The sequence below is a fragment of the Nerophis lumbriciformis genome, linkage group LG21, assembly GCF_033978685.3.
Source record: "Nerophis lumbriciformis linkage group LG21, RoL_Nlum_v2.1, whole genome shotgun sequence".
Taxonomy (NCBI): Eukaryota; Metazoa; Chordata; class Actinopteri; order Syngnathiformes; family Syngnathidae; genus Nerophis; species Nerophis lumbriciformis.
This window is the reverse complement of record NC_084568.2, coordinates 13341075-13413163: the sequence shown is the minus strand read 5'-3', so window position 1 is coordinate 13413163 and position 72089 is coordinate 13341075. Positions and strand designations below refer to the sequence as shown.

The following is a 72089-nucleotide window of genomic DNA, read 5'->3' as shown; positions in this document are numbered from 1 at the left end:
GTTTATCCAGGTGAGCGCCTGCAGGAGCCAAACAAGCCTTCAGTTGTGCATGCTAGTACTGTGCATGCTCTCATTACAGCCTGGGCAGGATCAGGCCCTTCCTGCATGAAAGTGCCGTGCAAACGAGACAAAAGTATCAGGACACACTTCCCATCGAATCTTAGTCGTTAAATATATTTATTATTAGAGATGTCCGATAATGGCTTTTTTACCGATATCCCGATACTGTCCAACTTTTAATTACCGATTCCGATATCAACCGATACCGATATATACAGTCGTGGAATTAACACATTATTATGCCTAATTTTGTTGTGATGCCCCGCTGGATGCATTAAACAATGTAACAAGTCAACTCTCTTGACCTATGCCCAGACACAGATGAGGAATAATCTCCCTTTTATTTATTAGTATTATTTTATCCTATTTTTTATTTTATTATATATTATTATTATTATTATTAATTTTTATTTTATTTTATTATTATATATATATATATATATATTTCATATATATCTGTCTGTCTCTGGCCGCGTATGTGTGTGTGTGTGTGAGAATGTGTCTGTCTTTGTCGTCTTGTTACATAATTGCGCCATTTGTCCCTCGTTAGTGGGACCTGAGTGGGGTGGGAGGGTGGGTGGGTGGTTTGGGTTTTAAGGGAAAGGGTGTGAATCATTTACTAACTTTAAAATTGTACTGTTTTGACTTGCACTTTTTTTTCTGTCTGTTTGAAAATGCCAATAAAAAAAGTTGGGGAAAAAAAAAAAAACAATGTAACAAGGTTTTCCAAAATAAATCAACTCAAGTTATGGAAAAAAATGCCAACATGGCACTGCCATATTTATTATTGAAGTCACAAAGAGGGGGGTTTATATTGTAGCGTCCCGGAAGAGTTAGTACTGCAAGGGATTCTGGGTATTTGTTCTGTTGTGTTTATGTTGTGTTACGGTGAGGATGTTCTCCCAAAATGTGTTTGTCATTCTTGTTTGGTGTGGGTTCACAGTGTGGCGCATATTTGCAACAGTGTTAAACTTGTTTATACGGCCACCCTCAGTGTGACCTGTATGGCTGTTGATCAAGTATGCCTTGCATTAATTCGTGATGAGAAAAGCCGGTAGATATTATGTGACTCGGACGGCACGCACGCAGAGGAAATGCCTTTAAGGTTTATTGGCACTGTGTACCTGTCCCTACGTCCGTGTACACAGCGGCGTTTTAAAACGTCATACATTTTACTTTTAGAAACCCATACCGATAATTATGAAACCGATACCGATCAAATCCAATATTACATTTTAAAGCATTTATCGGCCGATAATATCGGGCTGCCGATATTATCGGACATCCCTATTTATTATAATATATGTTATCTATAGACATTTGGGCAATTATATTATTCAAGTTATATTAAATTATTCATATCTACTACAACTCAAATCAGTTACAAAAGCAGCCTTGAATAGAATAGAATGAATAGAATGGACTTTATTGTCATTATAATTGCATACAACGACAATAAAGTCCATTCTTTTGGTAGTACAAGACATCTAAAATAAGGTCATATATGGGTTTGTAAATGGGTGAATATACTGTGAAACAGTGGCTTAAGAAAATGCACTAACTACCTTAACTAAAATGAATAGAGTGAATAAAAAAATAAATCACTGTAATCAAATTAAATAATACATTTGAGAGGGTGGATTAAACCTTTAAAAACGGAAGAATTGCTGTAAGTACTACAACTAGAGATGTCCGATAATGGCTTTTTTGCCGATATCCGATATTCCGATATTGTCCAACTCTTAATTACCGATTCCGATATCAACCGATACCAATATATACAGTCGTGGAATTAACACATTATTATGCCTAATTTTGTTGTGATGCCCCGCTGGATGCATTAAACAATGTAACAAGGTTTTCCAAAATAAATCAACTCAAGTTATGGAAAAAAATGCCAACATGGCACTGCCATATTTATTATTGAAGTCACAAAGTGCATTATTTTTTTTTAACATGCCTCAAAACAGCAGCTTGTAATTTGGGACATGCTCTCCCTGAGAGAGCATGAGGAGGTTGAGGTGGGCGGGGTTGAGGTGGGGAGGGTATGGGGGTAGCGGGGGTGTATATTGTAGCATCCCGGAGGAGTTAGTGCTGCAAGGGGTTCTGGGTATTTCTTCTGTTGTGTTTATGTTGTGTTACGGTGCAGATGATCTCCCGAAATGTGTTTGTCATTCTTGTTTGGTGTGGGTTCACAGTGTGGCGCATATTTGTAACAGTGTTAAAGTTGTTTATACGGCCACCCTCAGTGTGACCTGTATGGCTGTTGACCAAGTATGCCTGGCATTCACTTGTGTGTGTGTGAAAAGCTGTAGATATTATGTGATTGGGTCGGCATGCAAAGGCAGTGCCTTTAAGATTTATTGGCGGCGTTTTAAAAAGTCATACATTTTACTTTTTGAAACCGATACCGATAATTTCCGATATTACATTTTAAAGCATTTATTGGCCGAGAAAATCGGCAGTCTGATATTATCGGACATCTCTAACTACAACCAAGATGGCTACCTACACGCCAAAAATTGGTACCGTTGAATACCGGTATCGATTCCCAGGTAACACGAATTGGTATTGTATCGGTTCAAATGTGAACAGTCCTATTGACTACACCAGCTTTCTTTAAGTTTAATAAAAGGCCAATGTATAGACGTGTTCTTTGGGAAAATTGTCCTTAAAATACGTCTGTTGTGATCTTGTCCCAAAACAAATTAATAATAATTAGTGACAGGGCCATTTTAAAAGGTACTCTGAACGATGCAAACGCTCCGATGTGCGCGGCATTGCTCGTAGCTTTGGAGCCGGAATCAGGCTTTTTTCCATTATCGCCTCTCTCTCCCCTTCGATAGCACTACCCCACTTCTTTGACGCCCACTGGAGGAGCGGCGAGAGAAAGAAAGTGCGGGCAAAAGTAAGAAAAGCAAATAAAGAGACAGTTGGAATAGAGAAAAGAGACAGAGAGATCACACAAAGGCCGACAGGGAGAAAGAAAAGAGACAAGGATGTATCGAGACTATTAATGAAAATGAGTCCATCTCCTGAGCAGGGACTTTCAGAATGTAATGAAGGAGGGGGAAACGCTATAAATGTGGCATGGTTGGGGAAATAGCATCTAATATAATCATATGCATGATTATAAGCATGTAATCTGGCATACTATACAATATTGCAGGGGTCGCCAATCCGTCGACCTTTGGGATCCTACCGGTCAATCAAGAAAATATTAGGGGGGGAAAAAAAGCACGTGACAACTCCACCCGGAGAGTGACCAACAGACCCGCCGCAATCAGGCAAGCATTTTAACCCCTGAACACGACTCTGCCTCTTTCTCTGCAGCTTCTCATCCCGTGGCCTCTCGACACCCTGAGCACGGCTGCACAATACAACTGCTCGTCTGGCAAAAAGAATTTGGAGGTAATCCTCCTTTTTCATTGTCCCATTTACTCTCTGTAAAGCACCAGTTCCATTGGCGGCATTGACGGTAGGCTTGGTGTTCCTGGAATTAAAGGCCTCACCTTTTCTCCTCCAAACATATTGCTGGGTATTGTGGCCAAACAGCTCAATTTTTGTTTCATCTGACCACAGAACTTTCCTCCAGAAGGTCTTATCTTTGTCCATGTGATCAGCAGCAAACTTTAGACGAGCCTTAAGGTGTCGCTTCTGGAGCAAGGGCCTTCTTCATGCATGGTAGCCTCTCAGTCCATGGCGATGCAAAACACGCTTGACTGTGGACACTGACACCTGTGTTCCAGTAGCTTCCAATTCATTGCAGACCTGCTTTTTGATGGTTCTCGGTTGACTCTTGATCATCCTGACCAATTTTCTCTCAGTAGCAGGTGATACCTTGCGTTTTCTTCCTGATCATGGCAGTGACAAAACTGTGCCATGCACTTTATACTGATGAACAATTGTCTGCACAGTTGCTCTTGGGACCTTAAGCTGCTTTGAAATGGCTCCAAGTGACTTTCCTGACTTGTTCAAGTCAATGATTTGTTTTTTCAGATCTGTGCCGAGTTTCTTTGACGTTCCCATTGTCGCATTTGTAACCGAGTCTAATGACTGCATCACATGAGTCCTATTTAAATGGGCTCAGAGGGGTCGTCAATCAAAATCACTCACATGAAGTTAAGAGGCCATGCCATGAGGCTAATTTGATTTGATTGTACCTTTTCTACATCACCAATATGTATAATGTATGTTGCTGTATGTACAGTATACTTTTGACCCAGCAGATTTGCTCACATTTTCAGTAGACCCATAATAAATTCATAAAAGAACCAAACTTCATGAATGTTTTTTGTGACCAACAAGTATGTGCTCCAATCACTCTATCACAAAAAAATTAATTATTGGAAACTCAAGACAGCCATGACATTATATCCTTTACAAGTGTATGCAAACTTTTGACCATGGCAATATATACAAAAGTAAACATCGACATGTGCAAAGGTAGTAATATATGATAAAACAAGGCGGCAGCTAAAAAAGGACTTCCTTCTCCATTTATCACAGAGGAAAAACAGCTGATTTTACTACTTCCGTCACTGACGTAAGACAACCATGTGACTCGCGTCCCATATGTGACCATAGGATGGACAAATATACTGCAGTACTAAGACTATAGTGGCTAGAGGTGGGGGAAATAATCGATTTTTAGAGGCATTGTAATTCGGATATGGACGATTATAAAATCGATTAGTAAACGTCAATAATCGATTATTTATTGTACATAAAGTAATGCAGACAGTTGTAACATTTTGGCTGACTGCAGCAAGCCACCTCACCGAGAGATTCCAACAGCTATATATATATCTACTATATGTATACAGGTAAAAGCCAGTAAATTAGAATATTTTGAAAAACTTGATTTATTTCAGTAATTGCATTCAAAAGGTGTAACTTGTGCATTATATGTATTCATTGCACACAGACTGATGCATTCAAATGTTTATTTCATTTAATTTTGATGATTTGAAGTGGCAACAAATGAAAATCCAAAATTCCGTGTGTCACAAAATTAGAATATTACTTAAGGCTAATACAAAAAAGGGATTTTTAGAAATGTTGGCCAACTGAAAAGTATGAAAATGCAAAATATGAGCATGTACAATACTCAATACTTGGTTGGAGCTCCTTTTGCCTCAATTACTGCGTTAATGCGGCGTGGCATGGAGTCGATGAGTTTCTGGCACTGCTCAGGTGTTATGAGAGCCCAGGTTGCTCTGATAGTGGCCTTCAACTCTTCTGCGTTTTTGGGTCTGGCATTCTGCATCTTCCTTTTCACAATACCCCACAGATTTTCTATGGGGCTAAGGTCAGGGGAGTTGGCGGGCCAATTTAGAACAGAAATACCATGGTCCGTAAACCAGGCACGGGTAGATTTTGCGCTGTGTGCAGGCGCCAAGTCCTGTTGGAACTTGAAATCTCCATCTCCATAGAGCAGGTCAGCAGCAGGAAGCATGAAGTGCTCTAAAACTTGCTGGTAAACGGCTGCGTTGACCCTGGATCTCAGGAAATAGAGTGGACCGACACCAGCAGATGACATGGCACCCCAAACCATCACTGATGGTGGAAACTTTACACTAGACTTCAGGCAACGTGGATCCTGTGCCTCTCCTGTCTTCCTCCAGACTCTGGGACCTCGATTTCCAAAGGAAATGCAAAATTTGCATGGTTGGGTGATGGTTTGGGGTGCCATGTCATCTGCTGGTGTCGGTCCACTCTGTTTCCTGAGATCCAGGGTCAACGCAGCCGTCTACCAGCAAGTTTTAGAGCACTTCATGCTTCCTGCTGCTGACCTGCTCTATGGAGATGGAGATTTCAAGTTCCAACAGGACTTGGCGCCTGCACACAGCGCAAAATCTACCCGTGCCTGGTTTACGGACCATGGTATTTCTGTTCTAAATTGGCCCGCCAACTCCCCTGACCTTAGCCCCATAGAAAATCTGTGGGGTATTGTGAAAAGGAAGATGCAGAATGCCAGACCCAAAAACGCAGAAGAGTTGAAGGCCACTATCAGAGCAACCTGGGCTCTCATAACACCTGAGCAGTGCCAGAAACTCATCGACTCCATGCCACGCCGCATTAACGCAGTAATTGAGGCAAAAGGAGCTCCAACCAAGTATTGAGTATTGTACATGCTCATATTTTGCATTTTCATACTTTTCAGTTGGCCAACATTTCTAAAAATCCCTTTATTTTATTAGCCTTAAGTAATATTCTAATTTTGTGACACACAGAATTTTGGATTTTCATTTGTTGCCACTTCAAATCATCAAAATTAAATGAAATAAACATTTGAATGCATCAGTCTGTGTGCAATGAATAAATATAATGTACAAGTTACACCTTTTGAATGCAATTACTGAAATAAATCAAGTTTTTCAAAATATTCTAATTTACTGGCTTTTACCTGTATATATATATATATACACACACAGTATAGATCAGGGTTGTACGGTATACCGGTATTCGTATAGAAACCGTGATACTAATGAATCATATTCAGTACTATACTGCCTCTAAAAAGTACCGGTCCCCCACCCCCCGCGACCCCGTCATTGTCACATCATGTCATTGCTGGTTTTACGAGCAGACGAGCATGTTCGGCAGCGCACAATCACGGAGTACTTACAAGCAGACACAGTGTGTAGACAGAAAAGGGAGAACGGACGCATTTCGGCTTAAAAACTAAAGATAAAGGTGAAGTTAAAACACTGAAAGGCCCTCAGGAAGAGGTGCTTTAAGACCAGTCTATGGACTGTACTCTCACAATATTATGTCAGACCCACTCGACATCCATTGCATTCGGTCTCCCCAAGAGGGGGGGGAGGTTACCCACATATGCGGTCCTTTCCAAGGTTTCTCATAGTCATTCACATCAACGTCCCACTGGGGTGAGTTTTTCCTTGCCCTTATGTGGGCTCTGTACCGAGGATGTCGTTGTGGCTTGTGCAGCCCTTTGAGACACTTGTGATTTAGGGCTATATAAATAAACATTGATTGATTGATTGACATGGCTAGCTAGCTAGGGGCTAACGTCCATCCCCAGTCTGCAGTGTTGTAGCTACTTCTAAATCACTAATCCTGGTCTCCATGGCGACAAATAAAGTGAGTTTCTTACAAGTATCATCCCTGCAGGACGAGGAATAGCTAAACATGCTTCACTACACACCGTAGCTCACCGGCGTCAAAATGTAAAAAAAACGCCATTGGTGGATCTACACCTACCATCCACTGTAATGATACCAAGTACAGGAGCGTATCTAGTCAATACTACTATGATTACATCGATATATTTTAAGATTTATATTATGTTTATAAACTCAGGAAATATGTCCCTGGACACATGAGGACTTTGAATATGACCAATGTATGATCCTGTAACTACTTGGTATCGGATTGATACCCAAATTTGTGGTATCATCCAAAACTAATGTTAAGCATCCAAACAACAGAAGAATAAGTGATTATTACATTTTAACAGAAGTGTAGATAGAACATGTTAAAACAGAAAGTAAGCAGATATTAACAGTAAATTAACGAGTAGATTAATAATTCATTTTCTACCAATTGTCCTTAATAATGTTGACAAAATAATAGAATGATAAATGACAATATGTTACTGCATATGTCAGCAGCTAAATTAGGAGCCTTTGTTTGCTTACTTACTACTAAAAGACAAGTTGTCTTGTATGTTCGCTTTTTTATTTAAGGACAAACTTACAATAAGAAACATATGTTAATGTACCGTACATTTTTTTGTTAAAATAAAGCCATTTATGCAATTTTTTGTGATCCCCTTTATTTAAAAAAGTATCGAAAAGTACCGAAATACATTTTGGCACCGGTACCAAAATATTGGTATCTGGACAACACTAATAAACATACATATACATATATATTGTAAGTAATACACAAAAATAGAAAACATAGTTGACGCAGGGGTAGATTTTGCTTTGGGTTCTGGCTGAGACCAGGGAACTTTGTTGGTGACCACTTATAATGGATCAAATATCAACTTTTCAAATCGGGCACGCCCATTGGACTCAGTCTACCTGTGCGCATCATCAGTCTCGTCGCTGATCCATACGTGACGCCTCCACTTTATTATCCGGGCCTCATCCGACCTTTTGTGCTATGTCACGCTAGAACAAAGAGCGGGACAAGGACGCAGAGAGACGAGCCAAAATAAACAGACAATAGCTGCTGGGGGGCCAATTCATCTTGTTAACCTCACCATCACGCAGACAAATAAGATGCCGGCGTCCTACTGATAATCAACAACGGCCTTTTGTCATCTTTATCACTGCATTACATCACAGAGCACGGCGCTCCTAAAGCTGCCATCGCGTTTTGCTCCGTCTTCTTGTCCGGCCCAAAGTGAGCGCTTGGCGAGTGTTTGAGGGATTTCAGTATTTACAATTCAAGACTTGAATAACTTTGGAAACAGCAGATTCAATCTAGGTCTGGGCATTAAAATTATATCAAAATATATCGCGATAGACACGTAATCGGTATCAATAAAAAATGTGTTCAATAACACGTTCGAAATAAAAAATTCCGAAATTTGCAAAGCAAGGTTTGTTGCATAACAAAGGCACTCGCTCCCTGGTAACACAGCAAGTGATAACTGATCAAAGGGAGAGACAATCAGTATCAACTATCAAGTTTGGTTGCACCATTTTGTTGTCTCTCAGTTGATTCTTTGCATGGAGTGAAAAGAGAAAGTAAAAATGAAGAAATTGTGGATTAAACAGGAAAAGTCACCTCCACAGTATGGCAGTTTTTTGGGATTTTTTTCAAACGGACCGTAGTCCGACCAATGTGGTCTGTAAATGATGCAAAGCACTCGTCCCCACCAAGACCGTTAACACCACACCACCCTGGCCATGCTCACCCTTTAGAGCAGTGTTTCTCAACCTTTTTTGAGCCGAGGCACATTTTTTCATTAAAAAAATCCGGTGGCACACCACTTGCAGAAATCAATAAAAAATTAAACTCAGTTGACAGTAAAAAAGTCGTTGTCGCAATTGTTGGGTATGACAACCATGCATCACTACAGCTCTTGTCTCAAAGTAGGTGTACTGTCACATCACGCCGTGACTTATTTTGACTTTTTTGCTGTTTTCCTGTGTGTAGTGTCTTAGTTCTTGTCTTGCGCTCCTATTCTGGTGGCTTTTCCTGTTTAGTTGGTATTTTCCTGTAGCAGTTTCATGTCTTCCTTAAACGCTATTCCCCGCACCTGCTTTGTTTTAGCAATCAAGACTATTTAAGATGTTGCTATCCTTCTTTGATTGTCATGTACTTTGTGGTCTCAGTCTTTGGCCCACAGTAAGTCTTTGCTGTCGTCCAGCATTCTGTTTTTGTTTACTTTGTAGCCAGTTAAGTTTTAGTTTTGTTCTGCATAGCCTTCCCTAGGCTTCAATGCCTTTTCTTAGGGGCACTCACCTTTTGTTTATTTTTGGTTTAAGCACTAGATACGACGACAAAGCCTCGTTGTCTCACACAACGTGTTCCCGACATCTACAAAGCAATTAGCTACCGGCTGCCACCTACTGATATGGAAGAGTATAACACGGTTACTCTGCCGAGCTCTAGACAGCACCGACACTCAACAACGGCACATTATTTGTGGATTACAATTACTTGTTGGCAAAAAATATTTTTAACCCAAATAGGTGAAATTACATAATCTCCCGTGGCACACCAGATTGTATCTCACAGCACATTAGTGTGCCGCGGCACTCAGGTTTCTCTATGTTTAGAGTTTCACACTTTGCACTGTTTTGTTACACTTTATTAAGCATTTCTTACATATTCCTTATTTTTGCACCTTCATTTTAAGAGCTTATTGTTAAGTGTTCAGTGTGATTTTACATGGAGTGTTTTCCATGCTTGTGTTGACATTTCCTTTCCTTTCTGCCTTGATATCTGAGGGGATTATAATCAGAGTAAGGTTACATTTGAAATGAAAATGTTTACATTTAATACATTTTTCTGCTGGTCCTTATTTTCGAAAGGTCATAAAAAAATAAGGATAATTATCGATATCGACCGATATAAAACACTTACAGTATATTGTCATACAGTTGTCAGCCATATGGCCCAGCCCTAAGTCAACCAAATAAAAGTAACCTTGGTAGCCTCCAACATGGCTGAGTCTACATTTCCCGCAATTTACACTCTTATATTCAACAATAACGTTAAACATATTTCAAACCCTCAAATCCCACTCTTTTTAGGGTTACAGCTAGGGATGTCCAATAATATCGGACTGCCGATATTATCGGCCGATAAATGCTTTAAAATTTAATATCGGAAATTATCGGTATCGGTTTCAAAAAGTAAAATGTATGACTTTTTAAAACGCCGCTGTGTACACGGGCGTAGGGAGAAGTACAGAGCGCCAATAAACCTTAAAGGCACTGCCTTTGCGTGCCGGCCCAATCACATGATATCTACGGCTTTTCACACACACGAGTGAATGCCACGCATACTTGGTCAACAGCCATACAGGTCACACTGAGGGTGGCCGTATAAACAACTTTAACACTGTTACAAATATGCGCCACACTGTGAACCCACACCAAACAAGAATGACAAACACATTTCGGGAGAACATCTGCACCGTAACACAACATAAACACAACAAATACCCAGAACCCCTTGCAGCACTAACTCTTCCGGGACGCTACGATATACACCCCCGCCCCAACCCCGCCCACCTCAACCTCCTCATGCTCTCTCAGGGAGAGCATGTCCCAAATTCAAAGCTGCTGTTTTGAGGCATGTTAAAAAAAAATAATGCACTTTGTGACTTCAATAATAAATATGGCAGTGGCATGTTGGCATTTTTTTCCATAACTTGAGTTGATTTATTTTGGAAAACCTTGTTACATTGTTTAAAGCATCCAGCGGGGCATCACAACAAAATTAGGCATAATAATGTGTTAATTCCACCACTGTATATATCGGTATCGGTTGATATCGGAATCTGTAATTAAGAGTTGGACAATATCGGAACATCGGATATCGGCAAAAAAGCCATTATCGGACATCTTTAGTTACAGCCAAAAGACCAAAGACTGTACTTTTCTATAAAGAGACCCTACGGTCCGGGAATCACACCATACCAGCCTCAGAGTTCAGAGATTTTAATACTGTCGTTGTATCGTGATAATGCATGTTGATTTAACATTGGAAATGTGTCCTGCAAATTTGACAGCAACATGTAAACTAAAGGGTCCTCAAGGCAGTGTAGCATTCTTGAACCCCTAAAACAAATTAGTGGATTATCCCCGCCTTACCGTATTTCTCGCAATCCATCCATTTTTTTTACCCGTTTATGTGGACACACATGGGACTGGTTGACTCGTGTCGACATAAGCAGTTGTCAACATAACCAAAATCGTAGAGAGCCATTGCCAATGTTCCCTCGGATTGTTTGTGTGTGTGTGAGCAGACGCAAAAACTCCCAGAGCATTCAGTAGATCCCATGTGAGCAACATCAGACGTGCGCACTGTGGCCATACCAGCATCACACCTGTCATCATAACAATTTAAATGTCTTATTATATATAAATAGATAGATATGTGAGTATTGTATGTCTGGGTGGGGGTCTTGCTTTGGAAATAATTGTTTACCCATGTCAGAGATCACATTTAGTACCCCTTCAAGCATTCTCATGTTGCACAATGAGATGTAAGCATGTGATAAAGCGTACATTCCTGTAACTTTCTGTCCGTAAAACATATCTTTTTATTAGCACAGCATAATACGCACACATCTGATTGAGGCGGCATAGTGTGACGACCTGGCATTTATACCCAGTGCGGTGTTGGAGTTGTCCGACTTTTTGTGTGGCCATAAACGCATCAGTGGTTCAGTGCTATGAGTGCCTGCGCAAGAGAGAGAGACCAGGCGGGTGCTGTTGATATGAGAGATGACTAAGAGTTGGTTTTTGGCCTGGTTCGTACGGCAGAAAATGACCAGTTTTTCTAGGTGAAACATTTTTTACTAATGTTTTTGGTTTTGAGTTATTGCTAGAATAACTATGTATATATTATCATCATAACTTTATGCTTAAGGGCCGTTGATATAAATTATTGTCAATTGTGCTGAAGTGGTATTTTTGTATCTGTGCAAGCTGGCAATCCAAAAGATTGCCAGGTGTCTTTATCAGTGTTGTGTCCAGACTCGGCCTGCTGACGGCCAAGGCCGAACACCGCCGTGACGCAGGCAGAGCAGAGACAAGGCGATATGATCCGCATCAACTAATTTTCATTTATTCTATAATCATATATTTATTGTGTCTAACTGGAGTTGTCGAGATTACCTTTCCCTCAGCGACAGCTTCAGTGATGTAATAGGGCCCTTCCTAATAAATAGAGGAGGCGCGCGGGCTTGACTTTTAGAACGTAGTTTGGATCTGGAACTAGAATACAGCCCAAAACACGTGTCTCCTCGGGCTAAATTGAACTCTGTCTCTACATGATTCCTTGCTTCTTGTCTGATTATTAGATGTCATCAGTGTTTGAACCTGACAGTTGTAAACAAATATAAACACTTCTGCTCAATAAAGTGATTGATGGATTATCCTGTCCTCTTTAAAAGCGTCTCGAAAGACGTTACAATTGAACAATGTTGACAAAGACTGTTTTATCCGTTGTGGCCGCTTGTTGTCACCTGTCACTCACAGAGCTGCATTGAAAAATCCTAAAGAACTACTTATGTGTTTAATTTGTTAGGAGTTCAGATGGGTTTGAATTTGTGAGCAGTTCACAATTGCGCAGGCAATTAGAGGGAACGTATTGCCATGCAATATTGATGATTGAAATAATTTCCCAATAAGCCCTTAAGATGCACTGAAAATAAGACGAGTCAATTAACATTCTTGAATAGATTGTACGTGTACAGCAGAAGCCAAGTTGTGCATAAAGCAGCTGAAGGTACTCTTAATCATCTACCGTGGGGAAATCAGAGAATAAAAGGTGTGCGTTGTAAAACAACAAAAGAAGCAATTCCATTCTTAAATACACATCAGTTCAGTAATGTGCCATCAGAGGATAAAAACACATTGTAGTCAATATGCATTATAAAAAATTAAGTGGAAGAAGATGGATGGATGGATGGATGGCATTATAAAAAACAATACCATAGAAAAAAATGGATGGACATTGACAGTCCAACTAATAATGACTGATACACGCACTGCGGAGAGACTGCATTTAGCTGAGATAATAATGAGTCATATTTTGAAATATGGTATCTATTATATGAATTTGTTTTAACTATTAAATGATCTTATAATAGGATTTTTTCTGAATAAATGTCTTCAGTGTGGTTGTCAAGCTTAGCCACTGTGGCTGTTATTGTTTTTATGAATGACAGTGATGGAAATAATAAGTGGTAATACTAACGATAGGTATTGTTTTCGTCATTGTACTTCATTTAAATGTTTTGGTTGGTTAATGTTTTAAATCAATGTTATTGATAATATCATTATCATCATTACTGATACTGTTGCAATTATACAATTTTGGTTTTCCCATTTCTTAAGAATTGTATTTGTACAATTGCTTTGTAAATGTCTTTGGTGGCACGGTTGTCTTTTATTAGTTTGATTAACATTCTGTGTGATTTTTGCAAATAAAATAAATGGGAGGGAAACAATAGCCATTGCTTGTCAGTTTAACTTTGGCCAAAGACTTCAAGGGGAACCACATTTATTTATCTTTTATTTTGCCTATCAATCACAATTATGTGAGACAAGAACCCACAGGGCTTTAAAATGTGTGTGCGTTCTTTAGATAGTAAAAAAAACTACTAGCAAGAGGTGGCTAACAATAAAGGCAATATTGTGCCTATAAATCCCTGTAAAAAGACTTCTTCCATGTGTGGAGGGGGGCGTGGCCTGCGGGCCTGCCACGGAGCGGGGTGTGTAAGGACCGGCCTCGAAGCCAACGACAGGTGAGTAGATTGCCCAGCTGGGGCTTGTTATCTAATCACCTGTCGCCTTTATTAGCAGCAGCTGGACAGAGACACGTTGTTGGGAGTTGGAGCAGAGCGAGAGACAGACTGGAGAGCAGAGCGAGACACACGCTGAAAAGCAGAGACACGCCGGACTGGAAAGTCTGGGATACATACTGCTGTATATCAATAAAAGACGTGATTCAAACTGTCTACCGGGGTCAAGAAGATCTGCCGGCATCAGAAGAACCCACCACAAGAGAGAAATCTCTACACCATGTTTTATACACATGTTGTTAGCGTGTGTGTAATGTAGTAACAAGCACATTTATAATATATCATATTTACGTATTTTGCTCATTTTAAGCATTGCCAGAACTTCTACTTCTACTTCAGTCAACAATGACAACATTGAGATCGCGTTCTGTTTGCTACAACGACTCATGGCAGACTTAGTGAGAGACGGCTGACGCCGACTATATTGGGACTAAAGAGGATCCAGAACCTTACCTTTGAGCATGATTATGCAGACGATCGTAAGCACTGAGCGATCAAGAAGAGAGGGGGAAACGTGGGAAAAGACCGTGGGCGAGAGCGTCAGGACTGCAACAAGGGATACAAAATCGACCGAATCGGCATGCATGAGCAGTTATCGGACACCTCGGTCTCCTTGGATGTATCCTTGCTCATCCATGTGGACTGGACACTGGCCGAGAGTTGGTGGGCGGCCGAGGGTGGAGTCGGCTCTCTTGGTTGCTTTGTTGGGTCTGCTCCTGTCTCTGGCCATGCTCCCCCCACCCCAGCAGACAATGGCGTGTTTTTTGGGTTTTTTTTTGTTGTTTTACTTTTGTGGCTGTGTGTAGAAGTTGGCAGACCCGTCAGCGATCCTGTTCTGTCTCCCTGTAATGGTTGTCTGCTCTTGAATGGGATTGTGCTGAAAATCTGGGATTGTTAAAGTATTTCTGTTTTCTGATTCTGAATCTGACTTGGTAAATGTGGAGCTTGCAAGTGGGACTTGGCAACATGGCTGAAAACTGTATCTCGACACAGTATTACCAAATAAATCAACTGGAAAAGACGCGCCATGATATCAATTTTGATACATGGGGCACATTGTGCTTGATATCACAGATGCATGCACAGTCCAGCTGGCACAAACAAAACACTTTATAAAGAATTGGGTTGTCATTTTTTAGTAGTTCACATGATGGATTGTTGTCCAATCGCGTCGACTTGTGAGTGAGGAGCAAAGCGATGTGTCACTACGTCAGAAATGTAGTTCTTCGGTGTTAGCTCCGACAATAACAATGTCGCTATAGCTTGGGTTTTTTTGTAAACACACTCATGTAAATAGAGCAGGGGTGTCAAACGTAAGGCCCGAGGGCCGGATCAGGCCCGCAAACAGGTTTTATCCTGCCCGCGGGATGAGTTTGCTAAGTATAAAAATGAAGAAAAATCTACTCCCAAGTGGGCCGGACTGGTAAAATCACGGCACGATAACTTAGAAATAAAGACAACTTCAGATTGTTTCTTTTGTTTAAAAATAGAAGAGGCACATTCTGAAAATGCACAAATCATAATGTTGGGTTTTTTTTACACTTACATCTTGCGGTTAATAGTATTCTATCTTTATTTGTTGTTATTTATATTTTCTGAATAAATTATGTGATAATGTTCATCAGTCAACTCATTGGTGTTAATTTTCAATCTTTCAAGATAAAAAATAATATAAATATCTAAATACAGAATGTTATTTATGTAGTTTGCTCATTTTCCTCGACTGGTGCACTAACATGTGGTTTATTTTTTTTTACATATGTAGCATCGTCTACAAAGATACAAAGAATTGCTATTGCGACATCCAGTGGACACATTTAGAACAGCAGTTTCTTTCATTCAAAAATGTCCGCTCATTTTATACTTCGCAAACTCATCCCGCGGGACCGGATAAAACCTGTTCGCGGGCCGTACATTTGACACCCCTCCAGTAACATATTGTGTCATTTCTCATTCTATTATTTTCTCAAAATTATGAGGGACAAACGGTAGAAAATTGATTATTAATCTACTTGTTTATTCACTGTTAATATCTGCTTACTTTCTGTTTTAACATGTTCTATCTACACTTCTGTTCAAATGTAATAATCACTTATTCTTCTGTTGTTTGATACTTTACATTAGTACTGGATGATACTACACATGTTGGCATCAATCTGATACCAAGTAGATACAGGGTCATAAAAAAAGTTCTTAAAAAAACACAAAAAATTTTGTTATAATATAAAATATTGATGTACCGGTAATCAATGTAGTATTGACTATATATGCTTGTGTACTCAATACAGTCGATGTATGCTCTGGTCGTTTTACCAGCAATGTCACAAGGGGATGTTTGAGAAAAAAAAAATGTACAGGTATTTTTCAGAAGCAGAAAAGTACAATTTTTTAATTCATTAGTACCGGTATACTGTACAACCCTATTGTCAACATAAGCGGGACTCATTTAAGTGGGTTGTGCTGTACTGCTTTTCAACATGCTGACATTTGGGTGGGAGGTGGGGTACCATGGAGGACTCATAATGACAAACCACCACTCACACTCACACCTTTAGAACAGGGTTTCTAAACCTTTATGACCGTACGGCCTACCTTTTCCACTACAGAGGGGCCCCGGTCCCACTGAAGTATTAACACTGAATTAGCAATCTTGTTTTTTAATCATATTCAGTAATTATATCCGACCGACTTACATTTTAACAGGATAAACCTTGTCAAATGATAAGCAACCATTTTTAGTCGTATTTTCTGCGCTTAAGAAACTTCTCTATGACTTTAGCTCCAGACTTCTTCTGTTTGCATGATATTGTCATTACTGCCACAAGTGGTGGAAAAGTACATTACAACAGAGTACTACTGCGGCCTAATGAGAAACATTTTTTGACGGCCCTGCAGAGGGGCGCTCCTGGCCCTATGGTTAAGAAACCCTGATTTGGAGTCTTTGTTGGGACTCTTGTTGTAACCAGCCAGGTAAACTCGACTAATTCCAACGACATTTCCCATACTGCATATAGAGATGTCCGATAATATCGGACTGCCGATATTATCAGCCGATAAATGCTTTAAAATGTGATATCGGAAATTATCGGCATCAAAAAGTAAAATGTATGATTTTTTTAAACGCCGCTGTATGGAGTGGTACACGGACGTAGGGAGAAGTACAGAGCGCCAATAAACTTTAAAGGCACTGCCTTTGCGTGCCGGCCCAATCACATAATATCTATGGCTTTTCACACACACAAGTGAATGCAAGGCATACTTGGTCAACAGTCATACAGGTCTCACTGAGGGTGGCCGTATAAACAACTTTAACACTGTTACAAATAATTCTCTGTTGCGGGTCCCAAACTCTGGAACGATCTCCCTCTCCATGTGAGACAGGCCCCTTCTTTGGCTATTTTTAAGACCCTTCTTAAAACCCATTTTTATTCACTGGCTTTTAACCCAGCATGAGACTTTGAACTGTTTTTAGCTTTTAACTTTTTGAACTGTTTTTAACTTTTAAACTGTTTTTATCCAACAAACTGTTCTTAGGGTAATTTATATTTGCTTTTTAATTGTGTATTTTTATTTCTGTTTTAAATGTTATTTTTTAGTCTGTCCTTTGCCTCTATTTCTTTGTGGTGTACAGCCCTTTGTTTTTCAACTGTGCTTGTTTTTAAAGGACTTTATAAATAAAGTTGGTATGGTATGGTATGGTAAATATGCGCCACATTGTGAACCCACACCAAACAAGAATGACAAACACACTTCGGGAGAACATCCGCACCATAACACATTTGTTCTGTTGTGTTGCAACACAACAGAACAAATACCCAGAACCCCTTGCAGCACTAACTCTTCCGCGAGCATGTCCCAAATTCCAAGCTGCTGTTTTGAGGCATGTTAAAACAAATAATCCACTTTGTGACTTCAATAATAAATATGGCAGTGCCATGTTGGCATTTTTTTCCATAACTTGAGTGATTTATTTTGGAAAACCTTGTTACATTGTTTAATGCATCCAGCGGGGCATCACATCAGAATTAGGCATAATAATGTGTTAATTCCACGACTGTATATATCGGTATCGGTTGATATCGGTATCGGTAATTAAGAGTTGGACAATATCGGGATATCGGATATCGGTAAAAAAGCCATTGTCGGACAATATCGGGATATCGGATATCGGTAAAAAAGCCATTGTCGGACATCTCTAGCTGCGGCCCATACGGACCACAGATGAGAAGCATTTTTTGGCAGCCCTGCAAAGGGGCGCTCCTGGCCCTACGGTTAAGAAACCCTGATTTGGAGTCTTTGTTGGGACTCCTGTTGTAACCAGCCAGGTAAACTCGACTGATTCCACTGAAATTTCCCATAATGCAACTGTAATGTAAGTAACGTTCTGGAACTATAAATAAACCTCAGCCGAGAAAAATCTGCTGAAGTCGTCATAGTCAGCAGGATTTCACAGGACTTGATACCCTGAGTATTTATAAGTGGACCCACTATTCATCTACAACAGGGCGGCTCAAAGTGGGAGGCGGCAAAAGACTTTGCAGGATGAGCCGCAGCTTGAGAAAAATAAGGAAAAATGGGTTTATCAAACCTGCTAAGCTAACGTCAGGTATCAAGGCAAAGTTGATTTTAAGGTCATAGCGATGAGAGAGGTAAACAGAAAAGGTCTTACCTTGGTGTAGACGCCCCACGATAGCTCCGTCTCAATCACCATGACAACGATGCCAAACATCCCGAAAATGAGGGCGTAGTCGCTCAACCGCTTCCTCTTCTCAAACAGCGCCCTCCGATGGCCCAGTTTGTAGCCAATGTTTTGGTTCTTCCGCTTGTGAGCCTTGGAAGTGCTGGCACGGGCCCCGGTGCCCACTGTCCCGGACCCCGCCTGGCCGCCGCCGCTGCTGCCGCCCCTCCCCGGCTGCGCCCGTCGGCTCTCCACCAGCGCGTGGTTCTGGTGGTAGATGGACATCTGGTTGGAGGCGGTGTCGCTGATGTCATATCCTGCTCTTGGGTACGGCGAGTCTTCTCTGGATGAAATGACGATCTCCGGGGGGCTCTGCAGGGGCGGTTGATTGGTGGACGACTGGGTCCCCAAGGAGGTAGGGGGGGCTTCTCGCTGCCGGTCGTGACCCCCGGCCGCCGTCGCCCCGGCAACAGCGGAGACGGCGCCCTCTTTGGTCTCGCTGCTGCTGTCCGACTCGATGAGGTTCCTCCGGGAGGCGCTGAGGCGGCTCAGGGGCTTCATGACCCCGCCCGTGTACTTACAGGAACTCATGGCGATCTCGGTGAAGGGGTTGCTGTCCCTGCGGTGGACAAGGGGGCTGGCCTGCCTGTGCTTGCACCCCCGCTCCCGGTCCCTCTCCCGGTCCATGGAGGGCGAGTGGGAGGAGTAAAAGAGGGCGTTGTAGACGGGCGAGTTGTCCCCGCTCAAGCTGTGCTGCGAGCCCAAGCAGGAGGACAGCGGGGTGCTGGTGGGGTGCAGGGCATTGGGCGCGGGCGGCGGCCCCGCCGAGGACAACTTGGGCAGGGACGCCGAGGGTGTGGCGGCGGGGGACGGCGACGGATTGGTGCCGTTGAGGCGGCTCAGGCTGGACGCCGCCATGTGGTTGGAGTGGTTGGACCCCGGCGGGGCGGCGGGGGCCGCTGGGTGGGGGACGCCGGCCAGGGGGAGGAGAAAACGCTGGTCTTCGTCCTCGCTCCCACCGAGGAGAGCCAGGCTCAGAGAGGGAGGAGGCTCCATGGCCACGTACCTGTCCCCACACAACCATTACCGGGGAAACAAAGCAGTAAGCAATCAGTGCAAGAAGACAATCTTGTTTCAATTAGCCACTCATGCAAAGGCAACATTTCCTGTTGATGCTTGTTTTGCTAGCCGGGAGACAAAAATGGAAACAATAACCTACTTTTTAGGATGACATAACCAGACTTCACCTACCGCTTGTCTCTCCGTCCCCTGCAGATCAAATGTGTTGGATCACTTGGCTGCAGGATGAGGACTTTTTTTCTTTTTCATGTTGTCACAGCCATGCCTTCTCTCTCTCTCTTTCTCGCTCTCTCTCTCTCTTTGCCCCTCTCCTCGCGTTCATGAGGCTTTCCTCCACAGGTCTTCCTCGCCAACCCGCCTCTCGAGCTTTGCGCACGGCGTCCCGACGCTCCCAACACCGCCTCCTCCTCCTCTTCACTCGACGTGTTCACTTCGCGTCCCTCCCCATGCTGGGCGAGCCGTCCACGGGGCCCACGTTGGCGACGTCGCCGCCGCCGCCGCCGGACACGGTCGGTGGCGGATGAGGAGCCATGGTCGAGGTCCGTCAAACTGTGGCTATACGTGGCCGCGCGTTCCCCCCCTACCTCGCGTCCAGTGGGGGTGGGTGGGGAAGGAAAGAGAGAACCCACGCAACAAACAAAAAAAACGCGCACCGTGAAGATTGAACGTGTGCCACTCAATCACAGCTGCGTGGATGCGCGTCTCTCACTCTCCTCCAACTTCTCTCCCTCCTCACCCCGCCCCCGCGGTGCCGCGCGCTCCCATTGGATGGAGGCGGGGACGCGCTGAAAACAGGTGGCCGATATCTATCCGTGTGTGATAGGCAAACACATGTATCACGAATGATTGTGTGAATGCACAATTGATATGGTTTTCTACACTAAAATTCATCTATTTTTATTTTTATTTTTATTTTTATTTTTATTTTTATTTTTATTTTTATTTTTATTTTTATTTTTATTTATTTATTTATTTATTTATTTATTTATTTATTTATTTATTTTTTTCATTTTCATTTGTCTTCTTTTTCTTCTTCCCCTTCTTCTTCCCCTTCCCCAGATCTACCTTCCACTTTTTTCATCCATTCCCAGATTTCCCAGAATTCCAGGTTTTCCGGGACATTTTTTTCCCATTCAAAATGAATTTTATCCAAACTTGCCCCATTTCCACATTTTGTAGCCGATTCAAACCGTTCCACCTTTCACATGTTCCACTCATCCTGGACATTGAAACTATCTTTTTTTTTCAAGTTGAAAATTTTTTCCAGGAATTACCAGAATTCCAGTTTTTTTCAACCCCTTATTTGACCCTTTTTTCTGGCGACTACTCCTCCCACATTTTTCAACCCATTTCAACCGTTCCAACCTTCCTCTTAATCAGGACAAAAACAAAGTTGTTTTTCCAACAAGAAAAATTCCCGGTTTTCCCTAAATTCCTTAATACAATTTCTCAAACAAAAATGATGCTACTTCAACATTTCTCGGCCAATTTGAAAAATTCTAACACCAACAATTTCAAGTCATTTAGAACATTTGAATTTGTTTGCATTTTCCCAAAAATTCCCACTTTTCCCGAAATCCCCAAATTTCCAGGACATTCCCATTGAAAAGAATGGGACATTTTTCAAAGTTCCACAACTCCCACTCAAACCATTCCACATTTAACATGTTCCACTCATCCTGGACATTGAAACTATCATTTTTTCAAGTTGACATTTTTTTTTTCCAGGAATTCCCAGAATTCCTGTTTTTTCAACCCCTTTTTTGACCCTTTTTTTCTGGCAACTACTGCTCCGACATTTTTTCAACCCATTTCAACCGTTCCACCGTCAAAACCTTCCTCTTAATCAGGACAAAAAACAAAGTTGTTTTTCGAACTAGAAAAATTCCCGGTTTTCACGAAATTCCTTAATACCATTTCTCAAATAAAAATGTTCCTACTTCAACATTTTTCGACCAATTTTAAAAATTACAACAACAACCATTTCAAGTCATTCAGAACATTTAAATTTGTTTGCATTTTCCCAAAAATTCCCTCTTTTCTCGAAATCCCAAAATTTCCAGGAAATTCCCATTGAATAGAATAGGACATTTTTCAAAGTTCTATAACTCCCACTCAAACTGTTCCACCTTTAACATGTTCCACTCATCCTGGACATTGAGACTATAATTCAAGTTGGGAAAAAAATTCCCAGAATTCTCCCACATTTTTCAACCCATTTCAACCGTTCTACCGTCAAAACATTCCTCTTAATCAGGACAAAAAACAAAGTTGTTTTTCGAACTACAAAAATTCCCGGTTTTCCCGAAATTCCAGGAATTCCTTAATACCATTTCTCAATTAAAAATGTTACTACTTCAACATTTCTCGACCAATTTGAAAAATTCCAACACCAACCATTTCAAGTCATTCATAACATTTACATGTATATACTGTATACATATATACATACAGTACATACATACACACACATACAGATATACTCATATATATTATATTATAGCCTATACATATAATGTTTGTGTCCATATTATATTAATATAATGGTTATATAATTAGGCTCCAGCACCCCCCGCGACCCCAAAAAGGGACAAGCGGTAGAAAATGGATGGATGGATAATTAATTTATATAGTTGGATAATAAGAGTATGTGAAAGTTTGACTCCTACCTTGTTTACTTCCGTGACAACCTCCTTAAAGTTTTGTAATCAATCAGAAATATCAAGCAGCTAAAATGTGCCAAACATGGATAAGTGTAGAGAGTGTTTTGAATGTTCCCATCATGCTTTGTAATGGATTTAAATGGGTGTAAATTTGAATTTTTTTATGGTGCAGTTTGTTGTTATGTGTGACCGTGTGTGTTGGCATTTTGTGTTGGTTGGATTTTTTTGGGGGGGGCACCATGACTAGGGAAGGTTGTCTGCATTGGGTCATAACTAAATACTGCAAATCACGCCATTCTGAGCATAATTAAAGATCATTGATCTAAATTACCCACACTGGAGGCTTGATGGCGGCAAGATTCTTTATTAAGATTATGACGTTTCTAGGGCCAAATTGAAGACGTCAGTGGGCCGCATTTGGCCCTGGCATATAACAACAGGCATATATTTAACCACATACTATAAAATGGTAAAATCTGTCATGAATTATGTCCAACTGTGCAAATGAAATGGATTTATAAAAGACTGATTCATGTCTAAGTCCATGTCTATGGAGTGTATTTAACATAATCCCGCCTAATTACAACATTATATCCGGCTTTTAATGTGCACCTTCATTGGTTGGGCTCAAACTCCAAGTGGTGTGGGAGCAGATTCAAACACAGCTCCCAGGTCAGCCTCTCCTGTAAGATGATGCAACAATACTGGTAAGTATACCCGCACATTTAGAGTTATTAGTCACACCAGCAATTAAAACGCAGCGGTTCGTCAAAAATGAGTCACTTTCGCTGGTTTTGAATGTCATGCATGCATTATCTGTTGCTCAGGTGGGAGGATATTGAGATTAGGTGCATTGAACACTGCATGGGTGGATTCATAACGAGGCTACGATGACAAGGGGCGCTTACAGGTCGAAGGTAAAGGCTGTACCACGCCAATAAAAGCTGTGATATCGACAATTAGGCAAATGTAGCGACAAATAAGTGAGCCAAAATGATGACAAACGATGGCTCTACAACATGGGTGTCAAACGTGGGTTTTATCTGGCCCGCAAGATGTTTGCCAAGCAAAAAATTAGCTGTAGTTTTTTTCATTAAAAAAAAATGCTGTCCTAAATGTGTCCACTAGATGTCGCAGTAGCAATTTGATGTATCCCCTGCCGCTTGAGCACCAGGGAAGTGCTCTGAACCGACAGACTATGAGGGAAACAAATCAAAATGCTGGAACACAGCAAAAACTCTTACAAGTAAGGTGGAGCAGACGGCGTCCTCAAAGTAATTGCCTACTTGAGCTCCGCAAGGAAGGAATCATCAATAGTATAATAATAATGGAAGGAATCATCAATAGTATAATAATAATGATAAAATATGAATCATACATACATATATTAGTGTGTATATACATGTATGTGTCTATATATGTACATGTGTGTGTTAAAATAAAACTGTCAAAAAAGCAATGTTATGAAAATATTTTTGTCTGAGGCTGTTGCTTTTACGTTCATGTGGGAATTCGCAACTTTATAGTGTCAATACAATATTTTTTTTAACCTTTGTACACATTTTTCACATAATAGTACACAACAATTCTCCTAACATGGGTTTTTTCGTGCACGGTCGTCCTTCACCACATCGTGTTTCAAATACTGCAGCCTCACCACGTGGCTATTTTAGCCCCTAAATTAAGCATTTTTCAAGCTTAAAAATGTCCAAATGAAAGTCTAAATCAGGGGTGTCAAACGTATGGTTTAATCCGACCCGCGGCACGCAAAATGAGTAATTAGCTGCAATTTTTTGATGAAAGAAACTGCTGTTCTAAGTGTGTCCCCTGGATGACGCAATACCAATTCCAGTGTAACCCACGTCACACATGACACTGTTTAAAGATGACATGTCAGCTGACTTTCAGCGCCCTTTGAAGCTGTTCCTGTTGTGGCTGCCGGCAGATTAATGACCCTCTTTGATTGTAAATTATCTACTCAACTGATTAAAAAAAACTAAACTGTAGGATGCAAAGACTTAAGTCAATATGGCCATCATCTTTGTCATTAGAATTCCGTGCAGCGCTCACACTTTTTTGACGGCACGATGTGCACACTGAACTCCATTGGAAAAATGTGTGTTTCTACATTTAAAAGTTAAAGTTAAAGTACCACTGATAGTCACAAACACTAGGTGTGGTGAAATTACTCTCTGCATTTGACCCATCCCCTTGTTCCATACCCCTGGGAGGTGAGGGGAGCAGTGAGCAGCAGCGGTGGCCACGCTCGGGAATCATTTTGGTGATTTAATAATAATAATAGATTTTATTTGTAAAAAGCACTTTACATTGAGCAAACAACCTCAAAGTGCTACAGTGTATTAAAAAAACTATAAAAAGATAATACAAATAAATAAAAATAGCATAATAGCTAGAACTAGTATGCATATATCTTAAAAAAGGCTTTTTTTAAAAGAAGGGTTTTTAAGCCTTTTTTAAAAGCATCCACAGTCTGTGGTGCCCTCAGGTGGTCAGGCAGAGCATTCCACAGACTGGGAGCGGCGGAGCAGAAAGCCCCAATTCCAACCCTTGATGCTGAGTGCCAAGCAGGGAGGTAATGGGTCCCATTTTTTATACTCTTTGGTATGACTCGGCCGGGGTTCGAACTCACGGCCTACCGATCTCAGGGCGGACACTCTAACCTGCAGGTTTGTTTGTTGTATGATCTATTTTATTTGATGCTTAAATCTTGGTTAAGTTTGTAGTTGTGTTACCTGTCATTTGACTTTCATGGTGTCATTTTGGACAATTGTTTTGATTATATCATAATTGTAATAATTGAATGATGCTAAGTTAACGTGTTGCGGCAGTTGCAGGTGTCACCAATGCGGCAGTTTCAGGTAACACTCGGTTGCTTTTCCAAACACTTTTTATGGTCACCTGGCCACATGTGAATGCTAAACAGGAAGTGCCCATCCATCCATTTTTCTACCGCTTATCCCTGTTCAGTATAGCGGCCACTGATTGGCTGAGCCGCGGGCAACATTACTACATTGGATTAAACGAGTGTAACGGTGATGTAATGGTGTAATTTCATGTCGAGCAGGCTCTCAGTGAAAAATGTAATTAAAATGTTGTACGCAGGTTTTTAATTATCCAGCTATGACAATATTCGATTTATACTGAATGATTCGTACTTCATTTGTCGTGGTCATGTCTGGAACCAATTAACAGCGATAAAGGAGGGATTACTGTACAACTCTAACTTTATTCTCTGCACTTGACATTGTTGTTTTCTTTCTTTCAGTGGTTGAAACATAATAGTAGGGCATGAGACTCCCAAGGTCAAACAAAGATAAGAACTGATGCATCCTGGCAGATGGCGCGACTCAATAAGAGGGGAAGACCACGGTCCTGGTAAAGCACCCGCCCACGCCCGCACGCATCCACTATGTCAGCCGCACGCGTGTGGGAGAACTACGTGAACAAGAAAGGGAATAATGGAAAACAATGAGCAGACGATCAAGTGGGCCAGCTAGTTGCCATGGCGACTCTGGAGTACACAAACGAGCCTCAACCTGATCTCCTCTCGCTCCTCTCGTAGTTCCACTCAAAAGACGAGCACGTTGCACAGGCGGGAGCAGACAAAAAGGTACGGTCGTGGTCAAAAGTTTACATACACTTGTAAAGAACATAATGTCATGGCTGTCTTGAGTTTCCAATCATTTCTACAACTCTTATTTTCTTTGTGATAGAGTGATTGGAGCACATACTTGTTGGTCACAAAAAAATATTCATGAAGTTTGGCTCCTTTATGAATTTATTATGGTTTCTGGTTGAATTTTTGACCACTCCTCTTGACAAAATTGGTGCAGTTCAGCTAAATGTGTTGGTTTTCTGACATGGACTTGTTTCTTCAGCATTGTCCACACGTTTAAGTCAGGACTTTGGGAAGGCCATTCTAAAACCTTCATTCTAGCCTGATTTAGCCATTCCTTTACCACTTTTGACGTGTGTTTGGGGTCATTGTTTTTGATTGATTGAAACATTTATTAGTAGATTGCACAGTACAGTACATATTCCGTACAATTGACCACTAAATGGTAACACCCCAATACGTTTTTCAACTTGTTTAAGTCGGGGTCCACGTTAATCAATTCATGGTACAAATATATACTATTAGCATAATAGAGTCATCACACAAGTTAATCATCAGAGTATATACATTGAATTATTTACATTATTTACAATCCGGGGGGTGGGATGTGGAGGGGGTTGGGGCGGGGGGGCTAGGTTTGGTTGATATCAGCACTTCAGTCATCAACAATTATATCATCTGAGAAATGGACATTGAAACAGTGTAGGTCAGACTTGGTAGGGTATGTACAGCGAGCAGTGAACATAGTGAGCTCAGAAAGCATAAAAACAAGTATATACATTTGATTAGGGACGGCGTGGCGCAGTGGAAGAATGGCCGTGCGCGACCCAAGGGTCTCTGGTTCAATCCCCACCTAGTACCAACCTCGTCATGTCCGTTGTGTCCTGAGCAAGACACTTCACCCTTGCTCCTGATGGGTGCTGGTTAGCGCCTTGCATGGCAGCTCCCTCCATGTGTGTGTGAATGGGTAAATGTGGAAGTATTGTCAAAGCGCTTTGAGTACCTTGAAGGTAGAAAAGCGCTATACAAGTATAACCCATTTATTTATAATTTATTTATTATTTACATTTGATTAATTACAATCCGGGGAGGTGGGATGTGGTGGGGGGATGGTGTTAGTCTTGGGTTGTAGTTGCCTGGAGGTGTTCTTTTAGTGCGGTTTTGAAGGAGGGGTAGAGATGCACTTTCTTGTCCTGTTTGAAAACCCAACTGCGCCCAAGACCCAACCTCCGGGCTGATTATTTTAGGTTATCCTGAAGAATTTGGAGGTAATCCTCCCATTTACTCTCTGTAAAGCACCAGTTCCATTGGCAGCAAAACAGGCCCAGAGCATAATACTACCACCACCATGCTTGACGGTAGGCATGGTGTTCCTGGGATTAAAGGCCTCATCTTTTCTCCTCCAAACATATTGCTGGGTATTGTGGCCAAACAGCTCAATTTTTTGTTTCATCTGACCACAGAACTTTCCTCCAGAATGTCTTATCTTTGTCCATGTGATGTTCTGACTTAAACCCCATTGAGAACATGTGGACAATGCTGAAGAAACAAGTATTGCTATACCGGAGGGGCGCCTGTGACCCCCCCCCAAAAAAAAAACATGCTTTATCAGCATCATGCAGTATCAAGCTTCGAAAAGCTGTGCACTGCAAAACGTGCTCGTTGTAGCCTGCTCACTTTAATTTGTAGTAAAACAAAAAAAGGCAGCACAAATAGTTTGATTCATTTTTGTTTTGTAATAAAGTGTTTTATATATGAGTTAATGTTGTTGATCAATTTAAAATTAATTAGTAGTTAATAATTGTATTTTATTTTATTTTTCAGCATCAAATACGAAACCCAAAACCAGTGAAGTTGGCACGTTGTGTAATTCGTAAATAAAAACAGAATACAATGATTTGTAAATCCTTTTCAAATTATATTCAATTGAATAGACTGCAAAGACAATAGTTTTAATCTTTGAACTGAGAAACGTAATTTTTTGTTTGCAAATAATCATTAACTTATAATTTAATGGCAGCAACACATTGCAAAAAAGTTGTCACAGGGGCATTTTTACCACTGTGTTACATGGCCTTTCCTTTTAACAACACTCAGTAAACGTTTGGTAACTGAGGAGACACATTTTTTAAGCTTCTCAGGTGGAATTATTTCCCATTCTGGCTTGATGTACAGCTTAAGTTGTTCAACAGTCCGGGGTCTCCGTTGTGGTATTTTAGGCTTCATAATGCGCCACACATTTTCAATGGGAGACAGGTCTGGACTACAGGCAGGCCAGTCTAGTACCCACACTTTTTTACTACGAAGCCACGCTTTTGTAACACGTGGCTTGGCATTGTCTTGCTGAAATAAGCAGGGGCGTCCATGATAACGTTGCTTGAATGGCAACATATGTTGCTCCAAAACCTGTATGTACCTTTCAGCATTAATGGTGCCTTCACAGATGTGTAAGTTACCCATGTCTTGGGCACTAATACACCCCCATACCATCACAGATGCTGGCTTTTCAACTTTGCGCCTATAACATTCCGAATGGTTATTTTCCTCTTTGGTCCGGAGGACACGACGTCCACAGTTTCCAAAAACAATTTGAAATGTGGACTCGTCAGACCACAGAACACTTTTCCACTTAGATGAACTCGGGCCCAGCGAAGCCGGCAGCGTTTCTGGGTGTTGTTGATAAACGGTTTTCGCTTTGCATAGTAGAGTTTTAACTTGCACTTACAGATGTAGCGACAAACTGTAGTTACTGACAGTGGTTTTCTGAAGTGTTCCTGAGCCCATGTGGTGATATCCTTTACACACTGATGTCGCTTTTTGATGCAGTATTGCCTGAAGGATCAAATGTCTGTAATATCATTGCTTACGTGCAGTGATTTCTTACGGACCGTAGGTGGTGAAATCCCTAAAATCCTTAAATTCCTAGCTCGTTGAGAAATGTTGTTCTTAAACAATTTGCTCACGCATTTGTTCACAAAGTGGTGACCTCTCGCCCCATCCTTGTTTGTGAATGACTGAGCATTTCATGGAAGCTGCTTTTATACCCAATCATGGCACCCACCTGTTCCCAATTAGCCTGTTCACCTGTGGGATGTTCCAAAAAAGTGTTTGATGAGCATTCCTCAACTTTCTCAGTCTTTTTTGCCACTTGTGCCAGCTTTTTTTTTAAACATGTTGCAGGCATCAAATTCCAAATGAGCTAATATTTGCAAAAAATAACGTTTTCCAGTTCGAACGTTAAGTAGCTTGTCTTTGCAGTCTATTCAATTGAATATAAGTTGAAAAGGATTTGCAAATCATTGTATTCTGTTTTTATTTACCATTTACACAACGTGCCAACTTCACTGGTTTTGGGTTTTGGGATTCAAGTCCGTCAAAAAAACGTTTATAGTCCCCGTCCCACCAGCGACCGGGCCCCCACGAGCCCAACCCCCTTGATTTCAGACAGATTAATGCATTTTAGATATTTTGTTTTCTGCGAATAAACTTACTTTTTGTTGGAAATTAATCTATATTTGTTTGTTTTCTTTAATGTCAATAAGGATACAATGTTATGCAGAGGTGTACTTATAACAAGTTCATAGACAACTTGTCAAAGAATAAATGAGGCCAAACTCCTAGGGTCTGTGGTGGGATTCTGTGATGACATCATAAGTAAGGAAGGACATTGCGGTCCCCTGAAGAGTGACAGATGGTGAAAACATGAAAACAGATTATTCTCCACACCTGTTGACCCCATGTGTGAGAAGTACAGTAGTGTATCGTGACACTAATGGACTTCTAACTGTGGCCCCTAAACACTTGCTCCGTGGCATGTTTATTCATGGCTCATATTACATGATGGGGACTGCTTGGGCGGACCCCAAGTCTACCGGCTGACTTGGTGCAACATGGATCTCTGCCTTTATGACAGCCGCATATACTGCAGTGAAATATTCTATTGCTTTACCTAAAAAAATGCAAAACCAGTGAAGTTGGCACCTTGTGTAAATGGTAAATAAAAACAGAATACAATGATTTGCAAATCCTTCTCAACTTATATTCAATTGAATAGACTGCAAAGACAAGATACTTAATGTTCCAACTGGAAAACGTTGTTATTTTTAACAAATATTAGCTCATTTGGAATTTGATGCCTGCAACCTGTTTCAAAAAAGCTGGCACAAGTGGCAAAAAAGACTGAGTAAGTCAAGGAATGCTCAACAGTTTAAGAACAACATTTCTCAACGAGCTATTGCAAGGAATTGAGGGATTTCACTGTGGAGGGGGGCGTGGCCTGCAGCGAGGCGGGGTGTGCCAGGACCGGCCTCGAAGTCAGCGACAGGTGCGTAGATGGCCCGCCTGGGCCTTGTTATCTAATCACCCGTCGCTCTGTATAAGCAGCAAACCGGGAGGAGAGAGGTGGTCGGAGCTGGGGGAGAGCGAGAGCACAACGAACATTGACCAAAAGACGACTCGTTCTGAGGAATAAAACTGTCTTATAAACAATGAAACTGAATGCTTGGTGGTCAGGAGGACCCAAGGGAAGAAAGCTTCCACATTCACCATCTACGGTCCATAATATCATCAAAAGGTTCAGGGAATCTGGAGAAATCACTGCACGTAAGCGATGATATTACGGACCTTCGATCCCTCAGGCAGTACTGCATCAAAAAGTAAAGGATATCACCACATGGGCTCAGGAACATTTCAGAAAATACCACAACAGAGACCCCGAACTGTTGAACAACTTAAGCTGTACATCAAGCAAGAATGGGAAAGAATTCCACCTGAAAAGCTTCAAAAATTGGTCTCCTCAGTTCCCAAACGTTTACTGACTGAGTGTTGTTAAAAGGAAAGGCCATGTAACACAGTGGTAAAAATGCCCCTGTGACAACTTTTTTGCAATGTGTTGCTGCCATTAAATTCTAAGTTAATGATTATTTGATTTTTGATTTGATTTGATTATTCACTAAATTACTGCTTCCTTCTGGCCGATAAAACGATATCAGTATGTATGGCAATAGACACGTGATTGATATCAATAAAAAATGTGTTTGAAAAAAAGAAAATTGATATTTTACTTCTTTGCTGGAAGAAAGCGGAAGTTGCATAGCAAGGTTGGTTGCATGAACAAAACCACTGGTAACCGAGCAACGCAGGAATTGATCACTGATCAGTGGGCGTGAAACGCCAACAGCCAATCAGGTTCAACTATTAACTACTCAGTGGCCTTGTGGTTAGAGTGTCCGCCCTGAGATCGGTAGGTTGTGAGTTCAAACCCCGGCCAAGTCATACCAAAGACTATAAAAATGGGACCCATTACCTCCGTGATTGGCACTCAGCATCAAGGGTTGGAATTGGGGGTTAAATCACCAAAATGATTCCCGGGCGTGGCCACCGCTGACTGCTCACTGCTCCCCTCACCTCCCAGGGGGTGAACAAGGGCAATGGGTCAAATGCAGAGGACAAATTTCACCACACTTTGTGTGTGACAATCATTGGTACTTTAACTTTACTATCGTGTTAGGTTGCGCCACCTTATTGTCTCTTTTCCTTTTACGGAAGGTTTTTTGTAGAGAATAAATGATGAAAAAAAACACTTAATTTAACGGTTTAAAAGAGGAGAAAACACGGAAAAAATTAAAATTAAATTTTGAAACGTAGTTTATCTTCAATTTCGACTCTTTAAAATTCAAAATTCAACCGAAAAGAAGAAGAGAAAAACTAGCTAATTCGATTATTTTTGAAAAAATTAAAAAAAGAACATTAGTAATTTTTCCTGATTAAGATTAATTTTAAGAATTTTGATGACATGTTTTAAATAAGTTAAAATCCAATCTGCACTTTGTTAGAATATATAACAAATTGGACCAAACTATATTTCTAACAAAGACAAATCATTATTTCTTCTAGATTTTCCAGAACAAAAATTTTAAAAGAAATTCAAAAGATTTTGAAATAAGATTTAAATTTGATTCTACAGATTTTCTAGATTTGCCAGAATATTTTTTTTGAATTTTAATCATAATAAGTTTGAAGAAATATTTCACAAATATTCTTCGTCGAAAAAACAGAAGCTAAAATGAAGAATTAGATTAAAATGTATTTATTATTCTTAACAATAAAAAAAATAAATTTACTTGAACATTGATTTAAATTGTCAGGAAAGAAGAGGAAGGAATTTAAAAGGTAAAAAGGTATATGTGTTTAAAAATCCTAAAATCATTTTTAAGGTTGTATTTTTTCTCTGAAATGGTCTTTCTGAAAGTTATAAGAAGCAAAGTTAAAAAAAATAAATGGATTTATTTAAACAAGTGAAGACCAAGTCTTTAAAATATTTTCTTGGATTTTCAAATTCTATTTGAGTTTTGTCTCTCTTAGAATTAAAAATGTCGAGCAAAGCGAGACCAGCTTGCTAGTAAATAAATTAAATTTAAAAAATAGGAGGCAGCTCACTGCTAAGTGCTGCTATTTGAGCTATTTTTAGAACAGGCCAGCGGGCGACTCATCTGGTCCTTACGGGCGACCGTGTTGGTGACCCCTGGTCTGGACTAATATTCACCTCCCCCACCCCACCCCAACAGGCCCTCCCCTTTGCTTGGTGCTTGATGTCTCACTCCCCCACCCTCAAAACACTTGATGGGAAAAAAAGCTTTCATTATTGCACGTTCATGCATCATGGCAAATGAGTTTGGAGCTACAAGACATTTAACGTTAACTCCTACACGCGTTGACTTTGTTGGATCAGCATCGCCTCCACACTCACGCATGATGGAATCTAGCTCCTTGGGAGTAGATGGCAATTACTATTGGTAACACGTCGCTCAATGGTGTGTGGTGTGTGTTTTAGGGCTGTCAAAAATAACGAGTTACCTCAAGTGATTATTCACAAAAAAATTATCCCAATAATTACATATTAAAGCAGATTAATCATGCATATATATGTATATGTTTATGCATGTGTTTTGTGTATACACACTATATTCTACACATGCTACAGAGGCACTATAGAGAGCCAACTGAATCTCTGTCTGGACTGGAGCATGCAGTGCCTCAGACTGGAAGTCTCTGCAGAGAGTGGTGAGGAAATCGCAAAAAGCCGCTGCCTGACCAGGGCTCAGAAAATCTGTAGACTCCTCCCACCCCCACCAAGGACTGTTTTCACTGCTGGACTCTAGAAAGAGGTTCCGCAGCCTCCGTATATACACACACACATGTGTACATATGTGTATATATACAGTATATATATATATATATATATATATATACATACACACATACATACATACACACATGTATATATATATACACACACATGTATATCTATATACATACACATAGTGTATATATACACACATACACTTAATACACGTGTATATATACATATGTACATATATACACATACATATATATAAACACACATTCTGTACTGTATATACACCACATAGGTGAAATATATGTATCCACATTATTGGTCCTGCGTTTACTTGTTCTGATTGATACCTTTTACAGAACTGCCCACCCCTAGTGGTAAAAGCAGGAACTGCAATGTACCATCTGTAACTAGAGCGCTACACATCAATTTGTAAAATAATTTCCTTTCTGTATGATAAATAATATCAAAATTCCCACAATACAGAATCATTTGAGACCTTTCATACACAGACAGATGAGATGTTTAGCCAACGGCTGTAAAAGCTATAGAATTAGCCTGATTGGCTGTCGTAGATGGTCAGGAGTGTACCGTTAATTTGCGTCAAAATACGCAAATTTTAAGTTTCTGGTACAATAATTTGTCATTTCCCATCTGGTAACATTGCCGTAACGTCTGAAAAAAAATCTATTTTTGATACAACACAAGTCTCGATTCCAACTAATTCTTGCAATGTATTAATAGGTATAATAATTATAATACACTGTGGAGGGAGGTGTGGCCAGCGCGCCTGCAGGAGCAAAGGTCACCGCCTCTGTCTATGGTGCTGAGGACGAGCACCATCGGATGGGGGCGGGGCATGTGTTAACGGCGAGACACAGCTGACAGGCGATTAGATTTCCCAGGTGGTACGTGTTAATTTAATCATCTGTTGTCTTTAACAGTGAGCGGCCGAGAGCAGGGGGGGAGAGAGGATACGGACGTGACTGAAAAGTCACGTTCTGCGGGAGAAAAATCTATGTGCATTAAAAACTTTGTTAAAAACTGCACACTTGGCTCCTGTGCCGTGTTTACAGTGGAACTGCTAGGAAGCAACTTCCACATACACTTTTTCTAAACAGGTTATAAAACTACAAAAGCTTGCTGTTGCATGGAGATGACCTAAAAACTTATGTAAAAATGTATTATTAAATAAATTATTTTATTGATTTTTGAAAATTAAGAAACCATTTAAAACAATAATGGTTAGCTCTTTTTTAAACACTTAAAGAATCGGGATGAAAAACAATCGCGATTCGCATATGAATACATTTTATGTGCGCCCCTAAATAATCTTACCTTGTTGGTGTTTTATCTGTAGACCCTCTTTACTTTGTGGCCGCTGTCTTAGGTCTCCTCTTGGGGGGAAAAGTGTGTCATTTCCTAGAAGTAAACACAGAAATAGCCAATACTCCATTGTAGTCAAATGTGCCTTGGTTTTCGCAGATTCCCCACGAGAATTATTTTTACTTCCTGTAGTTCACAGTACAGATTGAGTCAATTTGTCCAGTATTTTTCTCCCTCCATTTACCAACATAAGAGAACCCCAAATAATACGTATTATTTATTACATTAGCTGTTCTTTAGCCCCAATGTGCGTTCTTGTCATTAAAAGAGCCGTTTCATTTGAGTCATCAAAAAGAACCGACTCTTTCAAAAGGAATACATGTTTGCTGAATCCAAACACTGCTATTACTGTACAATATAACACTATCCTTTAATTAGGTAATAATAGGACAAAGCTTAACATGGATGGTCCACAACGAGGGTGAGACTCCGGCTCGTTTATGGAGTGCCCTCTTGGTAGCCGCCTATCGGTATAAAGCAGCTACACTATATCGCCAAAAGTATTTGGCCACCTGCCTTGACTCACATCTGAACTTGAAGTGCCATCCCATTCCTAACCCATAGGGTTCAATATGATGTTGATCCACCTTTTGCAGCTATTACAGCTTCAACTCTTCTGGGAAGGCTGTCCACAAGGTTGCGGAGTGTGTTTATAGGAATTTTCCACAATTCTTCCAAAAGCGCTGGTCGAGAAGGCCTGGATCTCAGTCTCCGTTCTAATTCAGGTCAGAACTCTTTGCAGGCCAGTCAAGTTCATCCATACCAGACTCTGTCATCCATGTCTTTATGGACCTTGCTTTGTGCACTGTCATGTTGGAAGAGGAAGGGGCCCGCTCCAAACTGTTCCCACAAGGTTGGGCGCATGGAATTGTCCAAAATGTTTTGGTATCTTGGAGCATTCAAAGCCCCTTTCACTTGAACTAAAGACCAAAGCCCAACTCCTGAAAAGCAACCCCACACCATAATTCCTCCTCCACCAAATTTCACATCGAAATGTACCGTTCTCCTGGCAAACTTCCAAACCCAGACTGGTCCATCAGATTGCCAGATGGAAAAGCGTGATTCATCACTCCAGAGAAGGCGTCTCCACTGCTCTAGAGTCCAGTGGCGACGCGCTTTACACCACTGCCTCCCACGCTTTGGACTCGGTGATGTATGGCTTAGATACAGCTGCTCGGCCATGGAAACACATTCTATGAAGCTCTCTGCATACTGTATGTGGGCTAATTGGTAAGTCACATGAAGTTCGGAGCTCTGTAGCAACTTACTATGCAGAAAGTCGGCAACCTCTTTGCACTATGCGCTTCAGCACCCGCTGACCCCTCTCTGTCAGTTTACATGGCCTACCACTTGGTGGCTGAGTTGCTGTTCCCAAACTCTTTACTTTTCTTATAATAAAGCAGACAGTCAACTTTGGAATATTTAGGAGCGAGGACATTTCACGACTGGATTTGTTGCACAGGTGGCATCGTATGACAGTTGCACGCTGGAAATCACTGAAAGCGGCCCATTCTTTCACAAATGTTTGGAGAAACAGTCTCCATGCCTAAGTGCTTGACTTTATACACCTGTGGCCGAGCCAAGTGATTAGGACACCTGATTCTGATCATTTGGATGGGTGGCCAAATACTTTAGGCAATATAGTGTAATTGTGCATGCTCTACTAGAGGTGGGATTTATGGCTCTTTGAAAAGAGCCGGATCTTCAGGAGCTGTTCCTTTTAAAGAGTCGTTCAAAAGACTCGCTTGTTATTATAGCTGTATTGTTTTTTAATTGTTTTTTTTTCAACAAGGAAACAATCACTAGTATCAGTTATACAATAAAATGTACATCATATACATTTAATTTACACAAATAATACTCAATTGGTGGGAATTATTCTGGAAAATTGGCCATAATTAGATTTTTTGTTGCGTTTTCATTAATAACATTCTATAAGGCCATGCCATATTTCCATGCTTGGGCAGTGACATCACTAGTTGAATTTTTCCTCCACCTAAAAAAAATGTGTAGCATTTTAACAATATAGAAGAATATACACAAATAATTCGAAATTAAAACGCAACTAGATCAGGCAATTCCTGAAGGAATTGCGTGTGAATGCTCCAATGCTGAAATTGAACTGAAATCCTGGAATTTTTTTTAGAATTGCTGAAGTAGAGCACACAATTCCCAAACAGGCTGATTATTTTGAATTCGGAACAGTTTGAATCGGATGAAAAATGTGGGAGATGTGGAACTTTGAAAAATGTCCCACTGATTTCAGTGGGAATTTCCCCAAAATTTGGGAATTTCGGGAAAAGCTGGAATTTCTTTGAAAATAGTAAAAGACTTGAATGGTCTGAGTGAGTTGAAATGGTTGGTGTTGAAATGTTTCAAATCGGTGGAGAAATGTTTAAGCGGTAACATGTTGAATTGAGAAATGGTATTACGGAATTCCTGAAATTTCGGGAAAACCGGGAATTTTTCCAGTTCAAAAAACAACTTTCTTTTTTGTACGGATTAAGAGGAATGTTTTGACGGTGGGACGGTTGAAGTGGGTTGAAAAATGTGGAAGGAGTAAAAAGAAAAAAGGGTGAAAATAGGGCTTTGCAAAACCAGGAGTTCTGGAAAATCCTGGAATTTTTTTGAACATGGAAAAAGGGAAGTTTAAATTTCCAGAATGGTGGAATATGTTGAAGGTGGAATGATTTGAATAGGTTGAAAAATGTGGAAATGGTGGAAGTTTGAAAAATGGCCAATTCATTTTAAATGGGAAAAATGTCCTGGAAAACCTGGAGTTCTGGGAAATCTAGGGAATTTTTCAAGGGAAAGCCCACGATCCCCAAATAGGCTGAACGGTTTGAATCGGATGATAAATGTGGAAGGTAGAGCGCGCCAAAATCTGGAGGAGAAGATTTCTTATTTATTAGGTCTGAAGGCATTATTTTGGCATTGTTTTGGCATCGTTGTTAACGAGAAGAAGGCGTGGCTGAAATAAATGTCTGCGTGAGAAAAACGAACAACTTGAGCCTTGATTAAGACCTCGGAGAGGGTAACATCCAGGATAAGAGGAATGTGTTGATGTTGGAATAGTTTGAATAGGTTGAAAAATGTGGGAATTGTGCAACTTGGAAAAATGTCCCATTCATTTCAATGGGAATTTCCTGGAAATTTTGGGAAAAGCGGGATCTTTTAAAAAATTGACTAGGAGCATGAATGTCCTGAATTGGTTGGTGTTGGAATCGTTTAAATCGATCAAGAGCTTTGAAAAATGTCCCATTGATTTCAATGGGAATTTAATTTTTTGGGGGGAATTTCAGGAATTACTTTGAAAATGGTAAAAAAAAAAAAAACTTGGGAATTTCGGGAAAATCGGGAATTCTTTTGAAAATGGTAAAAAAAAAACTTAGTCTGAATGATTTTTTATATCGGTGGAGAAATGTTGAAGAAGTAACATGTTGTATTGAGAAATGATATTTCGGAATTCCTGGAAAACCGGGAAGTTTTTCCAGTTCAAAACACAACTTTGTTTTTTTCCTGATTAAGAGGAATGTTTTGATGGTGGAACGGTTGAAATGTGTTGAAAAATGTGGAAGAAGTGGTCGCCAGAAAAAAGGGTGGAAATAGGGCTTTGGAAAAGCAGGAATTCTGGAAAATCCTGGATTTTTTTTTTAACTTGGAAAAAGAATAGTTTGAATTTCCAGGATGGTGGAATGTGTTGAAGGGAAAATGGTTTGAATAGGTTGAAAAATGTGGAAATGGTGGAAGTTTGAAAAATGGCATATTCATTTTAAATGGGAAAAATGGCCTGGAAAACCTGGAATTCTGGGAAATCTGGGAATTTGTCAAAGGAAAGCCTGCGATTCCCAAATAGGCTGAACAGTTTGAAGTTGGAGCGGTTTGAATGGGGTGAAAAATGTGGAAGGTAGAGCACGCCAAAATCTGCATAAGAAGAATAATAAATAGATTAATTTTGGTGTAGAAAATCATGCTTTGGAGCATTCACACAATAATGGATATAAAAAGTACACATACACCTACAATAAAAATGTGAGTACAAATTGAATGCATCGTGATTTGACCCCATTTTAAGCTGGGAAGCGATGGCGCTCAAGGATAGAGAAACTTTGACACAATAAATATGTGCAACCCCTGAAGGTAGCAAAGACCCCCCCCGACCATCCGTTATTATTCTGCCCAGCCCCTCCACCCCCCGAGCTCCCTTCAGGGCGAAGAAGCAGATGATGCATGAATTCTGTATGACCGATGAGAGTAAACATTTCACTGGAACATACCTCATTTATTCTTTTTGAACCTCCAATTTTGTAAAAAAAAAAACATTTCACTACAGTGCTATACAATAACCTACACACACACAAAGGGTGTCTAACATATTGCTAACAGAGGCATCCAGAGATCTTTTCAAATAAAACCGCAGCCCTCTTTAAAACAAAAAGTATACATCGATTTGGGGGAGAAAAAAAATGTCACACTTGCATGAATCAGCAGGTTGCAAACATTAAAAAGGATGCAAGTGTACAATAAAAAAACAAACATGTTTATGGGTGTGATTCACTTTGTTGAGCCGTAACTTAAAAATCAATTCAGAATAAATGTAGGCCGGATTTTTGAGAGCTTTCTGGAGGCCTCAAGTGGCCGCGTGGGAGCTAAAAGCCAAAAAAACAAGCACAAATAAAAGAAAATAAAAAGTTGGGTGTCTACAAGTGCTGACACAATAAGGTTATTAATTCTTCTAGATGGAATTATGGAATATTTGGGCTACTTTTCATGAGACTGGTTCCCACTCAAACTTGTGCATTTGCATGAACTGCTTGTATCAACTTGCATATAGCATCGTCATCATCAAAAAAAAGAAAAGAAAAAAAAAAGAACAACCGTGGAATGACCATATAAGGGCGCGGCGACCTCGTCGACTTCTTTTGGGCGGCCGGAGGCCATGACATCATCTTTCTTGTATGTATGTTTATATAAAAGCGAAACAAAAGCGGTGCAAGGACCTACGCTGTGCTAATGGTAACCACGGCAACCACGTGTGTATGATGGATGCTTGTACGTTTGCACGTAGCTGGTTTATAATCAGAAAAGAGGTGTTAGACATCGATGCGGGTTTTCCTCACAACATGAATAAAATAAAGCTCGGTAGCAGAAACACCGCCCCAATGGCGGGTCACGTGACTTGCTGTCACGTGACCCGCCATTGGCCCCGGTTATTCTCCTCTGTCTCAGGAGCACTGCCCCAAATGGCAGGTCACATGATACTTAATCATATTAATATTTCATCATGTGATCTGACATTGTGAGCGGGAGGAGAAAAAGCGGGTGTCTGTACAAGCCAACGCAAGCCGACTCTTGCTATTTTCAAGCCCTCTCGTCTTCCTCCTCCGTCCGCTCCCATCACTCTCTTCTTAGCCTTTAACCACATAAGATGACACGCTGGCGGCCAAGTGTTATTTGATTGTCCTTTTTTTCTCGATTTTTTTTGACGTCCACCTCCCATCCTTTTCACGCCGCCTCACGCCCATGTTCCCTACCCGCTTCACGCTACGCCTCCACCTGGTTGTATTCCATGGCTCCACCATTCCTGTTGGTTCCGAACACGACCGGGCCACCGCTGCCGCTGCCGCCGCTCGTCCACTCCACCGCCTCGAAGCTTTTTTCCTCCATGGGTTTGCCGATCCACGCTCCGTAGCCGTGGTCGCTGAGTGCTCGGAAGAATTGCTGCTTGGCCAGCTGGAAGGAGGTGGCCGCTAGCTTGGCCTGGGAGTATGAGAGCATGGAGAAGAGGTCCATGCGGTTGCACCGCTGGCACAGCGTGCGGAACATGCAGAACAGGGTGGACTTGGACACGCGCGACACGGCCAGCTTGTTCCTGCAGGGAGGACATTTGGAGCTCAGTTTGAGTTTATTTGGAACATGCATGCGTACAACATGATACATCACAATTTCCAGTTTCCCTATTCAACATGTTTGAAAAGGAGTAGGAAGAAGCAGAGTTGATTTAATTCTACCCCTTTTCCTTTACATAGCAGTTGCTAAAACTTTAGTTCACTTCCTGTTCTCAATTTATTCACAATTTACTCCATAAGTAATAATAAAAATAAATAAATAAATAATAATAATAATTGGTGAAGTTATATTTCATATGGTGAGATGAGTAAGATTATCTTGAAAATGAATGGATGGATGAAATAAATTCAGAATGTTTATCATTGTTCTTCTTCTTTGTACCTTGTAAACACTTTAAGTTTCAAGACTTTCTTGAAGTGGATCATATTAGTACATTGTTTGATTTCTTTGCTTAATCCATTCCATAATTTAATTCCACATACTGATATACTGAAGGTCTTAACTCTTTACCATGAATTGATTAACGTGGACCCCGACTTAAACAAGTTGAAAAACGTATTCAGGTGTTACCATTTAGTGGTCAATTGTACGATTGTAGCTGAGATAGGCTACAGCGCCCCCCGCGACGCCGAAGGGAATAAGCGGTAGAAAATGGATGGATGGATGTGCGGAATATGTACTGTACTGTGCAATCTACAAATAAAAGTCTCAATCAATCAATCAATCAAGTGTTGTACGTGCGTACAAATGTTTTAAATTACATTTTTCTCTAAGATTATATTTCTCCTCTTTTGTTGAGAAAATTGTTGTATATTCTTGGGTAGCAGGTTATAGTTTGCTTTGTGTATAATTTTAGCTGTTTGCAAATTCATTATGTCGTGGAATTTCAGTATTTTTGATTCAATGAATAAAAGGGTTTGAATGTTCTCTATATCCAACATTATGTATTATTCTAATTGCTCTTTTTTGTAACACCGTTAATGAATGAAGTGTACTTTTGTAGTTATTTCCTGTCAGTTGAGGCTTAAATTTTTCCTCAACTCGTGCCTGTGGTGTTTTCAGCAATACTGTCTATAAGAACCTCCAAGGTCAAACAATACATTACGTCAGGAGGGTCCAAACTTTTTCTACTGAGAGCCACACACTGAAAAATTAAAGCATGCAGGGGCCATTTTTAAACCCAATACACAATTTAATGTAACAATTAGGACATGAATTTGTGGCATTTTGTGACGTTTAAAAGGTGTTTTCACATACTTTGCAGATTGTAAATACAATTGGATATGGTTTAATGGATACAATGAAACACAATTAAGCATATAAAGTCAACTTGTTTTCCCACTCTACTGGTACTCTAAGTTAGCTGCTGTATAATAAAACTATAATAAAGTAAAACTGCTAATAGTTTGATTACAAGTGATGTCTTGCTTGAGGGAGGTTTACAACTTGAAAGTTCACTTTTAATGTATCTCTTTCTAACTCTGAAAGTGCCACATCTCCGCCAGTAGCCTTATAGTTTTTGAATGATTGCTTCCCAAAAATGCCTGTTGTAAATTCCCTAGTATTACTGTTGTTTTAGTGCAGAAACTATTACGTTGCTGTGAATGTTTTTGCATCAGGCACCTGACTGAGCAGCTAATGGGCTCTCAGGGTTCTTTTTAAAGTCATAGTGTGCCGTTTCCAGCCAGACGTTATTCACAGTGGTCTTTGTTGTGCTAATATACTCTATAACTCATATAATTGTGTTCAAAATACTCGAAAAAGGAGAAGATATTTTACTGGCTCCTATATGAAATTGAATACCTCTCTTTTGGGAATTTCAGACATTCCAGACAGACTATAAGGCTTGCTAAGGCCTTAATAATCCAAAGGTGCATTTAAAACGGTATAATGAGCCAAGGGGATCCTGCATTTATAATAATAATAAAGAAGCTGTTATGAATAGGGCTGGGTATTATGGCCAATTTCTCAAGGTTCTAAATGGATCAATCGCGATTTGATTTGCTCTACAGTTAAATATTGAAAATGTCTCAAGTCTGTTACAAAATACAAATGTTCTCTGTAGTTTTCGTCATTATAACAAAATGAACAGTTCAAACTTCCTCTAAAGTCTCAGAAGTGCAATTTTTAAATAAAGGACTTGCAAGTGAAAAAAAATCGTACCAAGGTATTGATTGTTCAAGTGCAAAATAATAACAGTAAATGATATGTAAGCTATTTTTTGTGAGTCTTATTTTGTGGGCAGAGTCAGACATGATGTATTGCACAGCAATTTTATTGTCAAGGTGTGTGCACTTTTCTGGCCCACTTGACACTGTGTGGGAGATGAATATGTAAACAAAAGTACCTGCCGTAATTTGTTCTGCGGTGATCTTAGAAGACCTTTAGTTACAAATATAATCAATAAAAATAACACATTCTGTCAGATGTTTATGGTGCATGATCATACGTCAGTATGGTAGTACATACAATTTTGCCGAAAACAGTTCAAATGGCTTCCCTTACTGTTTGTATCTTCATGGTCCACGGAAAACTAGATAATATAATGTTTGTAAGTCCCTCACTTTCTTTTGTTTTGCCCTGGAGTGCTTGATGTTTGCATCTAATGTTAGCATAGCCACACTCCATGCACGAGACTATCGGGAGAAGTGTGGCTAGGGAGAGAAAATAATCGATATGGCAAAAAATGTAAAGATAATTGATCATATATATTATAGTTATGATCAAGAGTAGCAGCATTTCAGTGTGTGACATACCCGTCTAGTTTCCCTTTAGTCCCATCCAGAACCTCCACACATGTCTGGTCCGGAAGGCTCCAGTTCACACTGGACTCCTTAGTTTTTCCTGTGTGGCGCGTGGAGTCGTACACGCTGACTCGGCCCACCTATGGTGGCGTTAAAAAAAAAAAAGGGGGGGAGAGAAGGTTGTTGGATTAGATTATCCTATGCACGGTCATTTAACATGTCTGTGGAAAAAATCAGGGCTGGGTGATATGGCTGAGAATTGTATCACAATATAAGTGTTTCAAATCCTTTAATATCGATAATTATTGATATTTTTAATGACCTGTCGAAAATAAGGACCAGGAAAAAAATCTATTAAATGTACTGGGCGGCGTGGCGCAGTGGAAGAATGGCCGTGCGCGACCCGAGGGTCCCTGGTTCAATCCCCACCTAGTACCAACCTCGTCATGTCCGTTGTGTCCTGAGCAAGACACTTCACCCTTGCTCCTGATGGCTGCTGGTTAGCGCCTTGCATGGCAGCTCCCGCCATCAGTGTGTGAATGTGTGTGTGAATGGGTAAATGTGGAAGTAGTGTCAAAGCGCTTTGAGTACCTTGAAGGTAGAAAAGCGCTATACAAGTACAACCCATTTATCATTTATCATTTCAAATGTAACCTTCCTCTGATTATAATCCCCTAAACTATCAACGCAGAAACAAAATAAAATGTCAACACAAGCATGGAAAACACTCAATGTAAAATTGTAAAATCACATTGAATACTTGATAACCTCTTAAAATGAAGGTGCAAGAATAGGGAATACATAAGAGATGCTTAATAAAGTGTAACAAATAATGGATTAGATTTTATATCGCGCTTTTCTATTATTAGATACTCAAAGAGCTCACAGAGAAGTGGGAACCCATCATTCATTCACACCTGGTGGTGGTAAGCTACATTTGTAGCCACAGCTGCCCTGGGGTAGACTGACAGAAGCGAGGCTGCCAGTTAGCCCCTACGGCCCCTCCGACCACCACCGGTCATTCATTCATCATTCATTCATCAGTGTGAGCGCCACCGGGGGCAAGGGTGAAGTGTCCTGCCCAAGGACACAACGGCAGCGATTTGGATGTCAAGAGGCGGGGAGCGAACCTGAAACCCTCAGGTTTCTGGCACGGCCGCTCTACCCACTACGCCATACCGCAAAGCAGGGCTGCACGATTAATCTAAATCAAATCGACATTGAGGTTTCAATTAGTGCAGTAACCGCAGGAGGCTGAAGTTATTTATTTGAGTGACAGACATGTTCGCCAATCAGAATTGTTGAGCCTCACGTTTGTTCGTCTCTCGCTTCAAACCGGAAGGAAGACGTCTTATGAAATTACCTGAACCGAGTGACCTCTCTTTTCAGTCATTAACAATCTTTTGTCTCGGCGGAAACTAGAGCGGGGCGCCGACAACACACTCACGTACAGGGGAAAATAATTATTAGAAAGCCTAATGTCCTGTTGTGGGAATATTTCTGCAGATTTAGTGCCAGGAAGTTAGGGGTGTGGTCTAAAGGGTGCGTGCAGCTAAGGTGGTGTGGTATTGCCGGTCTTGGTGGGAACAAGCGCCTTGAATTATTTACAGACCACATTGGTCTGACCACGGTCTGTTTGATAAAATCCAAAAATACTGCCATACTGTTGAGGTGACTTATTCTGTTTTATTCACAATTTATTCGCTCTCTACAGCACTTATTCTTACTTTCTCTTCTCACTCTATGCCATTGCTTCTCAAATATGTTCTGTTATGCGCCCCCCCACTCTCCACCGCGACTATATATAGTATCATTTGTCTATAAAATTGTTATGACTATACCTCTGCATACTATTGTAAGTAGAGATGTCCGATAATATCGGACTGCCGATATTATCGGCCGATAAATGCTTTAAAATGTAATATCGGAAATTATCGGTATCGGTTTCAAATAGTAAAATGTATGACTTTTTAAAACGCCGCTGTACGGAGTGGTACACTGACGTAGGGAGAAGTACAGAGCAGTTGCGTCTCCCTGTCATACTTGCCAACCCTCCCGATTTTCCCGGGAGACTCCCGAATTTCAGTGCCCCTCCCGAACATCTACTGGGGCAACCATTCTCTCGAATTTCTCCCGATTTCCACCCAGACAACAATATTGGGGGCGTGCCTAAAAGGCACTGCCTTTGCGTGCCGGCCCAATCACATAATATCTACGGCTTTTCACACACAAGTGAATGCCTTGCATAGTTGGTCAACGGCCATACAGGTCACACTGAGGGTGGCCTATAAACAACTTTAACACTGTTACAAATATGCGCCACACTGTGAACCCACACCAAACAAGAATGACAAACACATTTCGGGAGAACATCCGCACGTTAACACAACATAAACACAACAGAACAAATATCCAGAACCCCTTGCAGCACTAACTCTTCCGGGACGCTACAATATACACCCCCCGCCACCCTCTACCACCACACCCACCTCAACCTCCTCATGCTCTCTCAGGGAGAGCATGTCCCAAATTCCAAGCTGCTGTTTTGAGGCATGTTAAAAGAAATAACGCACTTTGTGACTTCAATAATAAATATGGCAGTGCCATGTTGGCATTTTTTTCCCATAACTTGAGTTGATTTATTTCGGAAAACCTTGTTACATTGTTTAATGCATCCAGCGGGGCATCACAACAAAATTAGGCATAATAATGTGTTAATTCCATAACTGTATGTATCGGTTGATATCGGAATCGGTAATCCAGAGTCGGACAATATCGGAATATCGGATATCGGCAAAAAAGCCATTATCGGACATCTCTAATTGTAAGCTGATTAACATTAAAAGGAAACAAAAACACCAGACTTTCCTCGTCTACCACCGTAGTTACAGTGAAGCCAAGTACTACATACGCTTCATCATATTCTGGTACGGCAAAAAAAAGCATGTTACCAGAGGTTTCACCCCCCCCCCCCCCGGCATCGCACCACGCCCCTACAGGGGGGCCCATCCCACTATTTGAGAAGGACTGCTTTGCGAAACAACAAGATGGCGCAACAATAAGTGATAGTTGATACCGCTACCTGATTGGCTGTCAGCGTGTCACTTCCTCTGTTGCTTACCAGAGAGCGAGTGCCTTTGTTCATGCAACCAAACTTGCGTCGCAACTTCCGGCTTCTTCCAGCAAATGATCGAGCATTTTATCGATATCGGTTACGTATCTATCACGATATCTATCTACTGATATGGTTTTATCGCCCAGCCGTAGCTGAGATTTCACCTCATAGTAAAAGGGAGTAACCTGCTTGTTTGGTGGTCACCGATCAATAAGCTAAGGGGAAAAAAAAAGGGGCCGCTGGGCTTCAATCAACAAAAGAACCACAAAGTGATTTATGACACTGCTCTTACTTCAGGGTGGTTGAGCTGGAAGGGAGAGGGGAGACTTTGGTTGAACGCCTGGCCATCTCTCGCCAGCCTGCAGCACACCGCTCGAGTCAGGTGACCGTGGCTGTACAGATAACCTGATGGATCACAGCCCAAAAGAAAGGTTACAATATGAGAAACATTCTCACTGGGATACTGAATCTGAACAATGCCGGACTTGGACACCATTTGTCTTCCTTCCAATTGGCTCGCACTCACACTGCTTACAGCATTCAGGCTTCTGCCCAAATACACTATGTGTGCTATCACTGTATTTTACAACACAGAATCCCTGTAATCTTCATGAACCTGTGGTCTATTTGGATTTATAATGCAGCCTCTTCTATGACAGGAAGTGTGCCGTGGTTGAGCACCAGAGCACTCAACGCACCGCAAGGACAGCCTAGTTGGAGTGTACATGACAGAACATTGTGCGACCCGCTTATATAGACAACACAATGTCGACCAACTCATTAAGTCCTGGTCCATCGTTGACGCCTGCTAGTTGGTCCAAGTTAACAAATGAGTTATATCCATAAAAGCGCCTTATCCAATTATGTTATGGCAAACTCTTTGCTGCAGCTCTTTTATTGTAGTGCATTAAATGTGTGCTTAATATTGTGGACCAGAGTTATAAGTGTTTTAAAACCTGCAAATTGTTTTATGTAAGTGGGGAGAAGGCAACAAGCAATTTACCAAGTAGAAATGTGAATTTGGGGAATTAATCAAGTCTTTTAAAGGGTTTTGATGACGATGACAACCGATTTGCAGTTAGGAGTCATTTGTTTGGGAGTTGTTTTTTATGCACATGCAGGTACAGCTTCAGCCATTGCCCACTTGACTGGCAACTGGACTAGAATAGTAGTCAATGGAAACATAGCGTTTGGATTAACTTATTCAAGTATATCATTTTTAATTTTTTTAATTCACTTTTCTGGTTCATTTAATGTAAAGCAGTTCAAGCGTACACACATACAATTGTGCATTTATTCCAGTTATATCTATACTTTAATAACCATAAGTACAATTAATTCTTAGTTATTTGGGGTTTTTTTTCTCTCTATTGTCAAAACACTTGTCCTACAAAGTTTTTTAAGTGAGAGAAAATTCTAAATAGTGACATCACCTTCAAAGCGTGGGGATATGGCACCGCCTTATTAAATGTTTACAATAAATTACAATTACAATAAAATACAACAACAAAATTGTAGCCAATTTTACAGATTACAGTAATCCCCAGCAACAGTGTAATAATTGTGTACATTTAAATTATTCTGATCCACATATTATCTTACAACTGCTACCATTGATTGTTTACTTGCTTAAAAGACCTATAAGAACAAGCCATTTTTTTGAACGGCTCTATCAAAGGAAGGACTCCCTTCAAAGAGTCATAAATTTCCTCTCCATTACCAAGCGTGATGGACTTCAGGTAGATGGGATGCAAAAAGTGAGTGAGCAGCGCCCCCTGCAGGCCCAACACGTTCCAGCGCAGGATCTTATCACTGCAGCTCATGGTGCGGAGTCTCTCCCCGTGCTGGATGCCATCCCAGGTGGGCACAATGGCGCTGGATTCCACTGGGATGGTGCCTTCGCCTGGTAACCACAACAAACACACACACACACAAACAAACAGAGGATGACAGGAGGTTAAGGCTGGGCGATATGGCCTTTTATTAATATCTCGATATTTTTAGGCCATGTCACGATACATATCTCGATATTTTGCCTTAGCCTTGAATGAACACTTGATGCAAAAAAAAAAATCACAGCAGTATGATGATTCTATGTGTCTACATTAAAACATTCTTGTTCATACTGCATTAATATATGCTCATTTTAAACTTTCATGCAGAGGGAAATCACAACTACGGTAAGTCAATTTAGCAAAACTGTATTTATTAAACAGTTATTAAGCAGTGGCACAAACATTCATGTCATTTCAAAACAGAAAGTGCAAGATTGTCAGAGAAATTTTAAAACAAGCTATTAGTGCACTTTTGTGCATGATGTCACTAAGATGACATATCAAAACAACACTAAATTAAAGTGCACTTTTTGTACAGAACGCCACTACAATAGTTTAAAACTAATAAAGTGCACTTTTGTGCATGATGTCACAAAAGATATTTCAAAAAGTGTAAAATAAAAATTAGCTGCATAATAGGAAATCAAATAGTGTACGTCTTTCGCTATGCGGACGTTATCTCCTTCTCTTTTTGACTATTTTTTCATACGGTGTCGATCTGGAAATGGAAGACATCAGGCTCAATTGGGTCAGTGCTTGTTGCTTCGGCATTTTGTTGGCTGTGGCACCGGCCGAGATGTTGACATGCAGAGTAGTTTCAAGCACTCCTTATTCTCTAGCGGGTGACTTTTCAAATGATGCTGAAAATTAGTAGTGCTGCTACTTTTTGTAGCAACGCTTTTGCCGCATACTTGACATATTACGGTTGTCTGTTCAACATCTTCCCGCTTGAAGCCAAACCACAGCCAGACGATGGACCCCATGCTGTTTTTCTTGAGAATTAATTCTTCCTCCATTTGTTACCAGATTCACACCATCTCTCTCTCATATTACCACTCGCACTGCTCCGCTAGCACCACCTGCCACAGCTAACTTTACCCATGCCGCTACCTCTCTGCTCCGCGAGAGCGTATGACGTTGCACGCGCGACAGTATGTGACGTATGTAACAAGGTGCGCTTGTTTTATCTCTCTGTGAGAAGGAGGGACAAGAAAGAGTGAGAAAAGCCTGTAGTCTAATGCCCGCAGCTAACGAGAACGTATACTCGAATACCCACGATAGTCATTTTCTACATCGCACAGAGACAAACCCTCGATATATCAAGTATATTCGATGTATCGCCCAGCCCTACAGGAGGTGCATTAAAATCACATACTCATGTGTTTTTTTATTCTTACCGTTCTCCACCTTGGTGCGCAGCTTGCCCTGTTTGGCATTCTCAAACAGAGGCTGATGACCAGACGCCTCATCCCCCGTCTCGCTGCACGACTTGTCAAACAGAGCGCCATCCCCGCATGGCGCCGTGCTTCAGACGGGGGAAAAAGAAAAGACAGTTGAGATTTTGACAAGGCGACACACCGATCATTGAAGCATCAGACAGGATGGAAGCAGTAGAGGGGAAACATCATTCCCACCTAATGTAGAGGTGAAAGGTGATGTCCGATTTGACCCGCAGTTTGTTGTCCTCCGCTTCCTCAAATATACTGTTCTCTGTGCCATCACAGTGCTTCATCAACTCGCTGTACAGAAACCTTAGAGGAACAAAAGGTGTGAGTATCACAAATAGGACATAAACCAAAGTGATCAAGTTTTACCTAATAAATCCTCTTCTGGAGACGATTTCAGCGTGGCCGTCATTGACAGTGTCCCCTTTTAGGCTCAGCTCCTCCCCCTTAACACAGCGGTTACCTGGAATTCAGGAATGAAATGGAAGGACAGCCACACAATATGCTGTGACAGTGCAAGAGGTCAAATGTCCATCAAACACACACCAGTTCCCAAGCTGACTACAGTCCCCAGGCCTTCTCCCCTCCTCATGACGATGGTGGCCAGGATCTTGCGTCCCAGGAGGCTGTGCTGGATGCGTGCGGTCAAGGCGTTGAAGCGCTGGTGGCTCAGCATGGCGATCTGGTCGTGTAAGGTACTGCCACTCACAGGAAGCTAAGCAAAGAGGGTGCGTAAAAAAGGATTAGTTTGTATAGTTCGGTCCATACAAGATGTTTACAATAGTATCATTGTCATTTTAGGGCCACAGGGCAATTCTGTTGATGAATTAATCACTTCTTTGTTGTTTATTGTGAAGTTCGTATAAATATTTGAAAAAACAAAAACAGACAAAATGGAGAGAATATTTTATCTTGGATGTAGTAGTAACCTACCTACAGTGCAGTGCATAAGCGAAATATTAACTGCGCTTCACTTTTTCCACATTTTGTTACGTTACAGCCTTATTCCAAAATGGAATAAATTAATTTTTGTTCACAAAATTGTAGACACAATACCTTACAATGACAATGTAAAAAGCTTTTTTTTCCAAAAACATTTGCGAATGTTTTAAAACTTAAAAAAAATATTTATTTTTTTAAATAAAAAAAATCACATGTACCGGTACATAAGTATTCACGGCCTTCGTTCTATTCGTTGTTGATGCACCTTTGGCAGTAATTACAGCCTCAAGTATTTTTAACACGATGCCACAAGCTTGGCACACCCATCTTTGGGCAGTTTTGCCCATTCCTCTTTGCAGAACTGCTGAAGCTCCATCGGGTTGGATGGGAAACGTTTTTTTAATCGAGGATGTCTGTGCATTGCTGCATTCATCTTTCCCTCATCCTGACTAGTCTCCCAGTACTTGCTGAAAAACATCCCCACAGCATGATGCTGCCCCCACCATGCTTCACTGTAGGGATGGTATAGGCCTGGTGATGAGCGGTGCCTGGTTTCCTCCAAACATGATGCCTGGCATTCACACCAGAGTTCAATCTTTGTCTCATCAGACCAGATCATTTTGTTTCTCATGGTCAGAGTCTTTTAGGTCCTTCTAGAAGTTATTTTCTCTTACCACAGAGGAATGCTGTAGCTCAGACACCTCCATGACTAGACTAAGCAATGTACAGAGACATCCTGGATGAAAACCAACGCTTCCCATCCAACCTGATGGAGCTTGAGAGGTGCTGCAAAGAGCAATGGGTGAAACTGCCCAAAAATAGGTGTGCCAAGCTTGTGGCATCGTATTCAAAAAATACTTCAGGCTGTAATTGCTGCCAAAGGTTGCATCAACAAAGTATTGAGCAGAAGGTCTGAATATTTACAATATGCGCATGTGCTTGTTTTATTTTTTATCAAATTTGCAAAATGTTTAAAAAAAAATAAACTTCACATTTTCATTATTGGGTATAATGTGTAGAATTTTTAGGACAGAAATTAATGTATTTTACTTTGGAATAAGGCTGTAACATAACAAAATGTGGTAAAAATGAAGCGATGTAAATACCGTCCGGATCCGCTGTAATTGGTTGATCTTCCCTATTTGCTTTCATAAAAACTCCATACATGGCTGGAAGAAATGTACTAAATGGATGTATTGTCTTTACCAGAAAGTAGACCTTTATTCATGCAAATGCATTTTCAGATTTGGTTTTCCAGAAAAAAAAGGTTCTTATAAGATTAATAATATTGTAAGATTATGAATAAGATGATAACATTCACCCCATTGTGACATCTGAGTAGGGCTGGGTGATAAACAATAATCAGTTTATGCCGCGATAGATACGTAATCAATATTAAAAAATGCGTTTGAAATAATGGTCGATATATATATTTTTTCTTTGTCGGAAGAAACAGCAAGTGGCGAAGCAAGGTTGGTTGTATGAACCATGGCACTCGCTAACTAAGCAACGCAGGAAGTGATCACTGATCCGCGAGAGTGACACACCAACAGCCAGTCATGTATCAGTATCAACTATCAAATTTGGTTGCGCCATCGTGTTGTCTCGCAGTTGATTCTTTGCATGGAGTGAGAAGAAAAACTAAAAATTAGTGCTGCAGAGAGCAAAGACATTGTGGGGGGAAAAAAAACAAAAAAACACACCAACTTTGAGAACACAGCTGTAACTTCCTAGCACTAAACCTGCAGAAAATAGTTATTACTATGTTTACATTTTCACACGTTGCACAATTTTGTTAAACTTTAAGCATTTCTTAAATATTCCTTAGTTTTTAACCTTCATTTTAACAGGTTATAAATGATAAATGATAAATGGGTTATACTTGTATAGCGCTTTTCTACCTTCAAAGTACTCAAAGCGCTTTGACACTATTTCCACATTCATCCATTCACACACACATTCACACACTGATGGCGGGCGCTGCCATGCAAGGCCCTAACCACGACCCATCAGGAGCAAGGGTGAAGTGTCTTGCTCAAGGACACAACGGACGTGACAAGGTTGGTAGAAGGTGGGGATTGAACCAGGAACCCTCAGGTTGCTGGCACGGCCACTCTACCAACTACGCCACAACGTCCCAACAGGTTATTGTTGAATGTTCAATATGATGTAACATTGAGTGTTTTCCATGCTTGTGTTGACATTTCCTTTCCTTTCTGCCTTCATAGCCGATTATATTATAATTGGGAGGAAGGTTACTTTTGAAGAAAAATGTTTACATTTAATATATTTTGCTCTTGGTCCTTTTTTAGTAGGTTATAAAAAATATAAATAATTATCAATATTGGCATTTATAAAACACTTAAATTGTGACAGTTTCCAGCCATATCACCAGCCCTACTCCAGAGCAAAACGTATGTATTTCTATATTTGTATTATTTCCAAAATGGATAGGCATTTACATAACGTCACACGCAGGCATGCTGCTCTGCTCACTACACACCCAAGGAGGAAGCAGTATTGTGACGGGAACAGGGTCAAACACCTCTGGCTACACAGCTATTTACAAAACTTATAAAAAAACCATGTCTATTTTTTGTTATTCTTATAGCTTTCGTAGGTTTTCCCTTTGATCGTGTAATTTATACATACTCGACAACTGCACAACCACTGGGCGGCAGCCTGGTTCCGGAGGTGTCAGTTTAGTATTTTATCAGTATTAGTTATTGTCATTATAATATGTGCACATCAGGGATGTGCAGTAAGCAGAGGCTGAGCCTCACCTGTCATGATGAAAAATTAAAACACAAACAATAATAACAAAACAAATATTTGTCCATTAAACTGTTATGAATGTATTGAGTAACTTATTGGATATAGGAGTCGGATTCACTATATCAACCTTGCAGTCAAACCTTCTGATATTAATATTTACTCCTTCCTCCATTGGAGGGAGGTGAGTTAATACCAGCTGACACCCCCCGCGTATAGCAGGTGTGTTTGGAGGATAGATTGGGTTCATCATCAGGTCTTCTTTAAATAATAGTAAAATATTATTATAGCGGACAAATGGTCTTTAAAGAATAGGAGATAAATATTAATTTCGGCTGTCACTTCAGACCTCCTGAGAGCAGTTGATGCTTACCGGTGTGACGTCATGTCTTTGAAATCATTTGGATCGTCGGAAATTGGACACACCACCTCGCCCCGGAGGTGCAAAATCTCCTCTTGAAAAACATAATTATCCTCCTGCTGGTTTAATTTTACTTCCTCTATTTTGTCAAGTTTGATGCCCTTTTGGTGCTGCGTCAGAGCCTTTTTTAAAGGCGGAAAAAGTCGCAAATTAGAGGTATGTTTTGTTCACTTAAATGCAAGACTAATTTATTTGTACCTTCAATTAACTTGGATCTATTTGTGTATATAAGTGTTAGAGCACATCCCTGTGACGTTACTGACACCTAGCGACCAGTAAATATACATTACTAGATATCAGCTTTTTGATTATTTCTCTTTAAACGAGGGTTGCATATGACGTCACATCTGTTTTTCTTCTTCGCGGTTTAACTTAAACAAAAATGAATGATGGGTTCTCACTTCTCTGTGAAGCGCTTTGAGTGTCTAGAAAAGCGCTATATAAATCTAATCTATTATTGTTACGTTCCACGTAGTGGTGGTTTGTTTGTTTTGTGTTTCTTCTTCTATTTGTTTGTACAGGTCACACTCATTCACTGCCTCTGCTGCCAATCAACCGGTTCCTGTTCCCAGCTGCTCCTCGTTTCACCTGTTAATCAGCCAGCCAATCCCGGACCACCATTTATCCTCCCAGCCTGTTTAAAATCACCTGCTCACCACTGGATCAAGGTGGATTCTTTTTCTGACATGCTGTGTGGAGCTTGGAGAGAAGCTACCTTGTCTTTGACGCTATTTTGTTTTGTAATCATTTTTGTTAAGCTCTTTGCTAAACTTGTGCCACCTGTTTTTGAGTCTTCCTTTTTGTTTTACCTTTCAACTTTTGTAAGTATCTGCAGCCTAGTCTTGGGAAAGGTTAGACAGAGGCCTCTATACACTACACACGTAGGATTTGTTTGTGTATAGAGACACCAGGCTTAGTGGTGGCTGTCACCCTTGTATGTTTTGGACCCCCTCTTTGGCTAGAGTAGGTAGGTAAGTTTTTGGTTTATGCTAATTAAATAGCTTTAGTTAGTAAGCTTACCTTTCTTTTTCAGAGGTGTCTTTTGGTATGTTTTGTTCATTTCTTTGACAGCACCTGTATTCCCAAGCTAGGCTAGTGTGTCTTGTTGTAACCCCCCTCCTATGATTACTTTTCAATAACACTAGTTTTTGTTTTCAATTCTTGGCTTCTGTGTCTTTAATTTACAACTCATTTGGTTTATACACTTTTATGTTGCGTTCTCCTACGATCCCTAGACTCTGAGCCATCTGGGAACGTAACAATTATTATTATTATTATTACTACTAAACGATGGTCAAGCAGCTCGCTAGATCTTGTCTTTAGATATATGGATAACGTTTACCTATAGCCTTTTTATTAGACATTACAAATTACATGATGGTATTATGTTCACACCCTTACACTGCTTTACCTAACAATCAGTAATCATGATTTCAATATTGATAACAATAATCTTAATTATTACTTTGGCCATAATTGGCAGCCCTAGATCTCATACATGAACACTATTCTTATTGATATGGACAAAAAGTGCAGTTACGTCTCATGGCCATCAGGTGCCATCTTTAAAAAAAAATATATAAATAAATAAATAAATAAATAAAAAATATGCTTTGGAGCCCCTGCTTCGAAAGAAAATAATTTTTGCCTTGGTGCCTTTCCAACTTGCCTTGGTGCCCTAAAATGTGAGCCCTACTTTAAGGCAACGCTTGCCTTGACCTTAAAAAGTTCAAATTCGAGGGCAGAGCGAATATCTCCACATATGGTCGAGGTTTATCCAAAGAGCTTCGCACGAGTCCGTCTTTTTTAATTCAGTAGTAACCCAAAGTTGTAGTCAATAAATGTCCTGTTTTTCTCTATCCTCCTGTTGTAGGGCAGACTGGCTTGTGCATGCACATGCATCCTCCGCTGTCGCCATTTCTAATACAAAGTAGTAGTATAGTTCTAACTCATCCTGTCAGACTCCATATGGAAGTGTTAAAGACTACAATATTCTTGACAAGATGGAGACGCAGTCGAAGTGGTGGCACATAAATAAGACCGCCCGCAACACGGAGCACACCGAGGAGACACACAGAAAGCGGCTTGAACATAAATACAAAAGGTTGACCAAAAAACACCATTGTAAGTATTGCAGAGCACAAGGAATTGTTTAAAATGTAGATTAAAAATACCATATTGTGAAAACCACCAAATACGCACATTTCCTGATCAAATACAGTGAAGAATCTTGATATGAGGCTGCCACCAGGCTTGGCGAGCTGTTTAGTACGCAAGTGAACTTACCAGTTTTTGTGCGCTGCGCTTAGACTTAGGCTAGTCCAATTACAAGGTAGAAACCAGATGAGGCAGAGGCAACTATTTATTTTCTGCTTTAGTGTGCAAGCAAGCTAAGAAGTATCTGGATCCCTCAGCGTAGCTTTTTCTGTTAGTCAGCATGTCACCAATATAATGCTGGCAGAAACATTTTTACATCATGACATTCTACATTGTAGAATCTACATTCCGTGTAATGTATTTAATGTAAGTGTGACATTATTTTTGCAAAACAGACTAGAACTACAGAAAAATATATGGAGAGGCGCTGTAGTACTAACGCTGTGTAAGGGAGGTGTATGTGAGCTAGGAGGTGCTTGTAGCTACCATCTCTTTTTAGAGAGAAAGCCAGTTTTTTTGCAACAATGATGCAAGAAAGATATTTTAATGCTCTGCTAAATAAATAAATTAACATAGCTGCCAATATGAAAAATGTCTCTCAACTGGACTTTCAGACAAAACAGAAGGTGACCATACTTTTAAAACAAAGTACATTTTCCTAGAGAAGAATAGGTGCAAGTACTTCTAACGAAATAAAAAGGGAAGAGAAATGTTTATTTATTTTGTAAAAGTAAAAAAATGGGATGGGACTAAGTACTTGGTAACATTTTACTGAAAATGAATTAGTTTAAGTTGCTTGTTATGTTAATAGGGAACGTTCAATAACAGCATATAAATTTACAAAACTCTAAAAGGCATCAGTGCCACACCTGGAATGAACCTCGCCGCACGTCACTGGTGCATTTGTGCTTCTGCTAATTGTGGTAATGCATTCACTATTGTGTCTTCACCAGCTTGCGCGGAGTAACTGCTATATTATGATTAAATGGCCACGGCTAGGGGGCCTTCAACCTCCAAAACAAATCTCTCATGCACTTTCCCATGTCTATGCACCTGTGTTTATGTCCTGATAAATTAACTATAGCAACTATGCATCGGTCTCGCTCACCTGCGGGACACTTGTATCATACTGCTCTGTGATCTGTCAACTGTCTCCTTATGCAGAATAAAATTACAAACTACATTTTTTGTCATTAAACAGTTTTTAGCTCTTTTTTCTACAGGTGCTGAGAGAAAGAGGGTCAATTCAAAAATATTCAGCCGCTTGAATGAGATGATAAACGTTAAATTCCACTGCAAATCCCAACTTTACAGATGCTGCGTCTGTGTGTTGTGGTTATGGTGTCACTGGCACACATGAAGTTATCGTAGTAAACATTTGAGATGTTCCCTCAAATGGCATTATCTGAATTTGTCCATTAGCAATCCACACAGCAATTATTTGAGGTGCAGCTTCAGTTAAAGCAAGACAATTCAGTATTTTATGTGGTACTATATGTTGCATTAACCCCTGTGTTATTCAGCAAGACTAATATGTAGGTCAACAGAAAAAAAGGGTTCATACCTCAGCAGGGATCAGCTCCCCTGTCCGGGCAGCCCTCTCTGCCTCTCCAATCAGAACGCGGAGAGCAGCGTCGGCGGCTTCTTGTTTGCCCTGCTTTTTGTTGGACGCACACACCGGAGGGAACCAGCGTCCACCGAGTTTGGCCTGGTATGTGAACCTGAGCAGGAAATGCAATCAGGACTTCCATGTCAGCATTTTAGACTTCAGAAGACTGTAGAGAAGACGTCTTCCATGGCCGCTGAAACATACTTAGGCTCGTGTGCAGACCCGGATTGCCCCACCAGGCGGATCTCAGCGGCAAATCCTCTGGCCCGGGCGTATTCCAAAAGGCCTGATACTGCATTATTGTTTAGGTGGTTGATGAGGTCGCCAACACCCGCCTCATGGGCTGCTCGCAGCTCATCGGCCGTCAGGGGTGGCAAAGAAGGGCAAGTCGTCCCACAGTTATCGCTATCGCTGTTGGAGCCAAGAGGCAACTGGGGCTGGACAGGAGATGGCAAAGGATATAAAAACATTATTTGAACAAGGAGGGAATAAAATGTTTAGTTACAGCCTAACTGAGAACATCTATCTTATGCTCATTTTGTAGCTCCTCACCTTGTTGAGCTGCAGCCTCCCGTCAGCCATTAATTCTTTGACGGCCTCCTCTGCTGCCAGCTGGCGCGCTGCCTTTTTGCTCGGAGCTGAGGCCTCAGCAAACAAAGACTCTCCAACTTTGACTTTGTACATGAACCTGACAACACACACGTAAAGAGTTTGAAAAGAGAGACCGGAGGCTCGAGTTTTGTGTCTGATGTCAAACACGATGCTTCCTTGATTGCACTGGATCCTTGCTGTATTCCTTCATCAAGTGAAACTACTCCTTAAAGTGTCTTCAAGTATACAATTAGGATTATTGCTAAGATGAGGGAGTTGGCGGTCCAAACAAGACAGATGAATCGATGGTTTGGACAAGTGCGTACTTGTCAGCTAACTGTGGAAAGGCATTGACTAGATAGATAGATAGTACTTTATTGATTCCTTCAGGAGAGTTCCCTCAGGAAAATTAAAATATAACTATAAGTACTGTCGGAGGCAGATATTTACATATATCCGAATTTAAGTTGTACTTCTTTCATTTATTAGTCATATTTGAAAACAGCTCGTCTTTTCCATTTATTCTCTTGATGCTCTGTCAGCAAGCATACTATGTGTGATAACCTTGAGTTCTTTGGAATGTATTATGGCTAGGGAGACGTTGTGATTTTGTTTTGGCTACAGAGATGGGACGAGAGAGAGTGTGGTGGGATCGGGAAGACAGACCATTTTGGGTGTGCGGGATAGAAGGTTCGAGGGTTAGACTGGTCTCAATCTAAAATGTATATGGTCAAAGCTTTGAGAATATACAAGAAAATACCTATTCTGTCTCTGGTGGTTTTTCAACTCAGCTTTAAGTGTCGGAAAGAACTTGGGAGCGGATTGTGACTTGAATTCCCTGGGAGGAACAACTGGTCCAAAACGCAACAGTACACAGAGGGTATACAGTCCGTACCGTGGGTCATGTGGTGGGCCAACTTGGCCAGTGATGATGAATTCAATGGGGTTGCCGCTACGTTGGCTGTATTCCATCAGGACCGACACCGGATTCTTCCCCCCAGGCAGAGAGCGTGACAGAGGCTGGCGGGATCCCTCGGCCATCCCCATCACTTCCACACTCCCAGGCCCAAAAATATCCCCTGAGCCTTCAATGGGAGCCTGGTGTTGAGGACAAAAGTATTTTTGATCAATTTCATGTCATTTTTTGAAAAGAAGACAACATACTACATCTTCTTTATACATTTAAGTGCACACTTACACTAGATTCGGGGAGTATGTCCATTTTATCCTGGTCTATCCCTGCAGTACTTCCTTCACTTCCAGTACTTGTCCCTCCCTGCATTTCTCCAAAGAGAATCAACAAGGTGGCAGCAGCTGCGTCTTTTTTCGCAACCTTCTTTGTGGACGCTTCCGCTACTGGAAACAGTCTCTCGTTCAGCATCACCTGCATGCGGAATCTAGCAGAAGAAATAAATTTTATTGAGGACTTCTGAGATAAAATGATCTGCCACCAAATGCAGCCTCACCATACCAAATTAAGAGACAAACCTTGGGTCATGAGAGGGTCCTGACTGGTCCAGTAGTAGGAACTCACAGCTGTGGCCCAGAAATTGTGCGTACTCCATCAGGCCACTCACGGGATTCTTCAGCTGAACCTCTTGCAATTTTGCCCATAGGTTCTGTGCCGGCGGGGCAGCCAAAGACACAGCGACAGTTCCCACAGGGTTGGCCATATCTGACGCTTTATTAGAGTCTGTCTGCTTGCGAATGGCATTCAGGAATTCTGGTATATCATCAGATGCCCACTGTCCCTCGCTGGTCTCTGTCCCCTGATTTGCATTTAAAGAGGGGGACAGAGTGGTGGCAGGACAAGTGACCGCAAACCAGAAGGGATATTAAAATTAGGGAGCATTCGAATACAAAAAAAAAACACTCAACAAAAATGGGTTTAGCATTTAAAATGTTCTCTATTGTGCAAAAGAGATTGAGTTATAGTGTAGGATTATTTGTAAAAAGTGGATAACGTGCAAAATATCCCTTTTCAGACAGTCTGTCAGAGACAGAGATGAATAATCCCAACTCATTAGCATCAATGCTATCCATCCATCCATTTTCTACTGCTTGTCCCTCTCGGGACGGCGGGGGGAGCTGGAGCCTATCTCAGCTGCATTCGGGTGGAAGGCGGGATACACCCTGGACAAGTCGCCACCTCATCGCAGGGCCAACACAGATAGACAGACAACATTCACAAACTAGGGCCAATTTAGTGTTGCCAATCAACCTATCCCCAGGTGCATGTCTTTGGAGGTGCGAGGAAGCCAGAGTACCCGGAGGGAACCCACGCAGTCACGGGTAGAACATGCAAACTCCACACAGAAAGACTCCAAGCGAACCCAGGACGCATCAAAGCTATATTTAGCAATACTAAATTGTGTTTTGACCAAAACACGTTCACTAAACTATTGTGGAAACTCTGACAATTAAAATTGTAGAAAAACAACTTCAATAATGCAGTTGCTCGAAATACAACCGTTGAACTCATTCTACATATATTCGGACAATTCAAAAGGTAAACAAAATGAAGTGATTTGGTACATACCTTTTCAGTCTGCTTTGGTATCCAATTTTCGTTAATTGGCAGTGGCTCAGAGTCTGCTATTATTGGTTCAGGCAGTAAGAGAGACTCCTCCGCCTTCACCTCAGAAGCAACTTCGTCCACCTGACTGCTCTTGGTGGCTTTGAGGCTCCTCATCATCTTCTCTCTGCGGTGGGTGGAGAGCTCCCAGGTGGGAGGATTGACTTCGCTATTCTTCACAACCTCACCTTTTTTATTCAGGTCATAGAGGGTGGAATTGACCTGTTTGGAAGTCCTCAGACCCATATTTTTGGCCAGGACGAGCGAAGTCACCTCTCCTAAATTCAGGAGGTGCTGCAGAATGGCCTCCTTCTGATCTGCCATGGTGGAAGGTTTGGATGGATCAGGGGATGTGTTGGTTTTAGGGTGCTGTTTCTCTTGCGGCCGGATTTTTTCTGGTGAGTGAGATGCTTCCGAAAGAGAAGACTCAGAAGAAGAGAAAAAAGACCTTATTTCTAGGTCAGAATTGTCTTTTTCTACCTGTTCTCCCTCGTCTAATGTTTCTGTTTTGATTTCTAGCTTAACTTTAGGTAGTTGGGGCTTTTGCTGTTCCTCAACACTGACCGGTTCTTTGTATAAAGCCCACTCTGGAGGGGAGAGTCCTTGCTTGAAGGCTTTCTGTGAACTTTCTAAAGTGTACAGAACCTGGTTGACTATCTTTTTGGGAAGACGTAGTTTTTTGCCCAGCAACCTAGCAGAGATACGCTCGCTTGGTTTTAGAGCAGCCAAAGCCAGGTACACCTGGTCTTGGATTTCTGGAGTGGAAAGGATGTTACTTTTATGGAAGCGTGGCGTGAAGTCTTCGCCGTTGGTCCTGTTGTGGTAGAGTGACAAGCTACTAAAACTTTTGCAAAAATTGTTATCTTGTATGCTCAATTGACAGCTGGAGCTGAGGTATGTGGTTTGCAACAGGTTTTGGGTCAAGCGTTGGGTTGGTGGGTGTCTTTCATTTGGTAGCCACGCAAGAGATGGGTCCTGGCTATAACATTCTCTCCCGTTGTTTGTCTTTGGATGTCTACTGTAACCTGACGACAGCTGCTGGTGGGAGAAATCCTCTTTGAATCGCGGCGCCTCAACTCTCTGTCCTCTCAGAAACTGGACCTGCAGGTCGCGAAAAGAACTGGACACTGGATGGGGATCATACACCGAAGGTTGTGAAGTTAAGGTAGCAGGAGTAGGAAACTTTTTTGTGGGGCTTGGTATGGGCAGAACAGAGGGGATAAGAGGAGCCGACGGTAGAGTGGAGGCTACAGCACGGACAGGTCCGCTGTAGTGACTTGAAAATGACTCCTGGGGATGAGGGTCACTTCTCGGAATGCCGGCGAACGGGCCAGGCCGTTCGTAATACTCTATTTGCTGGAGGAGTGGTGGATGCAAGTGGTATAGTTTTTTGTAAGACCCTCCTCTACCTCTGCTCATAGCGCAGGGGCTGAGAAAGAAGGGTTTCGGACAGCTGGTTATGCAGCTTCTTTCTGAACCTGGACCCACCAACAGCAAAGCCTGATATCAGGTCAGACAAGGACAGAGCACCTGGAATACAAAGAAATATAGCAGTAGATCATTAGCCACAACTGTTAAAAAAATATGTAAAAGTAACCTGAAATGATCAAGTGTCTCATGAACTGAATATAACATCAATATGACTTCATAGAGCGTTCCTTTACCAACACAAATTCCTACCATGTTGTCTATAAACTTTTATCAGGACAATAGGGGTAAAGATGAAACTCAACACCAAGGAAACTTTCTTTAGAATTATTGTTGTGTCATTGAACGCGTATATTGCAAGGTGACATACTGTCTCCAGTCCGAGTCGCACTGAAACTGAATCCCAGGGTAAAAGGACAGTGATGAATAATTTAGGATCTTATAGTGACTATTCCGTTTTATTTTGAGCCTTACATTTTTTTTTGATGGATGTGACTTGACGCAGTAAAACGAGATGGCGTTGCAGACAAAAAAGGACACTGGTCTAGGAAAAGGCTTAAAAAAAAAACACAATGCCAGTGGCATTTGGACAACTTCACATGCAGCACAAGTTCAGTCATGACTGTAAATATTCTATTACACTCCTGAACCTCTGAACACACAAAAAGGTAAAACAGTTGTCAACGCAAGCAACTTTTACATGATACATGTGCTTTTTTCCCTAACAAATACACCAGGTGGTGGCGCTGGTTCTAAACCCCAAAGGTTTGACTCCATAAGTCAGTTTAATGTTGCTTTACAAAAACGACTTAAAGCCAAATTAGCAGGGAATTTGGTGCAACTTTAGGGACTGACAAGCACACTTTTATGTTAAAATACTGAACAGATGTTTATTGGGATAAGGTAAACATCTGTTCAGATGTTTATTGGGATATGGTAAACATCTGTTCAGTATTTTAACATAAAAGTGTTTCTTTGTGAGGCATTAAAAGCCACAAAATGCAACGGGTCCATCAGACCCACAAACGCTGGCTGAGTAACAACAATATGAACATTACACAAGGGTTAAGCATTACGATCTGAAAGGACGCAGTACACTCACTCTCCCCATTTCCCCATGAAAAATTATACACATTTGTGACACACGAATATGTCGATAATAGCCGAGACGTCAGTTGCTGCTATTTTGACTGTACTTGTTTACATGTTCGTTTTTATCAGCACTTTGCCTGCCCTTGCTTTTAAATGGACAAGGATTTATAGTTATTTTTGTAACAGCCTAATGTGCATCACAGTTACAGTATAAATAAATATTTCTGAATTAAGTTTATCTTTGTTGTTAGCACATGCCTAAAAATATCTCAAGCTGAAGTTAAAAGTTGATGGCTAAATTAAGAGCCACTGAATGGGCGTATACTTCATAATGGATTAATCGTTAAGAAAGTCAATGACAAGCCGACAATCAAAATAGTCGTTAGTTGCAGCCCTTGTATATTGCTGTCAGCAGACCAGACACATTTTGTTTCAACCCTGTAACCATCAACTCAGCGCAGACATTATCGCCTGTACACAGTATCACAACATGCTAATTTAGCTGCTACCAAATCAACAAGTCAGTCTTTCTTCAGGATTTAGTTTCAACAATTAAAAGATACAAACATCATAATAAATAAGTCCCGGGTTTCTACAGCTCGATGCTGTGCTCATCCATGTCGATTGTATTTTAGCGTTTAGGGGATGTGCTGTAATGGGAAAAAAAATCTACTGTGGTGCGATACGTATCGTGAAGTCCTATCATATTAAAAAAAGATGGGAGCATGTCTTGACCCCGATGTAAAAAAAACGCTAGCAGCCTCATTAGGCAGATGTTAAAGTAAACTAATGCTATTGTGATATGCGAATGTACAAAACTATCAAAACCACAAAATTAATACAACACATGTTTTGATTTGTGGGTGACAGGTGCAGCTTGCTTTTCCCAAGAATCAGACAACGACTTTTGTGCCACTATGAAATGTTATGGGCAGTTCCCTTTTTATTTTAATCTAAAAACATGAAACAAATAACTTAATTCCCCACACAAGTACACAAATAGTTTGGCTGACTAGTGATTAGCATTGAAGTGACGAGAAACGTGTTTGCGTGCAAATTTGGCTATGTTCACGCTGCAGGATAGAGTGTACAATTCGGAATTTTTTTTGGACGCCATGATGTCACCTGTGCTGCAGTACTTACAGAAGTAAACATAGCTTCAATTCCAGTACTGTATTTTCCAGACTATAGAGCGCACCAGTATATAAGCCCCATCCACTAAATTTAAAAATACAGTTTTCCCTTTATTAGCCACATCGGACTATAAGCCGCAGATATGTATATGTTGAGTTATTTACACAAAAAGAGTTTGTAAATGTTTATTTTCACACCCTAACTGTTTCCAAACACGGCAGTAAAACGGCTTATCAAACAAAACAGAAGTCATCGCCACGGACCCACGAGCTACGGAAGCTCGCTCTCCAATCAGCTAAACAGACTCAGTAACTCCACTGTGACATTTTAGTGAACTTACTGACGAATTTGTGAAACTGAAACAAAGCAAAAAATGCCATTGTAAGTTAATAATACTTACACAAACGATCATAAATGTGTTAGCATATTAGTTAATGCTAACGGCGCTAGCACGTACAAATATGCATGAAAATACTACTACAAACATCACACATAGGATGGTTTAGTAAGTATAAACTGTTTTAGTTATATTGTAAAACTTACAAACATTGCTTGGCGTGATGAATGAAGAAACGCGGTGGATGGTTTTATTTCCAGTTCAAGGCATTAAAAAAGGAAGTACATTTACAACCCGAACTCCTTCAAAATATGGCACCATAGCATAAACGATAACACACCTTTTTTATGTCTCTGCTTAGGTTTAATAAAAACTGTTCAACACAAAACATTATGGCCGCTGGCAAAGAAAATTCCTTAAAATAGTTGCACCGTTTTAAAAGCCGCACAGTTCAAAGCGGAGGAAAAAAGTAACAGCTTACAGTCGGGAATTAAGGGTAGGTCTTGGTCCTGGCGCATTTGTGGAAATTTCAAGGATGTAGTGACCAAATTATCGCACATAGAAGATTAACAATGAAGAGGGCAAGACCGGTGCAATGGACGTCGAGTGGGTCTAGCATGGGGGTCGCCCTAGTGGCTCTCTGGAGCTTTTTCAAAAATGTATGAAAAATGGAAAAAGATGAAAGGAAAAATATATATTTTTTGTGTTAATATGGTTTCTGTTGGAGGACAAACATGACACAAACCTCCCTAATTGTTATAAAGCACACTGTTTATATTAAACATACTTCACCGATTAGAGTATTTGGCGAGCAACGTTTTGTCCTACTAATTTTGGCGGTCCTTAACTCACCATAGTTTGTTTACATGTATAACTTTCTCCGACGTGTTTTATACAACTTCTTTTTCGGTCTCATTTTGTCCACCAAACTTTTAACGTTGTGCATGAATGCACAAAGGTGAGTTTTGTTGATGTTATTGACTTGTGTGGAGTGCTAATCAGACATATTTGGTCACTGAAAGCTAATCGATGCTAACATGCTATTTAGGCTAGCTATATGTACATATTGCATCATTATGCCTCATTTGTGGGTATATTTGAGGTCATTTAGTTTCCTTTAAGTCCTCTTAATTCAATTGATATCTCATGACACACTATCTGTATGTAATATGGCTTTTAATTTTTTGTGACAGATTTGTTTTTGTATTTTTGGTCCAATATGGCTCTTTCAACGTTTTGGGTTGCCGACCCCTGGTCTAGCATAATATTGTGAAAGTTCAGTCCATAGTGGATCTAACATAATAGTGGAAAAAAATCAGTTTTAACTGGCCTTCAGTGTAAACAAGGCCTTTGACCCTGGTGTGACATAAATGTCCCTTTTCTAATAAAAGAAACAGTCATCTGAAATTGTTATGTACACAGTAAACTATTTACAATATTGTATTTTTTGTTTACTTGCAATCAAAACGCCCCAAAAAGTTTAACTTCAAACCCATCTGTTTTACACATTCTTTTTAAATAGGAAGACTGTGAACCTCACCTTATGTTGAAGAAGGCTGTGATGAAGATTTAAACGGCTCAAAAGAGTGCAGATTGAAGTCGGTGAGTGAAAAATTACAGATAAATATCCTCGCAGACAATAGAACTTTTTTTTTTTTTTTTTTTAATCGCTAACGCAAAGCTGCTTTTTCTTTGCTTTAACAGCGTTGAGTTAGCATCATGTTCCACCGAGCACAAAAAGCGATAAAGCGCCGCACTTTCGACAATCGAACACAAACACGAGCGATAAAGCGCCGCACTTTCGACAATCGAACTGGGGGGGAAAAACGCTTTTGCTGAGGAGAAACAAACAATCAAAGGGAACGACTTCACCCAAAATGTACTCGAGGTAGGGAAAGTTTCGATTTTGTTTCAAGATGTTAGGTTTCGGTTCTGTGTCACGTGACCGGAAGACGGGGTGCAAATAATCACCAGCCGCTGTTATTTAGATTGTTCACTTAAAACGCTAAAATAACGCCAATAAAACATTAGGCATTTTTCGAGTTGTTTAAGCTCAACAACGAGTTAATGTAAAACTAAGTCCATTTAGGTCAGCAAAGTTGAACGCTCTCAACATTCACCACGCAAATTTAAAAAAGGCACACTTGAGTCCTAAAAATGCTAAATATGCTAACTCAAGGCAGCCGACGCGACCTCATACTATTGTTTCATATGCTGCTTTTATTTACTATATATGTATTTAAAAACATGATATAAACCGAACAAATTTGATATAGCACCAAAAAATGGTCCGATCACATAGTGTTCTTTATTCGACGTCCACTTTTGAATGAGAAACAAAGGGGCACAGCATTACCGTCTTCAAAAAGAGGATTTATATTACTGTTAAGAAAACGCACTTACACCCAATGAGTAATATGGTGGTTTTGAAGTTTTTAAAAAGCAAAATAAAAGCGCGAAACGTTCATAGTTCATCTTTGCAGCTAACGTTAGCTAGCATTGCTAGCACCTTTTTTTTTCGGGTGGTCGAAGACCGCACCGCCACTGCACCATTTACGACTAGCACACAACCTAATAATTGACCACACTACACAAATTATACTTAAAAACACTCCCTTTAATGATTAAAAAAGACGCTAAGCGGTTCAATCACTCACCTCGGCTCGCGGTGGTTATTGTCTGCGCGGGACCTGGGAACAACGTATTGCGGAGAAGGGAAAAAATCTCTAAAAGGAAGTGAATTGTGACGCGATCACCCTGCGTTCAAGGCAAAGGGTGGCGTGTCGCATGATGATGACGACACAAACTACTGGCGCCGTTTAAAAGTAACACATCTCTCAATTTTACCTTTGCAACCTCATTATGCTATTGGCTAAGTTGTATATTCATAAATGTAAGTTTCTCAATACCCGACCATTTTTTTCTGCCTATAAAAAATAATTAGAACTCTATGTTAAAACACTCTCTACCTCTAACAACCAAAAAGCTGTGAAAACAATGATGCTGTGTTCCAAATTTAAATTATTTACTGAACTTGTGTGAGCCTATGACTTTGCACTTTGTTATATACAGGTAAAAGCCAGTAAATTAGAATATTTTGAAAAACTTGATTTATTTCAGTAATTGCATTCAAAAGGTGTAACTTGTACATTATATTTATTCATTGCACACAGACTGATGCATTCAAATGTTTATTTCATTTAATTTTGATGATTTGAAGTGGCAACAAATGAAAATCCAAAATTCCGTGTGTCACAAAATTAGAATATTACTTAAGGCTAATACAAAAAAGGGATTTTTTGAAATGTTGGCCAACTGAAAAGTATGAAAATGAAAAATATGAGCATGTACAATACTCAATACTTGGTTGGAGCTCCTTTTGCCTCAATTACTGCGTTAATGCGGCGTGGCATGGAGTCGATGAGTTTCTGGCACTGCTCAGGTGTTATGAGAGCCCAGGTTGCTCTGATAGTGGCCTTCAACTCTTCTCCGTTTTTGGGTCTGGCATTCTGCATCTTCCTTTTCACAATACCCCACAGATTTTCTATGGGGCTAAGGTCAGGGGAGTTGGCGGGCCAATTTAGAACAGAAATACCATGATCCGTAAACCAGGCACGGGTAGATTTTGCGCTGTGTGCAGGCGCCAAGTCCTGTTGGAACTTGAAATCTCCATCTCCATAAAGCAGGTCAGCAGCAGGAAGCATGAAGTGCTCTAAAACTTGCTGGTAGACGGCTGCGTTGACCCTGGATCTCAGGAAACAGAGTGGACCGACACCAGCAGATGACATGGCACCCCAAACCATCACCCAACCATGCAAATTTTGCATTTCCTTTGGAAATCGAGGTCCCAGAGTCTGGAGGAAGACAGGAGAGGCACAGGAGCCACGTTGCCTGAAGTCTAGTGTAAAGTTTCCACCATCAGTGATGGTTTGGGGTGCCATGTCATCTGCTGGTGTCGGTCCACTCTGTTTCCTGAGATCCAGGGTCAACGCAGCAGTCTACCAGCAAGTTTTAGAGCACTTCATGCTTCCTGCTGCTGACCTGCTCTATGGAGATGGAGATTTCAAGTTCCAACAGGACTTGGCGCCTGCACACAGCTCAAAATCTACCCGTGCTTGGTTTACGGACCATGGTATTTCTGTTCTAAATTGGCCCGCCAACTCCCCTGACCTTAGCACCATAGAAAATCTGTGGGGTATTGTGAAAAGGAAGATGCAGAATGCCAGACCCAAAAACGCAGAAGAGTTGAAGGCCACTATCAGAGCAACCTGGGCTCTCATAACACCTGAGCAGTGCCAGAAACTCATCGACTCCATGCCACGCCGCATTAACGCAGTAATTGAGGCAAAAGGAGCTCCAACCAAGTATTGAGTATTGTACATGCTCATATTTTTCATTTTCATACTTTTCAGTTGGCCAACATTTCTAAAAATCCCTTTTTTGTATTAGCCTTAAGTAATATTCTAATTTTGTGACACACGGAATTTTGGATTTTCATTTGTTGCCACTTCAAATCATCAAAATTAAATGAAATAAACATTTGAATGCATCAGTCTGTGTGCAATGAATAAATATAATGTACAAGTTACACCTTTTGAATGCAATTACTGAAATAAATCAAGTTCTTCAAAATATTCTAATTTACTGGCTTTTACCTGTATATGTAATGGCAATCTTCACCTTCAAATGTTCCAATTTATTGTCATTACTCAACAGGTTTGAGGGAGTGATCCTACGCAGTAGCAAACATTGCATATGAAGTGAGGTCCAGTCAGAAATCCAGTTTATGTCTATTTATTAATGAACTTGCAGGGTGAATGAAACATACCAGGGATTATTGCAGTGATATTGTGTTATATGTTCTCCTGCCTGTTGCTGTCTGCTGTTGCATTTGCTGTTGCCTGATGTTGTCTGCTGCTGTCTGATGTTGTCTGCTGCTGTCTGATGTTGTCTGCTGCTGTTAAGAACGGTTTGTGCTCCCACACCTGAGTCCTTCCTCGTTTGGCTCACCTGTGCTCCTACATATGCATTCCCCCCTGCACTGCTCAACCAAAAAGCCCGCCACCTAGTGACAAAAGAAAGTAATGCCAACACAAAAATAAGGATGCCTTAAATGGCTCCTACACACCGGCCCCTAATTGTTTACGCTGTAACAATTACTCGAAAGGGAGCCATTCAAATTCACTTTTTACAAGATGCTTCTCAGTTTTTTTTTCGTTTTTTTTTTTTTTTCTCATAATTTCAAAATAAAAATATGTTGGCATTTATAGTTCATTAATCTTGAATCTTCATTAGTCTTCAATTTCAGTTCTTTGGAGGAGACATATCTTGGTTATTGGTCTTTCCAGTATTCTCCCCAGTAACCAGGATCCTCGTGGGGCAGTGGAATCGACCACCACCACAATGTCACCAGGGGCAAAACTTCTCTTGGCTCTGGTCCATCGCTGACGTTCTTGGATTAAAGGTAAGTATTCTTTTGTCCATCGTTTCCAAAAGAGATCTGCCATGTATTGTACTTGTTTCCATATACGTTTGATGTACAGATCCTCCTTTACAAAGAGTCCAGGTGGCAATATTGGATTGTTTTTTTTGCAAAAGAAGATGGTTTGGGGTCAGCGCTTCCAGGTCCATGGGGTCATCAGAGGATTTGGTTATGGTGGCTTTAAATACTTGCATCTCCTCTTCAATCTTCTTCTTTAATTTGACAGGATCATTTTCAACACCACTCACAGCAGTTTGAACTTCTTTTCTTTTCCTAGTCCTTTGCAAGAGTGCGGTCTTTACTTTTAAAAGCCAGGCTATTGCAATCTTCAGTCTCATCCAGGATGAGAAGTAGTGGATGAAATAGTTAGTTGGGTTCAACTGACTTTTGACAATGGCATTTACTGTGATGCCAGGTTTGATCTCTGGATCATCAACAGAGATTTTGGATTCAACTTGCAAGATTGGCCATTCTTGGCTTGCTTTCCAGAGAAAATCTGGTCCTCTTATCCAATTTTTGTAGCCTAAGAAGCGATCTGCTGTCAGCCCTCTTGATGCTGCATCTGCAGGGTTTTCCTTTGTGCTCACGTATCTCCATTGTGATATGTCGGTAGCATCCCTTACAAAAGAGACTCTGTTTGCTACAAATGTTTTAAAGCGTTTGGTTTCGTTGCTTATATATTTAAGCACGGTTGTGCTATCCGTCCAGAAAAATGATTTCTCCAGTTTTAACTGTAGATCCTTTCGCAGCATTGTGTCAACTTTGACAGCGAGGACAGCTGCCGCCAGCTCCATTCTGGGAATTGTCATTTGTTTTAATGGTGCCACTCTTGATTTTCCTATGATGAATGCAACATGCACTTCTTTGTTTTTGTTTTACAGTCTTAGATATGAGACGGTTCCGTAGCCACTCTCACTGGCATCCGAAAAGTGATGCAGCTGTGAGTGTGTGATTTGACCAAAGTGTGTAGGCTGCATGCACCGGTCAACTTTAAACTCCTTCATTTTGCTGAGATCTGCTAGCCATCCTGTCCACTGTTGAGAGAAAACATGTGGTATGGTTTCATCCCATTGAAGCTTTTCCTTGCAGAGCTCCTGCATAATCATTTTGGCTGGCAGAGTAAATGGTCCTAGAAGTCCTAAAGGGTCGTATACAGAGCTGACCACAGACAAAATGCCACGTCTAGTGTGTGGTCTTTCTGGTACAACAACTGTGAACTTGAACACATCAGTTTCCACACACCAGTGTAGTCCTAGGGCTCTTTCCATTGGTAGATTGTCCTTGTCCAAATCCAACTCCTTGATTTCTTTAGCCCTGTGCTCTTGTGGAATAGATATTAATACAGCACGACTGTTGCTGATCCATTTGGACAGAGTAAACTCACCCATTTGGCAAAGAGCAGTCAGATCTTTTACTAATTGTACTGCTTCTTGTTCTGTGGGAATCGAACAGTCATCTACATAAAAGTTATGACGTACTGTGTCTGTCACCTCAGGTGGAAAATGAGCTTCGTTGTCTTCAGCAGTTTTCCTCAAAGCAAAATTTGCACAACTTGGTGATGACACAGCTCCAAATAGATGTACCTTCATCCTATATTCAGTCAGATCTTGCTGCATATCACCGTCAGGCCACCATAAGAATCTCAAGTAGTCGACATGCTTATCAGATACCTTAACCTGATGGAACATGGCTTTAATGTCTGCCATCAAGGCAACCGGTTCTTGTCTGAATCTGATGAGGACTCCGATAAGTGAGTTGGTAAGATCAGAACCCTGAAGTAGTTCACAGTTCAGTGATGTTCCTTTAAAGACTGCACCACAGTCAAAAACAACTCTTAATGTTCCTTTTTTTGAGTGGTGCACACCATGATGTGGAATATACCAGAGTCTTCCATC

At 40.8% G+C, this 72089-nt stretch overlaps 2 protein-coding genes across 3 annotated transcripts in view; both read right to left on the bottom strand.

Annotated features, from left to right (window-relative positions):
• Positions 1-20555, bottom strand: part of kcnn3 (potassium intermediate/small conductance calcium-activated channel, subfamily N, member 3) — a 230554-nt gene extending 209999 nt beyond the window's left edge. The window contains exons 1-2 of the mRNA XM_061982918.2: positions 20016-20555; positions 18756-19830 (exon numbers count right to left, since the gene is read on the bottom strand). Coding sequence (XP_061838902.1) covers positions 18756-19820 — 1065 coding nt within the window. The 5' untranslated portion in view covers positions 19821-19830; positions 20016-20555. The remainder of the gene's footprint in view (positions 1-18755; positions 19831-20015) is intronic.
• Positions 20556-38926: 18371 nt separating this feature from the next.
• adar (adenosine deaminase RNA specific) lies at positions 38927-67494 on the bottom strand. 2 transcript variants are annotated; one of them, XM_061982941.1, is made up of 16 exons: positions 67370-67494; positions 60686-62251; positions 59635-59915; positions 59345-59543; positions 59042-59244; positions 58108-58243; positions 57760-57992; positions 57511-57667; positions 50201-50369; positions 50024-50117; positions 49844-49960; positions 49607-49734; positions 48095-48277; positions 46667-46779; positions 43272-43399; positions 38927-40537 (listed from the first exon to the last, which is right to left on the bottom strand). In XM_061982941.1, exons 2-16 carry the CDS (start codon positions 62138-62140, stop codon positions 40210-40212), a joined length of 3924 nt encoding a protein of 1307 aa, XP_061838925.1. In that variant the 5' UTR covers positions 62141-62251; positions 67370-67494; the 3' UTR covers positions 38927-40209. The 2 variants fall into 2 exon arrangements, with proteins under 2 accessions (XP_061838925.1, XP_061838924.1); XM_061982940.2 differs by lacking the exon at positions 67370-67494 and adding an exon at positions 66253-66855.
• Between the last annotated feature and the right edge of the window lie 4595 nt (positions 67495-72089).

What these genes read in the sequence shown, in the direction of transcription:
- adar (XM_061982941.1), bottom strand. Translation starts at nt 62,140, where the DNA reads ATGAGCAGAGGTAGAGGAGGGTCTTACAAAAAACTATACCACTTGCAT. An exon ending in GGGTCTGCACACGAGCCTAA is followed by an intron (nt 57,668 to 57,759) that starts GTATGTTTCAGC and finishes TTTCCTGCTCAG; the next exon opens with GTTCACATACCAGGCCAAAC. An exon ending in GCGCACCAAGGTGGAGAACG is followed by an intron (nt 48,278 to 49,606) that starts GTAAGAATAAAA and finishes TGTGGTTACCAG; the next exon opens with GCGAAGGCACCATCCCAGTG.